Source organism: Eurosta solidaginis, chromosome X, assembly GCF_040869045.1.
Source record: "Eurosta solidaginis isolate ZX-2024a chromosome X, ASM4086904v1, whole genome shotgun sequence".
Lineage (NCBI taxonomy): Eukaryota > Metazoa > Arthropoda > Insecta > Diptera > Tephritidae > Eurosta > Eurosta solidaginis.
Window position 1 is genome coordinate 124208392 of NC_090324.1, and position 72089 is coordinate 124280480.

The 72089-nt window shown below is 37.1% G+C and overlaps 1 long non-coding RNA gene across 1 annotated transcript; it reads right to left on the reverse strand.

The window, feature by feature from the left end:
• Positions 1–25243: 25243 nt before the first annotated feature.
• On the reverse strand, positions 25244–26279 carry LOC137235490 (uncharacterized). Its single transcript, XR_010947915.1, has 3 exons — positions 25690–26279; positions 25504–25621; positions 25244–25442 (listed from the first exon to the last, which is right to left on the reverse strand). It is a non-coding gene; the product is annotated as an uncharacterized lncRNA (long non-coding RNA).
• Positions 26280–72089: the final 45810 nt, after the last annotated feature.

Here is a 72089-nt window from a genome sequence, read left to right on the forward strand (position 1 = left end):
GTTGAGCATAAAGCGAAGAAATTAGCTAAATGCAAGCAACGACAACGACAGCGATGATGTGACGTTAGAATCGTAGGTATGTACCTATGTATGTATGTTCGAAGTAGAGAGTAATGCAAATTCGAAGACTGGTTGGAAATGCATGTGCGACGTAGGTTGAACAATAAGGAGGGACGTAAACACGTGCAATTACTGGCATATGCTGATGACATTGGTATCATCGGCCTAAACACCCGCGCTGTTAGTTCTGCTTACTCAAAACTGAAAAAAGAAGCGGTAAAGATGGGTTTGATGGTGAATGAGGACAAAACGAAGTACCTGCTGTAATCGAGCAAAGAGTCAGCGCATATGCGCCTTGGTAACCACGCTACTGTTGGCAGCCATAATTTCGAAATATTAAAAGACTTCGTTTATTAGGGAATCAGCATCAACACTAGCAACAAATGGGCACTGAAATCCAGCGAATAATCAATCTTGCAAATAAATGCTACTTTGGACTAGGTAGGCAATTGAAAAGTAAAGTCCTCTCTTGGCGAACGAAAGTCATACTCTACAAGTCACTTATCATAACCGTCCTGCTATATGGGGCAGAAGCATGGACCATGACAACAGCAGATGAAGCGGCTTTGGGAGTGTTCGAGAGAAAAGTTCTTCGAAAGATTTATGGACCTCTACGCGTTGGCGATGGCGAGTACCGAAGAAGATTTAATGATGAACTGTGCGAGCTATACGCAGACGTCCACATAGTCCAGCGAATTTAAACGCAACGACTGCGCTGGCTAGGCCATGTTATGCGAATGAAAGATGATGCTCCTGCCAAGTAATTGTTTCTATCGGAACCCGCCTATGGAAGCAGATGTAGAGGGCGGGCCCCACTCCGTTGGAAGGACCAGGTGGAAAACGGTTTAAACTCCCTTGGTGTGACCAACTGACGCCGGTTGGCGGAGCGAAGGAGCGACTGGCGCGCCTTGTTGGACGTTCATAACCGTTTAGACGATTAAGCGCCAATTAAGTAAGTAAGTAATATGTGTGCTAAATAAAAATTAGCAAATTCGGTTGACGAACACGCCCACTTAAAAAAAAATTTTTTTTAATAAAATTTTAACAAAAAATGTAATATCTTTACATATATAAATAAATAAAATAAGAATTTTTGACGCATGTGTGAAGTCTGTTTTGTTGCACGGCTCGGAAACTTGGCTCGTAACTGCTGAAACTAAAGCCAAGCCACAGTCCTTCATTAACCGCTGCTTGAGAAATATAATGCAGATATGGTAGCCGAGAACGATATCGAACGAAGAGTTATGGAGGCTGACCAACCAAACCAGTGTACATATTGAAATACGGAAGCATAAATATGGCTGGATAGGCCACATATTACGAAAGCCATACGATGACGTTGCACATGCTCCCTTAACCTGGAATCCTCAAGGAACACGATGCAGGGGCCGACCAAAGACGACTTGGAGGAGAACGGTTCTTCAGGAAACTGGCAAATCGTTTAACGAATTAAGACAAATAGCACGAAATAGAGATAATTGGAAAACTTTTGTTGAATCCTTAAGCTCCTAATGGAGTATGGAAAAAAATAATAATAATAATGATAATAATAAATAATATAAGTAAATTATGTCAACATTCAACTGCAGTAATGATATGGTGCAACAAAATACAAAAATAAAAGAAAATTTCAAAATGAGCGTGGCTCCACCCTTTTTCATTTAATTTGTCTAAAATACTTTTAATGCCATAAGTCGAATAAAAATTTACCAATCCTCGTGAAATTTGGTAGGGGAATAGATTCTATAACGATAACTGTTTTCTGTGCAAAAGGGCGAAATCGGTTGAAGCCACGCCCAGTTTTTATACACAGTCGACTGTCTGTCCTTCCGCTCGGCCGATAACACGATAACTTGAGCAAAAATCGATATATCTTTACTAAACTTAGTTCACGTTCTTATCTGAAATAGCTTTATCTTGGTATAAAAAATGGCCGAAATCCAACAATGACCACACCCACTTTTTCGGTATCTAAAATTACGAAAAATGAAAAAATGCCATAATTCTAAACCAAGTATGAACTAAGGCCCACTCCCTTTTAAAATAATCATTAACACCTTTCATTTGATACCCATATTGTACAAACACATTCTAGAGTCACCCCTGGTCAACCTTTATGGCGATATCTCGAAAAGGCGTCCCCCTATAGAACTAAGGCCCACTTCCTTTTAAATAATCATTAACACCTTCCATTTGCTACCCATGTCATACACACCCTAGGTTCATTTTCCTACATTGTGATTTTCATTTCTTTTGTCTCCAAAGCTCTCAGCTGAGTATGCAATGTTTGGTTACACCCGAACTTAGCCTTCTTTACTTGTTATACTCAGCGTGCTTTGCACACAGAGTATATTAACTTTGATTCGATAACGGTTGGTTGTACAGGTATAAATGAATCGAGATAGATATAGACTTCCATATATCAAAATCATCAGTATCGAAAAAAAAAAATCATTGAGCCATGTGCGTCCGTCCGTTCGCCTGTCCGTTAACACGATAACTTGAGTAACTATTGAGATATCTTCACCAAATTTGCACACGAGCTTATCTGCACCCAGAATAGATTGGTATTGAAAATGAGCGAAATCGGATGATAACCACGCCCACTTTTTATATATATAACATTTTGAAAACACCCAAAACCTGATTATTTAGTAAATAATACACTTAGAATGTTGAAATGACATGTGGATTGATGTTGAATCTTGAAAAAAAATAGAAAAACTTTTTTAAAATGGGCGTGGCACCGCCCACTTGTGATAAAATCAATTTTACTAATATTATTTATCATAAATCAAAAATCTGTAAACCTATCGTAACAAAATTCGGCAGAGAGGTTGCCTTTACTATAGGGAATGCTTTAACCACGCCCACTTTTATATACAGGATTTTTAAAAGGGTCGTGGACGAATAAAATAGGCTATATCTTTGCAAAAAAGAGATTAATATCAATGGTATTTCATTTCCCAAGTGGATTTATAACCATTGTTGTTTGCTCAACCAGATAGTTTTCGAGATATTAGCTTATCATTTCAGATTTTTGTTTTTTTTATGAAAAAATATGAAAAAAATTACTTTTTGCGAGGGCAGCATTCCAAAACCATAACTTTTTTCCAGATATTTTTTCCTTACGTAAAGCTCTGTTTAATTATAAAAAAGATAAGCTATCATCGAAGAAAATCGATGCAAAACTACATAAGTTATAAGCGATCAAATAAAAATACCCAGGTTGCGCAATTTCAACGTATACCTCAACACGTATGTATGGTATAAATAAGAGTGAAATATCTAGCTATGCTCTGTTTCTGTTTAGTTAAAAGATCAATTTATGAATGAAATTGCCCATATTTTTAACTTTTTTTTTAAATTTATTTATGTGTATACTATATTCCAACAATCTTTACCTTAATTTGATTTTACTTTGTAGTCGAAATAATTATGTGTTCTACTTTGAAGCTTATTCAGTTTAGGATCGGTTTCTCTTTTGAGAAACCAGTAGTAATCACCCATAATTGCGACGTCCCAGAATCCTTGATATCGATTCTCAATTAGTTTCATTTTCTGATGAAACCTTTCGCCATGTTCGTCTCTTTCGTCGCCAAGATTTGCCGGAAAAAAGCTCAAATGTGAGTGCAGAAAGTGAATTTTTAAGGACATATTTGCGCCTGGAAAGTAAATATTAATTAGGTAAACAAGTTATAGAATTTTGGGAAATTAATTTTAATAAGCCTTTAATATATACCCATTTTCGCATAATTATTGATTAAGTCGTTCACTATCTGCTCGTAGTTAGGGCTTTTGTGTCTACCGAGAAAAGAAGCAATGACCTTTTCAAAGGATTCCAACGCTGCTGCCTCAACTGATGAGAGTAGTCCTTTGAATTGATTATTGTTGATCAACTTTTTTATTTGTGGTCCAATAAAAATACCTTCCTTTATCTTGGCTTGAGAAATATCTGGAAAAATTTGTTTTCAAATAGTCGAATGCTTCGCCTTCTTTGTCCAAAGCCTTAACAAAGTTTTTAATTAGACCGAGCTTGATGTGTAAGGGTGGAAGTATGATTTTCTCTTTCTTGACAAGAGGGGTGTATTTGATGTTATCCACACCAACGGTAAACTCGACTTTTTCCGGCCAATCCTTCTTGACGTAGTGGTCCTTACGAGCTCGGCTATCCCAATTGCAGAGGAAGGAGCAGTGCTTGGTGTAGCCACTTTGTAGACCGCATAGCATTGCAACGACTTTGAGATCAGAACATATTTTTGTTTTTGCATTTATTCGTAGGTTTCCTTTGTATTTACTGCATGTGCAATCGGGATAGAAGGCTTTTTGTTACCAATATGCAATAATACAGCCTTCAAACTCAGTTTATTGCTGTCTATGAACAACCGACACTGTTTTGAATCATATGTTTGACCAAAATCTTTGAATAAACCAGGAATGTCTTTGCAGTAGGATATACTGTCTTTCTTGGTATAGTGTTTGGAAAATGGTTCGTGACGAGTTCTACAATATATCACCTTAACATCGGATGACACAAATTTAAATTGTTGCATACGAGAAGTGTGGATCTCGGCCTTTTCCTTGGATTGTTCCAAATCTCTTATCCAATCATTAAGTTGTGCTTTTGACAGAACGTTTCTCTCGTTTCCCATGCGAAATTCAGTACAACTTGATTCCCCGCACTCAGATATTACTGTTGACAATGGAACTGGATCCGCAACTGCCGTTGAATGTAGTACTGGTAATGTCACTGTAGGTACGCTGGCATAGGTTACTCTTCTTGATCTTCCAACGCCAAGTACTTTTGTTTGACAAATATAACACTCTATTGAATGGCAAGTAGGTTCTCTCCATATCATTGGTGTATCAAATTTGTTTGGTTGTCCTGATTCCGACTGAATCAATTCTACTTGACACGATGTACACAAAGTGTTCGGTGTCCATGGTTTTTCAGCATTTTTAGGCTCAATGCCAAAATACTTGGAGTATAAAGTTTTCATATGATCTGAGAACACTCGTCGTCGCCTTATGTTAGTATATTGGCCACGCATGGAACAGAACATATCTGGATCGTTATTACACTCAAATTCTCGCGTCCTTTTACTCATTTTATTTTTTTTAATAAATCACGGTTTTGAAATTTGACTTATGAACTGAACTATCTCCGGCTAGCCTTGCAGATGTTATGAAGCTTCAAGGCGCATTAACTCATATTTATACTCGGAACAAGAATAAAATTGAAAAAATCAAATCGTACCTAGACAGAAAGGTTCCTTTTTATACGAAGCCGGGAAAAGAAAATACTACCTGCTTTAGATGTAGGCTTTAAAAATTTTCTGTGTCTTATAATTTTGAAAACCTACCTGAATACTTACCCATAAGTGATGGAAATACATGTTTATAACTACATGCCTACAGCAGGTTTCGAACCCAACCACTCTTCCTTTCGATGCAACCACTCTACCTAGTATAAAACAATTCGAGTATTAAAAATACTATTTGATTTATTTAAAGATAAAGTATTATCGTTGTTATGGTGTTATTCGATCGATTTTCTTCGATGATAACTTATCTTTTTTCTAATTAAACAGAGCTTTACGTAAAAAAAAACATCTGGAAAAAAAGTTGTTAGCTTAAGTTAAATCGACAATTGAAAATCTCAACTAAAGCCGTGTTTTTTTTACAAGCGTATACGTTTACGTTTGCGCATAAAAAAAAAAAAACGCTTATCCTCGCCTAGATAATGCTTAGGAGACCCATCTAGCGGCAGTGGTTAAATAACTAGCTACAGAACAGGTTGTACCTAAAATAGGAGAAACAATCCTCTGGTGGCTAAAATGTATAACATATAGCTGAATCGGTTGCGAGGAATAGTGGATACACACAATTTTTAGAGGTGAAACAAAGAATTAGTGTTGAGGTGAAACATAGACACATATTTCAGTTACATCTGAGTATGGTTAGGTTAGGTTGAACTGGCCGGTCCATGAGGACCTCACATAGACTGAATAACTCTGTAGTGTTACCAGAAGTTTGTTTTAATTACCAAGCTGGAAAACCCTATAAAACAACTCCGTCCTCTTGGCAAATACTAGAAGCTTCCTAGGATTTAAGCCACTTGCTGCTTCTAGATCTGACAGCTGTATCACTCCTAATAGCTGGAGTCTGAGCCTGGCAAGCGCAGGGCAAGAGCACAGAACGTGCTCGATCGTTTTCTCCTCCAACCCGCACTTCCTACATCTGCTATCACTGACCAAGCCTAATTTAAAGGCATGTGACGCCAGAAGGCAGTGTCCAGTCAGAATATCCGTTATGAGTCTACAGTCCTCTCTTTTTAATGATAGAAGCAACTTTTTTAGTCTAAGGTTATAAGACCTGCACATAATCTTCGACACTTTACAGCCCCGTGCTTGACCCCACGCCTTTCCTGCTTTGTCGATCCTGTGCACCTCTCGCCTTCGCTTAATTTCGCCCAGTCTAACTGGGACGTCTACGGAGCAAGCTTCAAAGGATGCGCCCTTTTTAGCTAGTTCATCCGCTTTTTCATTCCCATGTATTCCCATATGCCCTGGGATCCAATATAGATGTATGCTTCTGCCTGTTCCGATTCTCTCCAGGGACTGCCTACACTCTAACACGCATTTAGATGCTGTGTTATGCGAGATTATTGCCTTAATTGCTGTTTGGTTGTCAATATAAAAGTTAACACGATTGCAGCTTGGGCTATTTTCTTCCACTACTTTGGAACCATCTGTGTACACATGTATCGCCTCGCCCGTCATTTGAGTACCCTTGCGCCAACCGTGCACCTCTATTGTGGCTTTAAGATCGCCCTCGAAGCGCAGATAGGGGATCAGGTAGTGTGTTCGTCTTGCGATTGATGGCTCTATATTACTATGGCCGTATGGTCGGCGCTCAAACTGTCCCGAGGCACCGAGCCTGGTTGCAGTTGTCAAAGCTATGTTATTTGCTACCAGGTCTACATGTGGAATATGCAGAATGGCATACAGTGCAGCTGTCGGGGTTGTTTTCAGGGCTTCCGTAATGCTAAGCATTGATAGTCTGCATATCCCCTATAATTTTTTGAGGTAGTTTGCTTTTTGTGTGGCTTTCCACCAAACAAGAACTCCATAGTATAGGATAGGGCTTAAAATCGCTGCAAAAACCCAATGAGAGAGAGAGGGCGATAAGCCCCACGTACACCCCAGCATTCTTTTACGTACATAAAGTTCCGTTGTAGCCTTCTTCACCCTCTCCTCCACGTTGAGCTTCCATGACAGCTTACTGTCTAGGATGATTCCTAGATACATTGTGCAAGGTTTCTCCTGTAGCGTCACCCCTCCTAACTTAGGCCTGATCCAATTTAGGACCTTGTACCTCTTTGTAAACAAGACCATATCCGTCATCTCCGCGTTGACTTTCAACCCGACATTTGATGCCCAGTTATGAATATCCCGAAGCGCCCGATCCATCAAAGAGCTAACCGTTGGAAGGCACTACCCACTTATGACAATAGCAACGTCATCCACGTAACCCGTAAGTTTTACGTGTCACTCATCAAATCGTCTGAGCAGTTGGTTGATGACCAGCGTCCACAGCAGATGTGATAGCACCCCTCCATGCAGCGTTCCTCTGTCCCCTGATTTCGTGGCCTCGTACAATCCCCATTGTGATGTAATCTTCCTGAAATTTAACATGCTGCCGATCCATCTGGTTAAGACTGGATGTACTTTAATGCAATTAATACCATCCATAATCGCCCATTTAGAAGCATTATTGAAAGCCCCGGCAATGTCCAAGAAGACTCCTAGAGCATATTCCTTATATTCCAGGGCTTTCTCTACGCTCATTACCACCCTATGCAATGCGGTGTCTACAGACTTGCCTTTGATGTACGCATGTTTCGTTGTGGAGAGCAGCTTTTCATCCCCGTTGGTCTTTATGTACACATCTATCAGCCTCTCAAAGGTTTTGAGCAGAAATGATGTTAAGCTAATGGGTCTATAATCTTTGGGATACACGAGACCGATCTTCTCCGCCTTTGGTAGGAAAGCTACACGAGCAGTTCTCCAGGAGTGAGGTACATGATTCAGTCTTATGCACCCATCGAATATTATTTTAAGCTATTCCACGACCGCCCTACTTGAAACTTGTAGCATGGCCGGGAATATACCATCTGGGCCCTTCGATTAAAACTTAGAAAACGTCTTCACTGCGCATTCGATCTTGGTATCGGTCACCAAGCCCGGAACTACTAGCTCCGCGATCGAAGTGTCAGTGATGTCTGCTGGCTCTTCTAAACCATCTCCCGATGGGAAATTTGTATCGAGAAGCACCTCAAGGGATTCCTCACTATTACGTTACCATTCCCTGTTCTCTTTCTTTATTAGTTCCTGGACTATACTTCCCCTTGCTAGGACTTTTCTCAGCCGTGCTGTTTCGCTGGAGCACTCTATGTCCGTACAGAAACTTTTCCATGAGATTTTCTTCGCCTTGGAAATTTCACGCTTGTCGATCCTCAGTAGATCCCTGTACTCGTCCCGACATACTTCGCTTTCCGCAGTCTTTGCTAGCTTAAACATTTCTTTCACCTGTCTTCTTAGAAGACTCAGCTCATTGCTCCACCATGACGGCTTTGCTTTTCCTCTGAATCTTCTTAGAGGACAAGCTTTGTTATACGCAGTCATAAGCGTCCTTGTTAGGAATTCATTAGACTCCTCCAGTTCTTCCACATTGGCAACCTCTTTGGGTTGTCCCAGTTTCGTTTCTACCTGTTTCTGGAATTTAGTCCAGTTTGTTGACCTACCCAATTTAGGGGGATGCTGAATCTGATATATGCATGGTTCGAGAAGGATGGTCTATCAAGAACCATCCAATCATACCTTGATATATCACGTTCGGAGCTCAGTGTAATTTCCAAAATATTGCTGGAGGTAGAACCAAGGTATGTAGGGACATTTCCCCTGTTGGCTATCTGCAAATTGGTTTGCAGGATGTAACAAAATAGAGATTCGCCTCTCTCGTTCGTATCTGCTCCTCCCCACGCATTGTGGTGCGTATTTGCATCCGCGCCTATGACCAACCGCCCTTTGCACCCTTCGTCCTGTACTAGCTTCTTGCACTCCATCGGTGGAACCGCCGCAGAATGGGCCGGATATATGTGCATGTAGCAGAATGCCAGGATCACTGCCTGCTTATTCCTTTGCTCAACGGCCACCACTACGAGGTCCTCAGTAGTGTAATTAGGCAGAATATGTATGAATGCAGCTGTTTCCTTACCATTACTACAGCTCGCTAGGAGGAGTTCGCTCGACGCCACTTTGCTGTGTTGGAGGTTTATTTGTAGGACTCGCAGCACCATTGGGCTGTTTGTCCCCCTCCAGCACCTGCGTCGTGACGTCGTCGTCCTCCCCTTGCCCTTTTGGTTTAGAGTGTTCAAAGCCCCCTTCAGCCTATTGCAACTGTTGTGCCGGGTATTCCTCTGTGCGACTCACAGCACCATCTGGCTGTTGGTCCTCTTCTAACACCTTCGTAGTGACTTCGGCTACCTGCACCTGTCTTATTTCCCTTAGGCTTTTGAGGTCATTTGCGACTTCACCCACTTCCAGCATGTTACGATTTTTATCCTCGAGATATATTTTCCTGAGTTGCATATAAATTTTGCCTGTACCAAAGGACATTTTTCCAAACTGCGTGTACAATATATCCTCCGCCTGCTTGCGCACCTCACGCGCGTTCGTGCCTTGCCTTTTGAGGTTTGGAACCACTTCCTCCAGCCACCGCAAGCCGGCGATGTTGTCGCACGCTATCATCTTCACACCATTATACCATCCCCCCGAATCAAAGGTTGCAAGGGGCTTACTTGGTTGTTCCCGCATCATCTTAAGCATTAAGCTAATAAGCTCCCTTTCCACAGATCTCCACCTTTCAGTAGCCATTTGTCCGAAAGGACTGCTACGATCAACCAGCGCCACAGTCAGTGACTGCTTTGCCACATCACTCATCTTCTCGGGAAAAGCGGGCGTATTAGTGTTAACTCCCTTTGGCACCTCCGAGAAAGCCGGATTCTTAGCTTTAACTCCATTTGGCATCTCCGAGAAAGCCGGAGTCTTAGCGTTATCTCCCTTTGGCTAAGCTCCTACTTCCGTAGTTGGAACTTCCCTCTGACTCGCAGCTTTCGAAGTAATTGCTACCTCGCTATTGGGGCCCATCTGTCTTACAGCTTTGGGCCTACTTGTGTTGTCTATGCGACAGCTCTACCTCGCGGCTCTGGAACTGGGTCTTTTCTGCCTCTTGAAAGCAGGCTTGTCGCCTTCCGCCGAACGTTGCCTCCTCATTCTGCCATTCGGCGCTTCTTCCTCCTCGTACCGGTTGCAGAACCGAGGATTTCTAGCAGAAAACCTTTTGAACTGCCTTCGACCTACTTCTACCGCCTCACGGGCCCATTCCAAACGCTCGATCTCATCTTGTGTTTGGGTAGACCACTGATCCCAGGCGTTGGACAATTCTTAGTGCTGCACGGTACTGCGAGAGAGCTCTTTTACTTCCTCTGCTCCGTACCCTTCTCCACTCTTCTACTCCGTTTTCATTTTTGTGCTTTACCAATACGGAGTTCATTGAATCAGCACTACTCTCGCTCCCCGAGTCCCACTCATCGCTTAATGCGTATTTGTCGTCCTTGGCTTGCGACTCAGTCCTCCTCTTATTATCCTCCTTATTACAATTTGGCAATGAGTCGTTCATCTTGGTCGTACGACTACCAGCGCGACAATGCGGGCTCAGCGGTCCAGTATAATATACAGGGAAAGAACCGTCAGCCACAGCAGCGCCCCTTACTGTGGTAAGGCCATCAATACTTCCCGAGGTGGCCCGGTATCGGGAAGACTCCGTTCGAATACAGCCGGATTTATCCCCTGGCTGCAAATCGTCCAATAGGCATGGTCCGCATAATACCCTGGATTAGGGGGTTGGCATTTCTTGGTCATCGACATTCCGCCACCCTCCTATGAGGCGGAACGGCGTAGATGCCAGTCCTAAACAGCTCCGCCTCATAGTCGGGCGCTATGGATATCGGCTAAGCACTCACACCAACGACAAGGTGCCTACCCAAGTGAGGGTACATCTGAGTATAGTGCGTATTGAAATTAATAGTGCAAATTTTATGCGCAGCAATTTCAGAGGTGTATTTAAAGCTTGACGCTTAGAAGTCCATATAAAGTTTAAGCGTAAACGTCTATAGGTGTAAAAAAAACAAAGCTTAAGCGATTTGTAAAAAAAAGCTAATATGTATATTTGTTTCTCATTTGCTCGATTTGCGTATTACCTACTATAGTATTTCCCGTTATATACACCCCGGTTATAGGCACTACAAAAATTGTAAAAAAAGTTCCCCTATTTCAATGTACACAAAAAATCACGATATAAGCCCCCCGCTTATAAGCTTTTCCCGCTTAAAAGCACCGATTTTTTCTAAAGTTTTGCAATTTTCCCGCTTATAAGCACTGAATAAAAAAAATAATATTTTAAATCTTCTCATACACCAATTTATTTGGCATCTTACTAAATTTACTGTATTAACCATATTACTATTCATTTATCGATTCTATACATTCTTGCCTGCTACGGAGAATCTACTGACGAACATATAATTGCAGAAGCCTTCCCTGGAGAAAATTCAATAATAGAAGAATAGCCCGATGATGAATCTCCTAATAGTGTTGCAGATAGTATTCCAAGCCATAAGGAAGTCATTGATTCCCTTGCTACTATCCGTAGGGCACTTATGCCTGCAAATTAATTTATGCTCGAGCTCGATAAAATTGAGCAATACTATTTCCAACTCGCTAAATTGAACGTTCAGTCGAAAATTACAGACTTTTTTTTAAATAATTAACGAAATCGTACATGCATCATATTCAGTACTTATATGTAAGTACATATATAGAACCCAATGAATGATAAAAAACTCAGTATAACTGTTCATGTATTGATCTTGGTACACTTGAAATTATTTGTTTTAAATAAACGAATTATCAGTTGTTCCTTTTTAAATTGTTTGTGTTAGATGCACTGGTAATTGGGGATTTCAATATAAGCACAGTTAGTGCTTATAAGCGGGTGTTGGATATAAGCACAGTCAGCAGAGCCGTAGCGAGGGTGAGGCAACCGAGGCATTTGCCTCGGGCGCCAATAGAGTAGGAGCGCTGAATTTCGGTAATATTAAACAAAATTTCGTAGAAGTATTTTGAAAAAATATAATGAAAAATAGGCGTTCGTTTGCCAGGAATCCGCAAGGTACTCACTTGATCATCAGATTTGTAAAATTATTTCAAAAGTAATATGTATATGGGCGCCCTTTATTTTTAATGTATTGAAATTGAATGAATATTTAAATTAGAATGCTTATGATAGTCGATTAATTAATACATTTATTTGAAAGTTGTGATTACCGATAAAGCGCGCTCATGCGTGCATGTACAAAAAAAAGGTAAGTACATTTGCAAAAACTGGCAAAGTAATGTAATAAGAGCAAGAAATCTCGACAAATAGAACATTTCTTATAACATTAATGTAGGATAATATTAGGGAGTCGACTGTATATGCTTATAGCGGCGACACCTGTTTGTCAACAACCAGCTACTTACGTCCGAATAATTACATCGCTGATTGGTCGATTGCGCAACCCTTTCGCGTCGCTACGAATGTAACCGGTCAAATTCAAATTGTTATAGTTTCGATTAGAAAATCGTACCTGCAGAATTTTAAATAAATTAAATTCTAATTTAACTAAGTGAATAAATGAAAAAGTGTGTGAAAAAGGGCTCATATTTCTATCTTTAGACGGCAAGTTCAATACGATTTAGAAAATCGCGAGAAAATTTCGATTGGTACGTATAGTCATATTCACTCATGTCCGAGCCTGTGAAAAGAAAGAAAAGTGGAGCTGGAAATCGTAGAGATAAAAAAAAAGAAAAGAAGATGAAAAAAAATTGGCGAAAACTTTTGGAAAATGGTTTTCAAAACCCACAACAATGCACTCTTCAGATTTGGAAAATATTGGTAAGTAAATAAAATGGAATAAGGCAAATGTGTATTTAAAAAAAAAATCCTGACATTGCACTATGGTTTAAATGACCATGTTTTGCGGCCAAAAATCAACCAGCTAAGATATAGACTTTAATTTTGTACACACATATTTGACACCCCTAAAATTGATTTGATCACTGTTACGACTTTTTTCTGAAGAAATTTTTATAGTTGTAAACGTTAGGTGGTAACCCTACCTGTAAGTATTTTTGTTGGAACAGGAAGTAAAATGCCTACCAGCATATCTCACTCAAGTTTTAAATATTTCAAATTTGTGGCAACCCTGTAAAAAGTTCCTAGTGGCAACGATTAAGTAGGAGAGCTTGAAAGGTAGCTTATTCAAAAGTTCATCCAAATGAGTCAAGTTGTTTTCGTAATCATAACCCATATGCAAAAAAAATAAGTATAATAGGATTAGTTGGCAACCCTAGGTTGACAACTCAGGTGGCTATATCTTATACGAGAGTAGAAAGAGAACAAAAAAAAATGTATATTCGCAATGTATGGTATATTTACTATTCAGAGAGAATACAATTTTCCCAAAATTCGGAACTAAAAAAATCCACTTTTGGCTGCAGAACATGGTCACTTAAACCATAGCGCATTGCCCGACTCATTTTCCTTCCGAAACATTGACAAATAAATTTTATTACAGTATTATCAAATGATGTAATCCTAAAATCAACCCCAAAATTGGACGAGCCTCAGTTTTTAGAGATACGCCAAGTGTAACGTCTGAAAATGAAGACACGTTAGCTCATTCTGCTAGTATGGAAACATCGGATGATGTATCTATTGTCACTACCTCGGAACTGGACGTTTTGATAACATCGGAGAAAACTTCGAGTATAATACCGCCTTCAGATACTGTTGAGAGCATCGAAAAATCAGGATCAAAACAAGCGGACATTATTCCTGTCCTTCAACAAGTCATCAATTTCAACGAACCTTCATCCTGGCCGTGCATTACAGATAGCATGAGAATAACTCTGGTTTTGCATGGCCCAGATCAAGGAAAAAACATCGATTTCAGAAATATCGACAAAAAGGATGGCCGTCGATTTCTTCCTCAGTGGTTTCAGAAAGAAACGCCCAAGGGTGAAACTGTTGATAGAAATTGGATGATGTATTCTGAGAAAAAAATGCCATATTCTGCTTTTCCTGCCGCTTATTTGAATGTCAGTCATCTCAAATACCTGCAATCGTCAATCGTCATAAAGGGTTCTCGGATTGGAAAAAATTAGGTCGTATTGAAGACCACGAGAATTCATCAGATCATAGAAAATTTTTTCTCCAATGGAAAACTTTGGAAGCCAGATTGAGAAACTCAAAATGCATTGATGACAAACTGCAAAAAGAAATTTTTTAGAAAAGGAGCGATGGCGTTATATCCTTCGAGCTGTTTTAAATGCTATCATGTTATGTGCCAAAAACAATTTAGCGTTTCGAGGATCGACGACGGAAATCGGCACACAAGAATGTGGAGTGTGTTTGGATATCAGAGAACTGCTCAGCAAGTACGAAAAAACATTAAAAGAGCTCATCTCAGATCATAAAAAGGGAGCAGTTAACTATTTGTCACAAATTCAAAATGAGTTTATCAATTCATTAGGACAGAAAGTTCGGAACAAGATTTTATCAAGGTTAAGGATATCCAAGTATTATAGTTTGCTGTTTGATTGCACGCCGGATGCCTCTCACAACGAACAGTTGACAGAAATAATTCGTTAGGTCTAGATTGACAATGGGAAAGTCTCTATAGAAGAAAGTTTCATTGACTTCATTTGCACGGAAGAAAAAACTGGCGAAGGATTGGCATCTGATATAATGAAGAAATTAGAAGAGGATAAGCTCGAAATTCAAAATGTGAGAGGTCGGGGTTACGACAATGGTGCTAATATGTCGGGTAAAAATTGTGGTGTGCAAGCACAAATACAGGAGAGAAATGATCTCGCGATTTTTGTACCAGTGCGAGTCACAGCCTCAATTTGGCAGGGTTCATTCCGCTTCAGTCAATGCAGCAATGAAACAGTTTTTCAAAATTGTGGAAAGCATCTTCAAGTTTTTTTCACTTTCTACAACTCGTTGGACCGTCCCCATGAAAACATTGAAGATTTCATTGAAAGGGCACTCGGACACACGATGGGCATCAAAAGCTAATGCCGTAAAATCATTGAATTCCCAAATTGAGGCAGTTCTTGGAGTACTTCAAGATATAATCGCCAATCCAAATAATCCTGACACCAAATCATCTGGCGAAAATCTGATCAAAAATATTGATTTAAGGTTTCTTCTTTTCCTCGACGTCTGGGATCAGATATTAAGTCGGGTTGATCGCGATTCGAAAGCTTTGCAAACGAAAAGTTTGACTTTGGAAAAAGCTGCACATTTGATTCAGGCTTTGAAAAATTCACTACAAGAACTTCGCGACAGAGAATTCAAAGAAAATTTTAAGCGTGTTTCTGCATTAGCTGCTAATCTACTAGCAAGCAAAGTCGTCAGCAAGCGGTCAAGGAAGAAGAAAAAATTGGAATTGTATGAAGGAGAAGACGACGCACCCGAAATTCCGGATAATCAAAAGTTTCTCATTGACATCAACGAGGCAGTTGATAGGTTCATAGTTGAAATCGACTGGAGGTATAAAAGGATAATGGATGTGGCCAATGATTTGGGATTTTTGTCTGGCGAGTCTTTGAAAAATATGAGTAGCACGGAAGTGAAAAAAGCGCAGAATTTATTGAGGAAATTTCAGATTTCAAGCACGCAGCTTTGTCAATCATCCCTGATCGTCTCGAATCCACGACTGTTATAGAACTACTCCAAATGTTTCAAGATTATGGTTTAAAAGCATCATCCCAAACGTTGAAACTGCTTTGAGAATTTTTTCGACGATTCCTGTAACAATCGCTACTTGTGAACGTAGCTTTAGAAAACTCAAACTCGTTAAGAATTATTTGAGATCAACAATGGGCCAAGAAAGATTGTCGAACTTGGCTATTTTATCGATAGAAAACGAAATTGCCAGTAAAATTGATTTCGACGATATTATTGACGAATTCGCTTATATTAAGTCAAGAAAAATTCACTTGTAAATGTTAGAAGAACATTTTTTAACACAGTATTGTATGGTGAATACTACAGTTTTAATAAATATATATATATGCATGAATAATTTGTTCAAAAAAATTTGCCATTTATTGTTATATAGCACAAGTTTTGTTGTCCTGCATTTTGACCACGGGGCGGGGGAATAACTAGCTTGCCTCAGGTGCCAAAAAAGCTCGCTACGGCACTGACAGTCAGTGCTTATAAGTGGGCTTTCTATTGAAGTGTAAAATCGAACGACACTTAAAACCATTAAATGCAACCCTGAATATGTATCCACTTTTCTACTGAATAAAAATGTTCTTACTTCCGGTTTGAATTACTACCGAATGTGTTGTGTCCTTTATTAAACTGCGTGGAATAATAAATTTACAACAGGTTATGGGCCTTAATACGCGAAATATTATTGATAAAGTTTAATAAAGTATATTCTCTAAACGGCTGAACATTTATTAAACGCAGATTGATTGTTTTTAACTGAATAACCAGTGATTTTTCCTCAACATGGTGACAAACGCAGTAACCTTTCCATTCGAAAAATTAAAAGGTCGCTAAAATTTCGACGTTTGGAAGAGCCACGCCAGATCCTATCTTGTAATAAAGAACTGCTGGAAGAAAGTTTAAACAGAACTACCCGCAGAACCTTTAGACAAGGATAAAGACAGCGATGAACGTGCACTAGCTGAAATAACCCTTATGATAGAGCCAAATAACATTTCACATATCGCAATGGCTACAACGGCTCATCAAGCATGGAAAGCATTATTTTCCGCATATGAAGACACCGGTCTTACGCGAAATGTGGAGTTATTAAAGCAACTAGTGCAGTGTAAACTTTCTAATTACGTATCAGTACACTTACTTACTTACTTAATTGGCGCTTAAACGTCTAAACGGTTATGGCCGTCCAACAAGGCGCGCCAGTCGCTCCTTCGCTCCGCCAACCGGCGCCAATTGGTCACACCAAGGGAGTTTAAATCGTTTTCCACCTGGTCCTTCCAACGGAGTGGGGGCCGCCCTCTACCTCTTCTTCCATAGGCGGGTTCCGATAGAAACACTTTCTTAGCCGGAGCATCATCTTTCATTCGCATAACATGGCCTAGCCAGCGCAGCCGCTGCGTTTTAATTTGCTGGACTATGCTGATGTCTGCGTATAGCTCGTACAGCTCATCATTAAATCTTCTTCGGTACTCGCCAACGCCAACGCGTAGAGGTCCATAAATCTTTCGAAGAACTTTTCTCTCGAACACTCCCAAAGCCGCTTCATCTGCTGTTGTCATGGTCCATGCTTCTGCCCCATATAGCAGGACGGGTACGATAAGTGACTTGTAGAGTATGATTTTCGTTCGCCGAGAGAGGACTTTACTTTTCAATTGCCTACCTAGTCCAAAGTAGCATTTATTGGCAAGATGGATTCTTCGCTGGATTTCAGTGCTGATGTTGTTGCTAGTGTTGATGCTGGTTCCCAAATAAACGAAGTCTTTTACTATTTCGAAATTATGGCTGCCAACAGTAGCGTGGTTGCCAAGGCGCATATGCGCTGACTCTTTGCTCGATGACAGCAGGTACTTCGTTTTGTCCTCATTCACCATCAAACCCATCTTTACCGCTACTTTTTCCAGCTTGGAGAAGCTTACTCCAAGCTGCTTACGTATCAGTACAGGAATATGTAAATTCGGTCGTGATGGCGTCACTTAAAGTGCAAAATGCCGGCCTCAACATCGACGAAGAGCTTACCGCATCGTTAATGTTGGCGGGACTACCAGACGAATTTCGTTCACTTGTATTAGCCGTCGAAAATACCAAAGATAAACTTACGATCGATAGCATAAAAACACTCTTGCACACTCTGAAATGGCTATGAATGGAAATAAAATTATGTTCGAAGGTAATGAGTGCAAAATTTACAATAGCAACAAAAAGTTGATAGCAACCGCAAATGTGGTGAATGGCTTGTATCGTCTAAATTGTGATACAGAATATAATCATGACTCGAAACCAACAATGAATTTTTTGCTCGCGATAATTATCAGCTATGGAATAGAAGAATGGGGCACATTTGCCCAGAGCATGACTTTGAAAAAGCAAGTACAGAAAATTGTGTGGTTTGTGTGCAAGGAAATCAAACACGTGCTTCCTTTAAAAGCAGTGGTAGTCGGGCAGAAAATTTGCTCGATTTAGTACACACAGACGTAATGGGTCCATTTGCAGAAAAGTCTTTCTCTGGCGCTAGTTGTTCGTAGTGCCTATTAAACACAAATCTGAAGTTTTTGACGAGTTCGTCAAATTCAAGAAACTCGCTGAGAATCAGTGTTCGCGCAAAATAAAAGTGATTCGTTCAGACAACGGCACCGAGTATATTAACGCAAAATTTAAGAACTTCTGTTTGTCGGAAGGTATTGTGCATCAAACCACCTCACCATATACTCTTGAGAAAAACGGAGTGGCTGAGCGGTTTAACCGAACAATAAGTGAAAGAGTGCGGTGCATGTTGATCGATTCCGAGTTAAATAAAAAATTTTGTGCTGAGGCTGCAAACACAGATGCGTACGTTTTGAATCGTATTCCATTCGCGGCAAACACAAAGAGCCCGTACGAAATAGGTACAAACAAGAAACCAAACCTAAAATTTTTTAAATTATTTGGCTGCAAAACCATGGTGCATGTGCCTCGGGAAAAACGAAAAAAGCTAGACGCCAAGTCTACTGAGTGCATCATGTTGGGTTATTGCATAAGATCCAAATCGTATAGATTGTTCAATCCTAAAACGCACAAAATCATAATAAGTGGGCATGTGGTTTTCTTTGAAAAGAAAGAGAAAAGCACGGATGAAATGAACTATATAGTTGACCTATCAGACGCGAGTGAACTACTTAACATTGGCAATTCAGAAGAGGCAGAGAGCAAAGAATCACCAACTGTTAATTGAAATAAAACATGATACCGATTGTGATAGTGAGTCGATCATAGTTGAGAATAGATGAGATAGCGATTCCACCACTGCAAGCAACAATACAGGGCGCGATAGTGACAATAAAGCAGAATCTGACTATTCTAGTTTTGAAAGTGCAAGTGACTCCGATGAAGTCGAAGTTTCGGATGATCATATTATAAGACGATCAAAAAGAATCGCAGCAGAAAGAGATGGTTAAAATTTTTGTGTAACCGGTTTTGTATCGAATGAACCTCAAAATCTAGAAGAGACAATGGCCGGCGAACATGCAAATGAGTGGAAAGCCGCTGTAAATAATGAATTGAACTTTCACCATTCGAACAATACATGGTGTTTGAGTGAACTGCCACCTGGTAAGAAAGCACTGAGATCCAGGTGGTTGTTTAAAACCAAAACAGACGCAAATGGTGCAGTAGTACGACGGAAAGCTAGAGTAGTGATCAAAGGGCGTAGTCAAATAAAGGGTACTGACTATGAGGATACGTTTGCTCCTGTAGTTAGGTACACCTCGGTGCATTTTTTCCTGGCGTTAGCTGCAAAATATGACATATTTATCCATCAGATGGGCAGTCACAGCATTTCTCAATGCTGAAATTAACGACGAGATTTATATGGTACAACCCAACGGATTTGATGATGGTTCTGGTCGTGTTTGTAAGCTATTAAAATCTTTATACGGACTGAAGCAATCAAGTCGATTGTGGAGTGAGAAATTCAATCATGTTTTGCTAAAGATAGGTCTTACCCGAAGTACCGTAGACCAATGTGTGTATTACACAGTACACAACAACGTAATTTTATTTGTTGCCGTATATGTCGACGAGGTACTTTTGTTTTCAAATGACGAATCTAACATGATTACGCTGAAAAAGCAACTTTCATCAGAATTTAAGATGAAAAATCTTGGCGAAGTATCATCAGTATTAGGTATGCGTATTACTAGAGACATTAAGAAAGGCACTATCGAAGTTGACCAGTCTCAATATATAACAGATATGTTGAATCACCAACTGAATTGAATCAGCGTTTGAGTGCCACAATGTGTCCTACTAACGAGTCTGAACAGCGTGATATGTCGAAAACCCCGTATATACAAGCCGTTGGGTGCTTATTGTTTGCCGTACAAATAACGCGGCCTGAAATCAGCTTTGCTGTAAACCTTCCCAGTCGTTTTTCAACAAATCCAGGAAAAGCACACTGCATTGCAGTGATGCGCGTAATGCGTTACATAAAGGGCACCATGAATTACAGCATTGTGTTTAGCAGAGAAGCCAGCAATCTTACTGGATATTGCGACGCAGATTGGGCTGGTGACGTCGATGAAAGTCGATCAACGACGGGCTATATATTTATGTTCCAGGGAGGTCCGATATCTGGGTGTACTCGACGACGGCGAACTGTTGCTCTATCTTCAACTGAAGCAGAATTCATGGCCATGATTCAAGAATCAACATGGCTAATGCGATTACAAGAAGAGTTGATGCCAAACACTTCCAGTGGCATGACTCTTTATTGCGATAATAAAAGTGCCATACAAGTGGCTTTGAACAATTCGTACTCACCTCGCACAAAACACGTTGATATTGAAGGTAAATTTATTCGTCAACACTTGGAAAATTAAGTTAATATACATACCAACCAACGACATGCTAGCAGACATCCTAACCAAAGGCATAATCAAGTTAAATCATATCAATATTTGTGAATCACTTAGATTCCAACAAAATTTAAAAAAAAAAATAATAATAAAATGCATCGTTTACAAATGAAATTAAAATATTAATTACAATTAATTATACTGTTTAAATTAATGATCTTAAATTAGCACGCAGCCAATATAATTAACGAAAAATATATTAATTAATCTTAAGAATAAAAAGATGTCGTTCAGGAAAAGTATTGAGGTGTCAAATCGAACGACACTTAAAACCATTAAATGCAACCCTGTATATGTATCCACTTTTCTACTGAATAAATACGTACTTACTTTCGGTTTGAATTACTACCGAATGTGTCGTGTCTTTTATTAAACTGCGTGGAATAATCAATTTACAACACTTTCTATATAAGCACTCCCCGCTCATAAGCACGGATTTTCGTGCATTTTCTACGGTGTTTATATCCGGGAAATACTGCATCTATATATTAATACGCTAACAAAATTTTCATACAATCAACTGATAGGCTGTTTTGCACAGTTAGCCTACGTAAAATCATATAAAAGTTGAACGAATCGATTCGTATGGATCAGACGCAGTGCATAGGCCTATTTTTGTTAACAAATATTACTCTATTCGTTTATAATGAATAGAAATTTTTTTTTGTAAATTCGAACAATCTCTGCAAATATCGAAATTTACTTTGGTGCACAAAAGTGCGCCATCTGTAGGAACAATTATGTTAGTGCTCTAAGACACAAACCTACATATTATGTACCAAACCCCGCTGAATTCGAAATTCGAAAATCTGCATAGTCGTGTTGCTCAAATGTTTAAACTACATACATATTCTTACGCGCCAAACGGTGAGAGAACTTCTCCCTCACTCATTTTCAGTTCGAATAAAATATTGTTTCCCCATTGATGCCAATTACCTATCTTGCTCTGTACCAAAATCCTTAAAAAGTTGTTCCAAAATAATAGTTAGCGCACAAAAAAACTTTAAAGAGAAATAATAATTTAACCGGCCCATTTTTTTTGACAAATTTTACTTACACGTAAATGCATAGTTCTTTGTTTAACAAATTCTTTGTTTTATTTTAGTTGCTTTCAAAAAAAAATGGAATCACAAATAATGAGTTAACTTTTGTTCAAACTCACTAAATTTATTTAAAACAATTAATTGCAAATTTGCCCCAAAATCTTTTTTGCATTTTCAGATTTTATGCTCATCTTAGATATGGACGTCTTAAAGTGAAAAAAAATAGATAAATTTGCTACAAAGATATAACATTAAAATTTGTATATTTTCATTTATACTAATTTATTTTGATATTTCTTATTTTATTTTATTATCTTTATTTCAACTTAGTTTATTACTATTTAAATGCAACTTGATTGAATGGAAAATTTCACGTTGTATATTAAACGAAAAAACGACCCAAAAATGTTTTCGATTTTACGTCGAAATATTGCATAAGCCGTATGCTACTCTAATATCTATATATTAATGTGCTAACAAAATTTCCATACAATAAATTGACAGGCGGTTTCGCATAGTTAGCATACGTAAAATCATATAAAAGTTATATGAATCGATTCGTATGTATCAGCCACAGTGCATAGGCCTATTTTTGTTAACAAATATTACTCTATTTGTTTTTAATTAATAGATAAAGTTTTTTGTAAATTCGAACAATCTCTTCAAAAATTGAAATTTATTTTCGTGCATAAAAGTGCGCCATCTGTAGGACCAATTATGTTAGTGCTCTAAAACACAAATCTACATATTCAGCCCAATTCTGAACATTTATTTTTTGAGATATTTTTCCCTTTTCCCATTTCCGCAATCACGAACACAAATTTCTTGGTAGTTTTTTTCCATTTCCCATTCCCGCTATCACAAACGAACTTCGAAAAAGGGGAAAAGTGTTTTGGGAGAAAAGAAGGCATCACGAACGCAATACAAAATTTGTATTGATTTGTTCGTTTTGGGAGTTAATTCCCTAAAGATTTTGAAGGGAGAAGAATATTATTTTATTAACAAATTAAAAATCATATACTTTTCTAGTAGTAATTTTAAATAAGAGAATTTGAAACATCACTCGAAAGAGCATCAAATAAGCAGCAAATTAACGAAAATAAAAAAATATAAGTTTTTTGTTTAATTGGTAACGTTTTTCAAGACGGTGCACCACCTAATTTTTATCAAAAATTATCAAAGGTGGTATCAAAAGACGCGTCTCGACCTCCGTTTGTAGAATCCGAATGCGAAAATATAAATTTTTATTTCTGTCAAAAGATATAAGCAAAAAATCGGTTCAAATGGTTCATGTGGTTGTTGTTTTTTGCCAGGCCGAAGGCCGCCAACGCAGAAAGGTGTTCTGTGCAAAACAAACTATGGATCGGGCCCCATATTTTGGAACCTCTCGGGGTCATTTTACGGTTTTTTGTAAATAACTTTCGACAAAAAAAATTTTTGATTTCCCTTTTCGGATTTTTAAAACAGAGGTCGAGACGCTTATTTTGATACCACCTTTGACAATTTTTCGTAAAAATCAGTTGGTGCACCGTCTTGTAAAACGTTGTCGTTTAATTTTTCAATTTACTTAAATAAAAAGCCTTTTTGTGTGTTCAAGGTCGAAGAAATCCACAAATAAACAACAACTAAAAGTACTCGTTACTTTAATGGAGGGTAGGCCGGACATAGCCCGAAATTGCAACAAAGGCGGCAAGGAAGAACTAGCTCGCTTCTGGAAACAGACAGAAATTGAATTGAATGCCGCAGGGCCACCAATGAAAACAATAAGCAATTGGAAAAAGGTTAATATTAGAGTATACAAAATGTATATAACAATTTCTTTATAAATAAAATGCTTTACCTTCTTTTTAGGTTTGGATCGACCAAAAAAATATGTGCGACAGAAAGCAGCGGCAAATGCTAAAGCGAGCAAAGCAACAGTTGGTGGTCCAAACACTCAGCAAGCCTTCTCGGATATAGAGGAAGCTATATATAGCGTCATATCCCTGAAGGACGATGTGGAAGGAGTCGAGGCGAAAAAATAGGGCTCCCCTCGACAAAAAAAATTGCTGAAGACGAGTCCGAATTTCCAATTGAGTATTTGGAAGTCCTGACTGATGACAACTTAGAGTTGCCATCCAGCCCACCAACCACCCCTCCACGGGCAACTCGTGAGCTACCGGAGCCCTCAAATGCGGCAAAAAGAAAGAGGAAGCCCACTAGATCTGCTGCAGATGCTCTCGAAGCGGAGCTTGGAGTTCAAAAAGAGCTTCTGGAAAATATTTCGCTAGCTGCCAACAGTATTGTTGTGCACAACGAAGTTGAAAAACGACATTTTGAGGCGATGGAGAGTCTTAAAATGCAGGAAATTGAGGAAATGCGGCGGCACAATGCAGTTTTGGAAGAGCTGTTACGACTGAAGGTGTGACTTTTGTCGACGGACTTCTTTTGATGTTTTTCATTAATGGGCTCTCTACCACCTCTATCATTTTAAACATCGCTATACTTAGCTAAAATATTTTCCAGAAGCTCTTTTTGTCTTATCAAGTTGTAAGGGAATTTTTGCTAGAAAAGCATTTTTTATCTATTCTTAAGAATGAAAAAATGGAAAGTGATGTAGAAATCAGAACTGAACTATTGCTTTGATTTTCTGCATCACACTTTTCCATGACTGAGCAATTTAATTATGCTGTGAATTATTTGTTGTGTTCTTTTTATTTTTGCTAATATAATTGAATGTATATGTATGTATATCTCACCCTATTTCAAAATTTTTTTTCAAAAACGCCCCACCTCAAAATTTGGTTCAAACGCTATCTCAGAATTTTATCGAAGAACACCCTAATTTAGAATTTGTTTCGAAAAGCCCCCAAGTATAAATTCAATATATTTTGACATTCTCAGACAGGACGAATTCATTTCAAAAACACTCTATCTCATCTCAAAATATATTGAATTTATACTGAGGGGCTTTTTGAAACAAATTCTAAATTTGGATGTTCTTCGATCAAATTCCCAAATTTTGAGATGGGGCGTTTTTGAAAAGAATTTTGAAATATTATATTTTAATATTATTTAGTAAAAATTACTGAAATATATATATATATGATCGAATTTTTTGTGCGCTCTATATATCCATGAAATAAAAAAACATAAAAGATTGACAATTCCGTATCTAATTTTACATATTGGTTTTAATTTTGCAATTGTGGTAGTAATACATTTTGTACCGAATCCACGTCGACCGCTACACTTGGTTGTTTTGATTCTTGTGTAATCAGGCGACATAATATACATGGTATTTGACCTGAATTTATATCAGTGCCATTATTAGCCTTTTTCGATGGTTTAAGAGTGGAGACAACATGATCCTCAGTGGTGACTGAAGCCTGGCCGCATGAGCCGCAGTCTGACGATGGTCCAGCAATGCGGTTCGCCTGGAGTTTTAGCCTGTTCACGTCCACGTTGCCCTCGCCGTCACCGTCGCCGTTGCTGTTGGTGTTGTTGATCGCCAAATTGATGATGGTATGAAATGTTAGTGGTATTGTAGGAATGAGTACTATTTGAAGGAGAGTGAAATATTAATATCATTTTATTTTTCTGCCAATTTTAATACTAACATATCGTTTTCTTTTTCGCCACTACATTGACTTTCGGCAACATGTGCGTTGTAATGGGCGATTCATCAATTTTGATAAATGTTTGATCTCCACTACTATCAATCCAGGTGCCGAAACTCTATAATATAAAAAAAGAATCGTTATTTATCAGTGAGTATGTTACTTTTGAGTCAAAAAACACCCTACCACATCATTGTTGAATTAAATAGTTATAGACTATTTCCTATGTTTGCTCTTATTGCTTGCGCCACAGTCGTGTATTGCGATGGAATTGTTGAAATTGGACCCGCGTCCGAAGGATCTAAAACGTCACACTCAGACACATCATGATTCGACTTATAATGTATGCATACATTATGTAAAGCACAGCAAACGTTCACTATTTGCTCAGCTTTCTTCGGCGAATAGTGAAGCTCTCGTGCACCTAGGATACACCTCCAGCATTTTTTCAGCACACCATTCGTACGTTCAATAATGTTTCGACATTTTGCATGCGCTTCATTGAATTTCATTTGATTTGAGCCTTCCGCTGGCGACTTATGAGGTATCATCAACCACGGTTCTAATGGGTATCCAGCGTCTCCTAATGAAAAAATTAAAATAAATATTTTTGTGGTATTAGAGAATGAATATTATTGACCAAGTTGTAGGACCTACAATCTTCGACACTTTACAGCCCCAATATTGATGTATGCTTCTCCCTGTCCCGATTCCCTCCAGGGACTGCTTACACTCTAACACGCATTTAGATGCTATGCTATGCGAGATTATTGCCTTAATTGCTGCTTGGCTGTCAATATAAAAGTTGACACGTCTGCAGTTTAAGCTATTCTCTTCCAGTGTTTCTACTGTTTTGTTACGGCTCATCTTCAGCTTGGAAAACACTAAAGTAATATGGCAGCTTGCAGGATCGGTTTATATCCGGATCAGCTCAGTACGGATCAGCTAACACGCGTCCAAAAATATCGAGAGAGGTGTCAAACGACGCGTCTTGACATCAGTATTAATAAACCGAAGTCGGAAAATAAAAATGTTAACTCCTTCAAAAGATATTAACAAAAAACCGAAAAATGGCCCGCGGGTCCCTCCGAAACCGGGGGTGGTATCCATAGTATCTTTGGTAATTCTTTACTTTAGCTCACAACTACTATAACCCTGCCAAAAATATTCAAATTCAAAATTTTATTTCTGTCAAAAGTTATTTCCAAAAAACCGAAAAATGGCCCGGAGCGCTCCGAAACCGGGGGTTGGATCCATAGTATTTTTGCGCAGAACACCTTTCTGCATTGGCGGCCTCTGGCCGCGCTTATAAAAAATTATCCTGGGTGGGTCCAACACCGGTTTGGAGACCAAAACTATATCCGCGCAAAACACTTTTACCTACAGTTTTTCTTGTGGGTACAACAAAATCATCAAAACAACAACAACCACATAAAAATTTTAAATTCTGTTTGCAAATATCTCCGAAACGAAATAAAATTATGAATTCGTGATCCTGGGCCCAAAGGGCGTCTTTTGACACCTCTCCTGATATTTTAGGACGAGTTTTAGCAGTTGTGAGCTAAAGTAAAGAATTACCGTATTTTTGCGCCGAACACCTTCCTGGGTTGGCGGCCTTCGGCCACGCTTATAAAAAATTATTCTGGGTGGCTCCAACACCGGTTTGGAGCCCAAAACTATATCCGCGCAAAACACTTATGTTCAAAATTTTTTTTGGTAATAGTCTAGTTGAGGGGTCGACTGCTAATACGCTACCAAAAATATCGAGAAAGGTGTCAAACGACGCGTCTTGACATCGGTATTAATAATCCGAAAGCGGAAAATAAAAATGTTAACTCGTTCAAAAGATATTAACGAAAATAGGCCCGCTGATACCTCTGAAACCGGGGGTGGGATCCATAGTATTTTTGCGCAGAACACCTTTCTGCGTTGGCGGCCGTCGGCCGTGCTTATAAAAAATAACCCTGAGCTACGCCATGCCAAGTCCGGGTGTGTGGTATTACCGTGGCTACCGCCACGGTGATGCACAATTTTTTTTGTGCGTACTAACACAACAACAACCACATGAAAATCGCCAACTTCAACTGCAAATATCTCCGGACAGAGATAAAAGTTTTCTTTTCCGCCATCGGATTATTTGGTAATAGTCTAGTTGAGGGGTCGACTGCTAACACCATTGTTTACTATATGGTTTGGCAACTTAAATAGAGCTTATGTTGCGAATATAGTGGAAGGCAGTGGACTAGGCAGTCGAATGTCATATAATGAAGGAATTGATGTTCGGAGTTTTTTCAAAATTTGCCCGAAATCCTGCTCCTTGCTCCTTTTTAAGCAGGAGATTTTCATTTTAAAAATGTAATGTACAAACCAATGTTCATTCTATTACTTTTTTAGCAGGAGATTTTCATTTTAAAAATGTAATATATAAACCAATGTTCCTTCTATTACTCCTTTTATCTATGGAGCTTCACATGCACTTTATAAAAACGTGCTTTTTATTTTTACGAACTTATTCCTCAATGAAAATAAATGAAACACGTATTAATGTAAGCACTAATCATGTTTCTTACTTCTTAAATGTTCTTCTTAAATATTATAAATGTGTTAAAAGTAGCAGGACTAACATAATATTGACAAATCTGATATGTCAAACTAATTTTATATAATAAAAATGATTTCATAAATTGCATGCATTTTATACATATGCATTATATTTAAAATTTTCTCTAACTATTCATTTTGTGCTGATTAATTTTACTTATGCATAACTTTCTTTGGCTATATAAGCTAACAATTCCAGGGGCCGTTTTCACCATCTTCGGTGAACGCTAACAAACACTTTATTTGAAAGAAATCGTTCAGTGATTCGTCAAATAAGGGTTACTTTAAAATAACGGACGTTAAAAGTTCCCCTGTCACATGAGGAAAAATGAAATACAACTATTTTTATAACATGAAGATAGATAGAAAATTTATTGGGGATTGCACTGCGACCGTTGATCTATTGTGCCCGCATCAGATTGCGTCGCGTTCCAGGAGGATATGTTCCACCGTCGTGAATCGACGTGAATACAAAATTATGTTTTTTCTTTAGTTGAACGGCGATAGAAAATCGGTTTTTTTCTAAAATGCAAGAAACTTCAAGAAGAACGTAAGTTTTTAATTATTTATGTATTGCTTTGACGTTGGCGTCGCGTTGCTTATGGATTGAAGCAATTAAAGCACGTGTGTTCAAAGTCAGACGTAGACGCAACGCAAGTGCCTAAACAACGCAAAAGTCACCTTAAGCGTATTTGCTTTAGGTGTTATTTATCAATATTAAATAAAAATGTTAGATCTCCTAAAAAGTTGAACTTAGGCAAGATACACAAGAGACGTATCTTCGTAGACGCCTGCAAAATATGGCATGCAGCTAAGATCTATCTACACCTCAAGATTGCTTATGCTGTGCCTAATACGCGTCTATGAAGCTACGCCTCGTGTCCATCTTCTCTTAGATTATATTTCAAAGACATTTTTTTTAGCTTTAAACTTTGTTCATAATATTCATGTACATGTCTACTACTATGGCAGTCGCTTGCATACTACTATTTCATTATTTAAAAAAAAATTAAGTTCGGAAAAATGCAACCTTATCACGTGCATTCTCAAACACGGTTGCCACACCATGTTGTCATTTGGGACCAAAATTTATCGAAAAACGGACCAGACCTCAAAAAAAAGGACCAAATTTTAGTTTTATTTTATTAGTATACAAACAATTCGTAAGGTACTAGAGTATCGTAATTGTTGTAAAAAGCGAAAATTTTAGGATGTTTCAGGGGTGTACTAATATAAAATTTTAATAAAGGAGACACTTGGCTTTAGTTCAAACTGCACAAACAAAAATAAAGTGTAGCTTTAGGTATCACATTTTCAAATTTTTAGGATAAGACTATGTCCTTCACCAATCTAACGTTGTGAACCTAGTTTTGATTGATTGCAATGAAATAAAATGTATAGCGCAGTTAGGTTTTAGTAAGGAACGGTTAAAAAATTTGCGTGGTGGCAAACTCAATAAATCGTTAATGAAACTAAGCAATTGTGTTAATGCTATTTTTATAGATGCTTTCATTTTCATTCCCAGTTTAAACTTAATACCAGAGCCAAGATTTAGTAAGTGTGAGTTTTGAACTCAGACTAAAAATGAAGCGTCTTAAAAGTTTCAACTGTATAATAGTTGAATACCGATCGAAATATCTAAACACTAAAACAAGTCTTTTTCTGATAAGTGCGTTGTTTCATCAAAAATTAAACACAATGTTTTAATGACAATGTGTTTGTCCGAATATTCAACACTTCATTTTTAATGCCTCGCCTAAATTATCTCCCAAGTGAAATGTCATTGTTCTGCTACATTTTATTGATAGAGCAATTTTCGTGGTAAGAATTCCATTGGAGTAAATTGAAAATTATATGTGGGTAATAGATTTGCGGCAATTTTTTTAGCAGTGTTTTGAATTTTTGCTTCAGTGAAAAAGAAATAAAAGTACCAAAACCGTGCCGAAAAAGAACCAAAATTGAGAAAAGGGGACCAGCGGACCATATAGACGTGGAAGGGAACAGACTTAAGTGGCAACCGTGTTCTCAAATGCAAGCTTCCACATCAAATACATATACATATAAGTACTTCGCCATTACGAAATACCATGTCGCGTTGTGAGGCTAAGTATTTTTGCATAAAAGCTTTTTGACCACCACAATACCACAGATTAAGTAAACAATTTCACAAAAAAAATACATTTTTTCGAAAAACCACACAGATTATCAGCAGTCATTGTTTACGAATTTAGAAACAATGAGAATGGCAAATACGAACGTGTATGAAATGTAATGTCAAAACGTATATGCACATGGTTGTATTTATATGCACGAAAATGCTTTAAAATCGCATGAAATTGTTAAAATAAAGTTCAAAAATAAATGATAAAAACTTTAATATAAATAAAAAGATTCTTTTAATAACAACAAAAACGCCTTATATATTCTATATATATATCAATTTGTAAGGATTATCTCACTTTAAAATTTAAGCTCAATAATCTAAAGTTTTTTTTTGAAAATGAGTCGAGAACTGTGCGTGTGAATGTGCGAATTTTACCGATCAGGTGTTAGTTGCGCTACTTGGTAAAATTTACTATGGCTAATACGCTACCAAAAATGTCGAGAGAGATGTCAAAAGACGCGTATTAATCTCTAGAACGATGGCGGAAAAGAAAAATTTTATCTATGTCCGGAGATATTTGCAGTTGAAGTTGGCGATTTTCATGTGGGTGTTGTTGTGTTTGTACCCACAAAAAAAATTGTGCATCACCGTTGCGGTAGCCACGGTCATACCACACACCCGGACTTGGCATGGCGTAGCCCAGGGTTATTTTTTATAAGCGCGGCCGAAAGCCGCCAACGCAGAAAGGTGTTCTGCGTGAAAAAAATATTGATCCCACCCCGGTTTCGGAGGTACCTGCGGGTCTTTTTTCGGGTTTTCGTTAATATCTTTTGAACGAGTTAATATTTTTATTTTCCGCCTCCGGATTATTAATACTGATGTCAAGACGCGTCGTTTGACACCTCTCCTGATATTGTTGGTAGCGTACTAGCAGTCGACCCCTTAACTAGAATATTACCGATTATTGTTCTCGAGATTAATACGCGGCTTTTGACACTTCTCTCGATATTTTTTGACGCGTATTAGCAGTCGACCCCTCAACTAGACTTTTACCTTTTTTTTTGTGGGTACACAACATTACAACAACCACAAGAAAATCGCCAACTTCAACTGCAAATATCTTCGGACAGAGATAAAATTTTTATTTCAGGGCTTCGGATTATTGTTGTCGAGATTAATATGCGTCTTTTGACACCTCTTTCGATATTCTTGGACCCGTATTAGCAGTGTCATGATGTCGTATATAACTTCCGGCGGTTTCAATGCCCACCATGATCTATGGCATATGAAGCATGCAACTGCAATTGTTCCTAAAATCCAGAGCCGTAATAAAATCCTCAAATCTCTTTCCGGATGCACTTGGAGTAAACGCTCATTACCACTTACAAAGCAATTGGCCGGCCGATTACATGCTACGCGTCCCCGATATAGTCACCAAGCCTGCCAAAATACTATCCTCTTACCCCTTGGACTTTGATGGGGCGAAGCACTGCTAAAACAACAACAAAAACCACTTCAACAACAATTTTGTTTGGAAAATGCCGCGCACAAAAAAATGTTTAAAATTTTACGAGTTTGGGTCTAGAAAAGATTGAAACCGTAGAAAATATATTACAAGTGTATTACGTTATTGCAGGTACGCGCAGTCGAACAGACGCGAATTGTAATAATTTATTTGTAGGTAAATTGACGATTTTATAATTTTTGATAAATTAACTCATTCTCGCGGTAAATAAAAACTTGTAAACGAAATGTCAAATTCACCCGAAACAGCTGATTCGAACTTCGAATTCTTCTTCCCAAAACTTTTGGGAAAAATCCTCTCCCAAGGAGTTTATAATTGGGAGAATTTATTTTTGGGAGAAACAAATTTGTGGGAGATGAACTCCCATGGGAATATTCAGAATTGGGGTGATTATGTACCTAACCCCGCTGAATTCGAAATTCGAAAAGCTGCATAGTCGTGTTGCTCAAATATTTCACCTACCTTCATATTCGTACGCGTCAAATGGTGAGATAACTACTCCCTCACTTATTTTCAGTTCGAATAAAATATTGTTTTCCCATTGCTGCCACTTACCTATATTGGTCTGTACCAAAATCTTTAAAAAATTTTACAAAATAATTGTTAGCGCACAAAAAACTTTAAAGAAAATGCTTTGAAGAAAAATTAACGAAATAAGTTTAGGACAACGCCCACTTTTGTATAAAAGATTTTTAAAAGGGTCGTTGACGAATAAAAGAAGCTATATCTTTGCAAAAAAGAGCTTTATATCAATGGTGTTTCATTTCCCAAGTGGATTTATAACAATAAATAGGAAAAACTTCAAATTTTAAAAAATGGGCGTAGCACCGCCCCTTTTATGACTAAGCAATTTTCTCTGTTTCGGGAGCGATAACTCGAAGAAAAATTAGTTCAGAATAGAACCACATGTATCTATATATTAATACGCTAACAAAATTTCCATACAATCAATTGACAGGCTGTGTCGCATACTTGGCATACGTAAAATCATATAAAAGTTATATGAATCGATTCATATGGACCAGCCGCAGTGCATAGGCCTATTTTTGTTAACAAATATTACTCTATTTGTTTATAATTAATGGACAAATTTTTTTGTAAATTCGAACAATCTCTCCAAAAATCTTGCACAATCTTGGCCGTGTGTAGGACCAATTATCTAAGTACTCTAAGACACAAACCAACATATGTAACCCCGCTGAATTCTGATTTTTAAAGCTGCCTAACTCTGTAATATATTTTTCTTTTCGAAAAATTACCTATTTGAAAAAAATAAGCTGGCTGATAAATAGCGGCATAACAGCTTAAGTTAAATCAACAATTGAAAACCTCAACTAAAGCCGTGTTTTTTTACAAGCGTATACGTTTATGTTTTCGCAAAAAAACGCGTATCCTCGCCTAGATAATGCTTAGGAGACCCATCTAGCGGCAGTGGTTAAATAAATAGCTACAGGACAGGGTGTACCTAAAATCGGAGACACAAACCTCTGGTGGCTAAAATGTATAACATATAGCTGAATCTGTTGCGATGAATAGTGGATACACACAATTTTTAGAGGTGAAACATGGAATTAGTGTTGAGGTGAAACATATACACATATTTCAGTTACATCTGATTATAATGCGTATTGAAATTTAGTAGTACAAATTTTATGCGCAGCAATTTCAGAGGCGTATATAAAGCTTGACGCTTAGAAGTCCATATAAAGAGTAAGCGTAAACGTCTATAGATGTTAAAAAAAAAAACAAAGCTTAAGCGATTTGTAAAAAAAGTTAATTTGTATATTTGTTTTCCATTTACTCGATATAGGCAACCGGCATCATAGCGGCCGTATTGCATAGGCCGTATATTACCTACTATCTATATATTAATACGCTAACAAAATTTCCATACAATCAATTGACAGGCTGTTTCGCATAGTTAGCCTACGTAAAATCATAGAAAAGTTAAATAAATCGACTCGTATAGATCAGTCGCAGTGCATGGGCCTATTTTTGTTAACAAATATTACTCTATTTGTTTATAATTAATAGAAAAAGGTTTTTGTAAATTCGAAAAATCTCTGCAAATATCGAAATTTACTTTCGTGCATAAAAGTGCGCCATCTGTAGGACCAGATATGTTAGTGCTCTAATTCGAAATTCGAAAAGCTGCATAGTCGTGTTGCTCAAATGTTTCACCTACATACATATTCGTATGCGCCAAACGGTGAGAGAAGTACTCCCCTACTCGTTTTCAGTTCGAACAAAATATTGTGTCCCGATTGTTGCAATTTACCTATATTGGTCTGTATCAAAATCCTGAAAAAATTGTTCCAAAATAACTGCAAGCGCACAAAAAAATTTAAAGAGAAATAGTAATTTAACCTGCCCATTTTTTTTGGACACATTTTACTTACAAGTAAATGCAAAGGTCTTTATTTAACAGATTCTTTGTTTTTCATTTTAGTTGCTTTCAAAAAACATGAAATCACATATAATGGGTTAAGTCTTGTTTAAACTCACTAAATTTATTTATAACAATTAATTGCAAATTTGCCCCAAAATGGTTTTTGTATTTCCAGAATTTATGCTCATATATAGCACGTCTTATACCGAACAAAAAATAAATAAATTTGCTACAGTGATATAACATTAAAATTTGTATATTGTCCTTTGTGCTAATTTATTTTAAAATTTCTTATTTATTTTATTATATTATCTTTATTTTCAACTTAGTTTATTATTATTTAAATGCAACTTAATTGAATCGGAAAATTTCACGTTGTATATTAAACGAAAAAAACGACCCAAAAACGTTTTCTTTTTTAGGTCGAAATATTGCATAGGCCGTATATTACTCCACCATCTATATACTAATACTCTAACAAAATTTCCATACAATCAATTGACAGGCTGTTTCGCATAGTTAGCATACGTAAAATTATATAAAAGTTATATGAATCGATTCGTATGGATCAGCCGCAGTGCATAGGCCTATTTTTGTAAATTCCAAAATCCTCTACAAATATCAAAATTTACTTTCGTGCACAAAAGTGCGCCATCTGTAGGACCAATTATGTTAGTGCTCTAAGACACAAACCTACATATTATGTACCAAACCCCGATGAAATTGAAATTCGAAAAGCTGCATAGTTCACCTATATACATATTCGTACGCACAAAACGGTGAGAGAACTACTCCCTCACTCATTTTAATTTTAAATAAAATATTGTTTCCCCATTGTTGCCACTTACCTAAATTGTTCTGTACCAAAATCCTTAAAAAATGTTTCCAAAATAATTGTTAGCGCACAAATAAACTTTAAAGAGAAGTATTAATTTAACCGGCCCATTTTTTGGACAAATGTTACTTACACGTAAATGCGTAGGCCTTTATTTAACAGATTCTTTGTTTTTTATTTTAGATGCTTTCGAAAAAAATGAAACTACAAATAATGAGTTAACTTTTGTTCAAATTCACTAAATTTATTTATAACAATTAATTGCAAATTTGCCCCAAAATATTTTTTGCATCTCCGGGTTTTATGCTCATTTTAGATATAGCACGTCCTATACTGAACAAATATAAATAAATTTGTTACAAAGATATAACATTAAAATTTGTATATTGTCTTTTATGCTAATTTATTTTGATATGTCTTATTTTATTTTATTATATTATCTTTTATTTCAACTTAGTTTATTATTATTTAAATGCAAATTAATTGAATCGGAAAATTACACGTTGTATATTAAACGAAAAAAACGACACAAAAACGTTTTCTATTTTAGGTCGAAATATTGTATATTACTCTACCATCTATATATTGCAACGAATTTTTGTGGTATTCCGCTTATTTGCAACCTTCTACTACCGTTCGTATCGCTAATCTGTTGAATAAATAACTCCAATATTCAATAATGCAAAATGGTCTTTATTAGAGTACTTCACAATAACACTTATACTTCGCAACCAATAGCGTGCTTAAATCAAACTGATTACTGCTTACTCAGCTTTATCTCGTTTTATACTCTGTGATGTCTCGTTCGCATACTTCTAGGCGTTTCTTCTTCTAGAATTTACTACTTGTTTACCAGCTATAAACTACAGATGCAAGTTTATAATTTCTCATATGCGCGTATATATGTGAGTGATACTTGCACAAATAATTGCCTACTTTTGTGAGCATCTCAGATTTATGCATGTGTATGTGTGAGAAATAATTTGCTGATGATTGCATACTTTTGTCAGCATCTCTCCGCTGCTGGCATGTACATATGTGTAGACATAATGATTGTTTTGTTTATGAACATAAAAGTCACTGCTTAGTATCGGCTTAGAGATGATAGTATGCTTTAGCGTTGCTAATATTCGTCCCAACATTAATACGCTAACAAAATTTCCTTACGATCAATTGACAGACTGTTTCGCATACTTATCATACGTAAAGTCATATAAAAGTTATATGAATCGATTCGTATGGATCAGCCGCAGTGCATAGGCCGATTTTTGTTAACAAATATTACTCTATTTGTTTATAATTGTGAGAGATAAGCTAATACATAAATCGTAGCGCTAAGTTGAACTATGTAAACATGCCAAAAAAAGCGCTCTCTTCCGGTTTCCGGTACGAAAACGACGTTTTTCCTCTTTTCATTTATATATATCTAAATATATTACAGTGGCGACGAGCAGAAAACAATTCAAACTGATTTATAAACGCGTAGCAATTGCTTGGTGATCAGCGGATAATAATATTTTTGCAAAATAGCGACCAACAATTTTAATATTCCATTTTTTGACCACGAAAAAAACTCATGGATGGTCTTTGAGAAGCAGTTGTTGTAATTCTTCATTGCTACTGATATTGAGGAGGTAAAAAAGAAGGCAAAATTGTTAACTTCGTTATCCGAAAGTGCGTATACTCTGATGGACAACTTAGTACGTCCGGAGGCGTTGGAAGGTGACAGCGTAACTTTGGAAAATAGTCTCGATTGTCTGCGTTTGTGGAGCGTTACAAATTTTGCAATGCTACAAAAACAATAATCAATAAATGATTAGGTAACTAGAATGAGAGCGTTGGCTGTAAATTTTGAGTTTGGCGAAAATTTAAATATGGCGCTAATGGACAAATTTGTAATGGGTCTGGAAAAGGGTCCAGCCAGGGACAACAGTTTTTTGGAAAATGTAGGCGCAACTTTCGAGAAAGTGTTAGCGATAGCAAATACAGGAGAGTACATTAAGCAACAATAAGGAGATACTATACAAGTAAAACAGGAAGAACTAAATTTTTTGAAGAAGAATCAGAAGTCGCAAGCAGAGCAAAAGAAGCAGCAAAATTGGAAAAACAAGTCAAATCAAGGCCAGCAGAAACAGCAACCATACGAAGTGTGCGGCTACACTAGCCATAGCAAAAGTGAATGTAAGTTTAAGAATTAAAAATGTAATAATTGTAAAAAAGGGGGCACCCTTAAAAAATGTTCAAAGAGAAAAGTTTACATTTTTTGAATAATGCAGACGAGTTGAGTTTATTCTCACTTAACAGTGCGAAAGGTAAACCGATTGTTGTAACCATTTTTGTTGAAGGTAAGGCTATTGATATGCAGCTCGACACAGGTTCAGAAAACAATGTGATATCGGAAGAGATATATAAAAGCCATTTTAGAAAAAATAAGCTAAAGGAGATATCAATTTTGCTGAAGACATACAACGGTGGCAGTATTATGCCGCTTGGTGAGTTTGAGGTGGATGTACACTTTAAAGAGCAACGCAAAGCAGTTTCGGTATTGAATTATCTAGTTTACATTTTTCTAAACAAATTAGATGATAAATCAATGTCTTAAATAAATTTTCCAAACTATTTGATGGGTCTTTGGGATTATTTAAGAAGAGTAAAGCCCATTTACATGTAAAGGAAGGCACCGAACCGACATTTTTTAGGCCTCCACCATTACCTTTAGCGATTAAAGAAAAAGTTAAAAGGAGAGACAAGTTAGTAGAACTGAAAGTTTTGGAGACAGTAGATTATTGCGAGTGGGGGACACCGATTGTTCCAGTGCAAAAAAAAGATGGGGGAATTCACATATGTGGTGATTTTAAAGCGACCTTAAACCCACATCTGCATGTGGAAAAGTATCCCTTACCACGTATCGAAGAGATTTTTGCCAAGATGCATGGCGGGGTGAAGTTTGTAAAACTGGATTTAAGTACAGCGTACCAGCAAATCAAATTGGATAAACAATCTCGCAAATTCACAACAATTTCGACGTCAAAGGACTGATATACGTGTTGGCATCCGCACCCGCCATTTTTCAAAGAATTATGGACACGCTATAAGTAGGCATTGAGGGCGTGGTAGTATTTCACGACGATATACTAATAACAGCAACCAACGTCAGACTTCTTACTGGAAGACTTGAAAAAGTGTTAGCCCTGTTAAGTGATGCAGGGTTAAAGTTGTCTAAATCGAAGTGTGAGTTTTTTGTTGACGAAATTAAATTTTTAGGGCATATTATAAAGAAAGAGGGCTTGCATATGGATCCTGATAAAGAAAAAGATATTAGAGGCGCGAAAGAGCCATCAAACGTAAAAGAGCTTTAATCTTTGTTAGGGGTGATAAATTCCTATAGAAGATTTTTACCTATTTTATCTACTTTGCTTCACCCACTTTATCAGTTGTTGCAGGCGAATACAAAATTCGTATGGTCAAAAGAATGTTCGGAAGCATTTTCAAAACTTAAAGACTTATTGAAATCAGAGAAGGGCCTAGCCCATTTTTGTCCCGAAAAAAAGAATTAGATTAATGGTGGATGCTAGTCCCACGGGAGTGGGTGCGGATCTAACGCAAGTAGAGGCTGGTGAAATAGAAAAAACCAATAGAGTTTGCTTCAAGAACATTGTCGGATACTGAAAAAAGGTATTCGCAACTTGACCGAGAAGCATTGGCTATACTGTTTGGTGTAAAAAAATTTCATCAGTATGTTTTCGGTAGGCATTTCACTTTGGTTACTGACAACAAGCCGTTACAACACATGTTTAGTCCGAAAAAAGGAATTCCAGAAATGGCGTCAAATACATTGCAACGTATTGCTCTAACGCTATCAGGTTATCATTTCGACATTGAATACGTCAAGTCTAAAAACAATATAGCAGATTATTTTTCGCGAAACTCCGACAGAAGTGCCGAGGATCAATGCGTTTTGCCTGATGATGTTTTGTAAATTATTTTCAAGAGATTGGTGCACGAAGCGAAATGATTAACCTAGAAAGCATTAAAACAGAAACTGCACAGGATAGTACGCTACAACGAGTACAGAAATTTCATCATGAGGGTTGGCCAGAGAAAGTTCGGGATCCAGAGTTGTTACCATATTTTAATAAAAGATTGGAATTGGGCGAAGAATCAGGTTGCTTATTTTGGGGGGTTCGGGTTGTGGTCCCAAAAGCACTGCAAAATAAAATTGTCGAATTTTTACATGCGACACACATGGGAATTGTGAAAATGAAATGCATGGCTCGTGAGTGTTGTTGGTGGCCGAACCAGGGAAAAGATTTCGAGAAGGTAGTAAAAAGTTGCGAGCCCTGTTTACTTAATCGTCCGAACCCACCAAAGCAAGAGCTTCTCCCATGGAAACGACCCCAGGAAGTATGTTCGAGAATCCATTTAGATTTCTTTGGACCTTTTAAAAACCGCTCGTGCTTAATCGTTGTAGACAGCACAAGTAAATGGGTGGAATGCATAGATATGGGAACGAATATAACTAGCCGAGCTCTTATAGCAGTGTTGAGAGAAATGTTTGCACGTTTTGGGTTACCAAAATGCGTGGTTTCGGAAAATGGTACGTCGTTCTCATCGAATGAGTTTACCAATTTTTTGAAACAGAATGGAATTACATATGTAACATCCCCTGTAGGTCATCCACCCACTAATGGTCAGGCGGAAAATGCGGTTAAAACAGTTAAGACCGCCTTAAAACGGAATTTATTTAATACACCGTTGTCTGACTTCAACAAAGTTCTGAGTAATTTATTTTTAGATTACCGAAATACTGTACATGCTAGTATGGGCGTATCTCCAGCTTACATTATGTTTAATAAAAGGAAATTAAGATGTCGATTAGATTTACTCAATGAAAGGCGAAATGTTGTTAATCTAACCAATACTGAAATCACAGCATTTGTTGACAAAGAGGCAAATGAACAAGAGAGATATTTAAAGGAAAGCAAAACAACAACTTTAACGCGTATGACGCGGTGATAGTTAAAGATTATTCGGTTCCTGGAAAAGTAAAATGGACAAAAGCTGTGATTTCCTAAAGAATTGGAAAGCAAATGTATATTGTAAAAACTTATCATAATAAATCTTGGAAAAGACACGCAAATCAAATTATCTTATCGCAAAAAGAATCATCGCACTTATCACTAGATGATCCACTAACACCTTTAACAAATTTAAGTAATGAAAATGAAAACATATTAACTAATAATAGTGGTCCCGATGATACAAATTCAGACAAAAATACAACAGCAACTACACATACAAGTAATAACGTACCCAACGATATTATTTGTAATGAGAAAACGAAGTCACGGGAACCCACGACTCATTATAATTTAAGACCGAGAAAATAACAATTTCTTGTCAAATAAATTTATGTATCCTAAGCGCGAAAGTCTGTAAGAAAATCATGTATATGTTACCAATTAAGAAGGGAGTATTGTGAGAGATAAGCTAATACATAAATCGTAGCGCTAAGTTGAACTATGTAAACATGCCATTAGGTTAAGTTCTTGTATATGCCGATGTCGCAATGCAATAACAAATGTCAAATAAAGAAACAAAAAAAGCGCTCTCTTCCGGTTTGCAAATTATACGAAAACGACGTTTTTCCTCTTTTCATTTATATATATCTAAATATATTACAATAATTAATAGAAAAAGTGTTTTGTAAATTCGAAGAATCTCTCCAAATATCAAAATTTACTTTCGTGCACAAAAGCGCGCCATCTGTAAGACCAATTATCTAAGTTCTCTAAGACACAAACCAACATATGTAACCCCGCTGAATTGTGACTTTTAAGGCTGTCTAACTCTGTAATATATTTTGCTTTTGGAAAAATTATCTATTTGAAAAAAATAAGCTGGCTGAAAAATAGCGGCATAACAGCTTAAGTTAAATCAACAATTGAAAATCTCAATTAAAGCCGTGTTTTTTTTTTTACAAGCTTATACGCGTACGTTTGCGCATAAAAAAAACGCTTACCCTCGCTTAGATAATGCTTAGGAGATCCATCTAGCGGCAGGGGTTAAATAACTACAGCACAGGGTGTACCGAAAAGCAGAGACACAAACCTCTGTTGCATGTCTGTATATAACCTATAGCTGAATCAGCTGCTATGAATTGTGGATACGCACCATTTCAAGAGATGATACATAGAAATAGTGTTGAGGTGAAACATAGACACATATTTCACTTACATCTGAGTATAATGCATATTGAAATTTTATAGTACGCAGCAATTTCAGAGGTGTATTTAAAGTTTGACGCTTAGCAGTCCATATGAAGTTTAAGCGTAAGCGTCTAGAGATGTAAAAAAAAACACAGCCATTATTAGGCTAACTTTACTGGATTATATGCCCATTAACCGGATGCTTAGACCCCATAACTCTTATTTGTTATGTCGCTTAAAGTTATGAAATTAATTTTATTTTAGTAAATATGTTTGCGTGAATAATATCAATGTTTTTGTTTGTTTTTCTTTTCTTTCTAATTTAATCTGCTTTGTTATATCTTAGTATTATATCGTTCACAGACGATATTTTATGGTAGATATGGTCATATATATTCATGAAATGGAGTGTTTACAAATTTCATATAAATTAATTACGTACATAGATCTCAATGGGAATACCAATAATAAATATCCGAACATTAGAATCTCCATATTTCCAAAATGATAACATTAAAACCCGGAAAAAAGTCTAAGTGCACTTATTGCTTTTTTATATGGAACTGTTTGTTGACTTAACTCAATTTTTTTTCTTTCATTTAAATTTTTTTTAGTAAACTCTGCCTTCTTTCCCATTACATAATTTTTTTATATTTTATGTTTTATGAAGGTATCCTCTATTCTATTCGAAATTTTCGTTTTATGTCACCCTTACCCATTATATATGTATTTATACAAAATTAAACTCGGTAAAGCGCCAATTGCATACCAAATGGGTGGTGTGAAATAGGCTAAATTCCTTTAGCATATATCTTCGTTTTTAACTAAAAGTTCGTGTTTTTTGAATTATGACACTATTGAAGTAAATGGGCGATATATGTATGTATATGTAGTTTATATGGGTGATATAGGCCTACTGGGGAACCGTGCACCCAAAATTAACTTCGGTAGCGCCCCATCGGCGTACCTCCCGGGTGGTGTGGAAAAAGCTATTTTTCAATTCGCTTTCAAGTATTTTCACCATATTTATATGTCAATTTCTATGTCAATTTCATTTTATTTTACATATTTTTTATATTTTTCTTTAAAGAGCTCCATAGCAAAACGATATAATTACATTTGAAAAGTTTGTAGAAAATTTTAGAAAATTCAATCAAAAAGTATAACATCTTAGATCAAATTCAAAATTTTAATGAAAAGTTTAAGTAAGTTAGACCAGTTTGCTATATTTCCACTCACTGCTTAACCCTAGGACTTATACCCAAGTACAGGTGTGGCCAGTAGCTACTTTGGAGTGATGTTGCTCCTAAATAAAGATATTGACTTGAAATTTTTGATCTAGGAAAACGAAGTAAATCTACGTCGATTGGTGTCTTAAATGTCGTGCTAGGTCCTTGCTTTGATGAGATATAAGCTTTCAAAGTTGACACCTACGACTTCTTATACCCGGGTACAGGTGTGGCCAGTCGCTTTTTTTCTCATTTTTTGAAGGAAAAAAATTTTTATTTATTATTTTCTTTATAGAATATTATTTTATTGATTATTTCTTATAACTAAATATGCAAACAAATTTAAATTATTCAATTGTCTTCATTATTTTCACAAATATTACATGTAAATGTATTTGAAGAATGCTGTATGCATATTGGGCGCTGATATATTCTGAACATGTTACGCGTTCGTCTTCTGTGTTGGTCATGGATGTAGCAGAGAAAACAGCTTCCAGCCTGCTGTTTCTTTGGTTTTGCACCAGCAGCTGCAGACGTTGATGGCCTATTGTCAGCACTTCCTTGCAAGGCCGTACTTATGAAACTCGCGACTGCAATTTTTGTGTTGAAGTTCCGCATCACTTGCTGATTCACCGACCGCTCTTCAATTATGGGCATAGACAGTTCCTTGGCGAGCTGGCGAAGAAATCTCTTACGCTTCGCATTGGCGCATCTGATGTTGGGATTATTCTCATAATAAATGATGTACGCTGCCAATGCCGTCAAATCAATCATATTGAATAATACGGACAACGGCCAACGCTTTGTTATCCTTTGGCAAGTATATTCTCCAAGCAATTGGTCCATCACGTCCACTCCTCCTTTTGTCTTGTTATAAAACTCGATCATTTCTGGTTTACCGCTTTCGCCAATGTGATCATCGTCATGCATTAATGATAGTAATATAACTGCCTTGTTTTTTTTCGGCACATAGGAGCAAATTGATATGTTGGGCCTATAACCGAATGTACTTGACCTCTTTGCACGATCTTTGTGTGCCAACATCTCCTTTGGTATGTAGGACTTATTTTTCCGCAGAGTTCCAACTGCCGTCAAATTTATGGATGACAAGCTTGCCAGTAGATTTAGGGATGTAAAAAAATTGTCCATCGTCATAATTCGGCCGGTTCCATGAAAGCGGCTTACTTAATCCTTAACCCCGCGTTCACCCTGGTTAGTTTCCCATCCCGTAGGTGCTTGGTCAGTATATATTTGTCCATGCAGTGGATATGCGTTTTTGGCATCACATACCCAACACACTTTGATGCCATATTTTGCCGGTTTCGATGGGATGTATTGCGTGAAACGGGTGCGGCCACGATATGGAAAGGGCTGCTCGTCTACCGTTAGATATTCACTTGGCTTATATGACTGCTCAAAGTTGTAGTTCATCATGGTCCACAGCTCGGATATTGGTGCAGCTTTGTCAGTTACCAAACGTTGTACCCGTGTGTTGTCATCGTCAAACCTTATAAACCGCAGTATGGCCTGAAAGCGGTTAATGCCCATTGACGCACGATATAATGGACAATTTTCCACCGACCACAAGTCCAGCGCACATTCGGCATTGCTGCGGTTAGCGCCAGTCATAACAAGCACTCCAATGAACGCATACATTTCGCTCAAAATAACCTTCTTCCATGTTTTTGGTTCCACCTCTCGATGTTTTGCGTTTAATTCCGCATATGTAGCTTCTGCTTTTTTGTTGGTGTAGCGTACTATAATATCCACCATTTCCGGAGTCATAAAACATTTATATGTATTGACTATTGACATCATAGTAGTTGATCTTGCGGGCCACTTCGCTGTCGCAAAATATTTTGTTGCCTAGTTTGGCGTGCAAGTTGTGGCTGTGAGCTCCATATGATACTACCACGTGCTATGAATTTAGCTGCACGCAAATTAATCTCCTCAGAATCATCTGCAGCATCGGATTCATTGTCAGATTCTTCGTAATCAGCCTCATCTACCTGGGCATTGGCAATTGTGTAATCAGGGTCTTCTACATCCGATTCAACCACGCCATCTGCTACTGCTACTTGTTCGATTTCATCCCCTTCAGGGTCGGAAAATAATTCATCATCTGAGATTTCGTCAAACAGGTTTTGTATGTACTGCTCTTATTTCAGCGTCAGATAATCTATATAAAAATAATTTATTTTTATTCCTTAGAATTTTATTAGGCTTTGCTGGTCTAGTGTAGTTAATCCAAGTAAAAACTCGTACTTTTTCTCCAATATCACCCTACGTTTCGCCAAGCTCCTTGGCATCCTCAGGGGTATAATCTTTATTTTAAACAAAAATAACAAAAAACCAAACAAAAACAAACAGAAAATCAATTTTTGAAAACACATAAATCACTATAAAAACATTGGTGACAAACTTACATAAAAAGTATTAATATTTTCGTATTTATCCGATCAGTTAATTTATCTAATTTTATATATAATAAGCTGGTTTGATCTATTTATGTGGGGTGCGAATAAGACAAAGCTTTTTCCACCTTACAGCTCAACGTTTTGCTAAGATTTTCTTAGCATCTTCAGGAGCGTAACTGCAAGTTTATTTAGAAATCCATAAAAAACACAAAAACAAAATTAGTAGGTGTTACATATAGGTGCACAAAGTTTAAAACACACATTAAACATTTATATCTAACTTACTCTGAAAATGGTAGATTTTTGTTACATTAAATATTTACGTTAAAAAAAACTAAACAATGATATTGTTGCATTCAATTTTACAAAAACATAAACATACAATGTTGATACCATCATTCGTGGTACTCTTGTCATACTAAACTAAACTATAAACATAACAAATAAGTCGCGGCTATTTCATCGGTGTCTTCTTTCTTGTTAATCGTATATTCCCTTTTCTGCATTATACGAAGGCTCTCCAAAGTATATCTCGTATTTTCTCTTCGTTCCTTATCTAGTATTCTTGTGTTGGCAAAATCAGCTGTGTGGTTATTTGTTATTGCATGCTGTGATAGTGCTGTGCTGTGTTTTTTTTCTTATATCAGCCTCGTGCTCTGCTAGTCTGGTGCTTAAATTTCGCTTCCTAGTCCCGATATAAATCTTGTTGCAATTCTCGTTGTTGTTGCCTTTGCAAGTTACTTCGTACACTACATTACTTTGTTGTTGCTGATCTATTGGGCTTTTTGTTTTTGTGAAGCATGTCGCTAGTGTGCAATTCGATTTGTAGGCTAAGCATAAGTTTGGTTTTTGTATAATATTTGTGAAATTTTCTGAGAGCCTGGGAACGAATGTGACGCTAAAGTATTTTTTGGGTTCATTTGTCATATCTGTAGTTGGTGATGGATTTATTATATTTTGCGTTTCTATTTTTTTTTTGTTGAATTAAGTTATTGGTTAAATGATCTGGGTAATTATTTTTCTTTAGAGTTCTTTTAATTAATTTAATGTTGGCGTCGTGAAATTTGGGATGACTTATTGTCAGTATTTTGTGTATGAAGTTTCTCGCAGTATTTACTTTATATTTTTTAAGCTGTGAGGATAGGAAGTTTATTAGGCGTCCAGATGATGTAGGTTTGGTGTAACAGTCTAATATTATATTGTTGTTGTTTTTGTGTATTCGGACATCGAGAAATGGGATATTGCCGTTTTCCTCCATTTCCATGGTGAACTTTAGTCTTTCATGATATTTATTAAGAGTTTTTAAGATGAGTTCCGCGTCATTTCTTTTGATTATAGCGAATATGTCGTCCACATATTTCACTAAAAATATTATGTTTGTGTTATTTTGTTGTTTTAGTTCTGAGAAAGTATTGTCAAGTATTTCATCCATTACTCTATCTGCAATCGTCGGGGAAAGGGGGTTACCCATGGGCATTCCAAATGTTTGAGTATAAATTTTATTGTTGCAAACGAAATAGTTGTTGTCCTTTAGGCAAAAGTCTAATATGCTTTGAAATTTATTCTTTGGTATATTTGCTGTTTCTTTCCGTAAGCTTCGGAATGTATGTGACACGTTGGTATTGCTTTGTTATAATTAAGTGGCTCCCTAATACAACACAAATTATTAGAAGTAAACAGAGCGCAAGAAATAACATCAACTAACAACACAAGGGAGACAAAGCAATACCACAGTGTCACATACATTCCGAAGCTTACGGAAAACTTCAATCAAGACATGAAAAAACAAACACCGACATATCTCTCGCATACATATCGCACTGCACACTCTCTACCATTTTTACACGTACAAAAAGCCGTAAAGAACCACACCAACAAAACAACGTGGTTTACCAAATTCCATGCAAAGGTGGAGACAACGAGAACTGCAACAAAATCTACGTTGGAACAATGAAACGGGCACTAGGAACCCGACTGGCAGAGCACGACGCCGATATAAGAAAGTAGAAGAACAGCACTACACTTGCTCAACACGCACTAATACACGGACATACACCTGATCTAAAAAATGCAACAATAATAGACGTGGAGAAGAGAGAAAAGACGAGATACACGTTGCAAAGCTTACACATATTACAAAGAAGGGAGAGAACGATGAACAGAAAAGAAGGCACCAAGTTTATTGCCGCTAGCTATTTGGCTTGTTTATGAAATTTTAGTATGACAAAAGTACCCAATGACCATGGTACAGATGGATGATTTTAGTTTTAAGTGTTTGTTGTTTTATGTTGTGTGATGTTTACACGTTAATTTAATACTTTTTATGTAAGTTTGTCACCAATGTTTTTATAGTGATTTATGTGTTTTCAAAAATTGATTTTCTGTTTGTTTTTGTTTGGTTTTTTGTTTAAAATAAAGATTATACCCCTGAGGATGCCAAGGAGCTTGGCGAAACGTAGGGTGATATTGGAGAAAAAGTACGAGTTTTTACTTGGATTAACTACACTAGACCAGCAAAGCCTAATAAAATACTAATAAATAACAAATTGGTCAGCAAATTATTAATAATTTTTATTCCATTTATGAAATTATATTTGAGTTATTTGTATTTACCTCATATATTGATTCGAAGACAAATATTCCATGTTCCTTCTGCTATCCATGTTGTAATATTTTAAATTTTTCCTGACTTGTTATTTTCACAAATATAAATCAACTTCACACTTCAAAAGAACGCTTTACAATGAATATAAACTCGCAAACCTGCCGTTTATATAGCTGCAACCCTTAAGATTCTGGAAGCATTTCTTACCTGCCAGGTAGTTGGATTATATGAAATGTTGTTTGTCAGCAAATTCTAGCAAGGGTACAATATAATGTCTCCTTTTTTTATTTATTTATTTATTTATTTATTGCCCAAAAATCACATTAACATACATATTTTACGTACTTATGTTAAAAATTTAGTTATTTAGTGTTATCCTAACATACATTTGTATTTATCTAGGAGTTTAAAATTTGTTCTGTTACTTTCTATATAAAATAGATTATGATTATTTCTTTTTATACATTTGTCTTTGACAAGAATTATTTAAGAATTTTTAATTTTCCTCCAAAAAGGGCTTAAAAGAAGATATGCTAATATTTTATCTGGGTATGTGTGTATATAAAATGTTTTTAGATACCTAAGAATGTAACTTAAAGCTACTTCTTTATATATTGGTCTGTACTATAAACCAAATTTTCTGCGTTGGTATTATAGGTTTTGTAACGTCTATGATAGTAAATTGTTTTGTTATTTTTATGTAGTAGAGAATTGTTTTTTAATATTTTTAAATATATTGGAGATAAGTATCTTTCTGTCAAGGGTAAAGATATTTCTGTTTGCTTTGACAAATATTTACTGATCAACTCGTTTTCTAAGTATGTCATTCTTTCAACAAATCTATCAGAGGATTTAATTAAGAAAGAATCTATTCGTGAAATTTTACATTTTTCATACAAAACTTTATTGGAAATTCTCTTCCTGAAGGTGCCCGTTCTGTATGGTTGGCGGTTGAGCCCGCTACAAAGTCGCGAGATATATCGCTCAAATCGTCTGAGTCTCTCCATTTGGCTCGATGAGATATTAAACCATATAGGATGGGCATATGAGATTATTGGTCTTATTTTTTGTTTATATATATTCAATTTAATACAGTTTGAAAGGCCAGTCTGCCTTTTAATTAAGTTGGAATAACCGAAAAACATTTTTTTTGCTTTTGCCAATATAAAATCTATGTGTCTCGCAAATGTAAATTTGCTATCCAATAATACTCCCAAATATTTTATTTGCTCTTTGTTGTTTATATTTATTTCATTAATTTTTATTTGCGGTTGATACTTACGAGCGTTTGGAAGCAAACTTTTTTTTGTTCCCTTAATAATTATAGTTTCGCTTTTAGCGACATTTAATTTTAATTTCCATTGTTGGAAATATCTATTTATTTGGCCAAGGTATAAGTTAATTGCTTCGTTGGCTTTAGCTATGCGCGAATGAGATCCCAGTATTAGAATATCGTCCGCGTATATAATAACTTTTATTTCGGGATTGTTTGTTATAGTACCCACTGGTAGATTGGGAAAATCGGCTAGGAATATGTTATACAGGAAAGGGCCTAATAAAGACACCTGGGGCACACCTGCGCCAACGTCTCTTATCATAGAATTATGTGTATATTCACTTACGTAAAATGCACGGTCTTTTAAGTAGCTGAGCAACATTTTGCATAAATGTTTATCAAAGTTAAAATTTCGATACAATTTAAATATAATACCTTCAACCCAGGCTGTGTCGAAAGCTTTTTCCAAATCAAGACTTACTAGAATGGTTGCTTGACGACGGTTTAGATTACTGCATACAAAGTCAGAGAGCAGTGTTAATGCATGATTCGTCGAGTGGTATGGCCGAAAGCCAAATTGATGGTCTTTTATAATATTGCGCTCTTCCATGTGTTCTTTAATTTTTTCAAGTATTAAATCTTCTAGAAGTTTAGTTATATTTGAAAGAAGGGATATTGGGCGGTAGCTAAAGACTGAATCAGGGTTAGAGTTTGGTTTTGGCACACAGATTACCTTTGAGGTTTTCGATTGTGTCGGAAAATATCCTAAATTAAGTGAATGGTTGAAAAGGAGAGCTAAAAATTTCCAGAAATCATTCGTTGTTTTCCTGAGTAGGAAATTTGAGATTCCGTCATCACCACAACTCTTTTTATTATTCTTTGATTGTAGGATTGTACAAATTTTCTTAGCATTTACAAATTTATGTCGCTGTTCAGATTCGATATCATTAAGTTCACCATCCGCTGTAATGGCGTTTGAAAAATGTACTATCGGCTCGCTATAGTTAGTTAGTTCTGCCACACTGTTTTGAACGAAGCCTGAAAAGCTTTCCTCTCCCATGTGTTGGTTTTGAAGGTGTATTTTTTCAAACGCATAAGCTAATGCATTTACTTTGTGAAAATTATCTGTTAGGACAATATTGTTACTGTGATTGTTGCTCGTTTGATCTGCATAAGGACAGTCAATATCAATGTTTTGTCGATTAATTATCAAGTCTGGAATTTCTGACTTTTTTTTAGTCCACATAGCCCTTTTATTTTGCTGTATGTTTTGTTGTTCATACGTATTTTGGCAAAATAGTTTGTCCAATATCTGTCTTCATGTATCCGAATTCGATCTTCTATTATTTTATTGAGATTGCGAATGATAGCCATAAGAGTGTTTTTGCGCTGAGGATCCACGCATCTTGAGGCGACGCGGCGTAAGCGCTTCTTTTCAGATATTAGTTTAAGTATTTCTGTAGGGAGGTCTATCAAACCACGGTTGCGTACTTTCACTTTTGGAATAGCTCCTGAATTTAGGGCCGAATCAATGGCTTTGTTAAGATTTATAATGCAATTGTCAATCTCATTTCGAGATGCATTACAATTGATTGGTAAGAAGTTTGATCTAAGGTTGTTTAGAAGAACATTTTTAAAGTGTTTAAAATCAGTTTTTTCATAATTGAAGTACTCGGTTGGCTGGCAATCAAGTATATTATGTTCTGATTCTATTATCAGTTCTACTGCACTATGATTTGATTCAAATTCGTGTGTTTTTAGACAGTTCATGTATCCATTTGTCTCATCAAAATAAATTCCAGCAAAGGTTGTCACTAAGAAGATATCTAAGTATGAAGCCGTGTGCTTAGTTACTCTAGTGGGATGCTTTGTTGGTATTAAGCTTAAAATGGGGCATAGTTGAAGCCAGTTGTTCAGTATTCTTCCGTTGTTATTTGTCAGGGAATCCCCCCAATTGGGATGCCGAGCATTAAGATCTCCACCAATAATTATTTTGCTTGTGCTAAGAGACTCCAATACTGAATTAAGATCACTTACATGAAGTAAGTCTGATGGACGATTGTATAAAGATACTATTGAGATTTCTTCATCGTTTTCGAAAAAGATTTTTATTGCCACTTTTTCCAAATGGGTGGTATCAGCAGTTTTGATCAATTCATATTTATATTTTTACCTTATACAAATCGCGGTCGCAGTACTACTTGTGGACTTTCTATTCCTTACATGTTTGGCGTTATCTACTTGAGTGATAAAACTATAACCTTTGAAGTTAACTATATGCTTTGGGTTCAGCCGATGTTCAGCTATAAGTACTATGTCTGGATTATGTTTTTTCAAAAAGAGGTTAAAGAAATGTCTTTTGTGCTTAGATATTAATGAGTTCACGTTTATGAACATGCATTTTAATTTTTTACTGCCCATGATTTAGTCTTAACTCTGTTAAAAGGCCAAAGAGAGCTATTGATTTTTCATCATCATTATTCAACTCTTTGTAGGTTTTTGAAAAACTTGCTATTTTTTTCATGCAATCAGAAATATTGCTACCGAATAGTTGAACACATTCACTATTAACACTTTCAAAAGGTTTTGCCCCTGATGTTATATTTGGTTTGCTGTTGCTCCTTTTTAAAGAACGTTTAGTGTCGTCACCACGCGTAACTAAGGCATACGAAGCTGTCAACTTACCCGGTATAAGACTACGTGTAGTCCCTATGTTTAAAGTGGATTTGTTATTGTTGTTATTATTATTGTTATTGCGCTCATTCATTCGTTTGATTATTTCTAATCGTTTTGGACAATTTAAATAATTAGCCGTGTGGCCCTCTTTGTTACAATTTACACAACCAACTGGGATTCCTATTTTCTTAACTAATTGGCCTGTCTCATTATCGGTATATACGTGCTCCTTATTGTTATGTTCTTTTTGGGGTATTTTACATTCACCAGGGCTATGAGTATCAATGCATTTAACACATCGATATGGCAGGTAACAATTACTAGCTACATGTGTAAAACGCTGGCAGTTCTTGCATTGCAATGGTAGCAGTGGTTTTAGTTTTTCAAAATCTACCTTACAATTCAGAATATACTTAATATTATAAAAATCAGCTAGCTTAGAATTATGACTAAGTTGGATTAACCAATTTCCATTTTTAAATTTAGATAATTTAACTATTTCAATTTCGAGCTTAAGGTCACTTAAATAAGCAATTATTTCTTCGCGTTCATAGACGTTAGCCAATTTTTTTATTATGATAGAGTATGGCTTTTCCTCATTGGGAGTAAAAGTATAGAAGTTGACTTTTTCGGCAACCAGAAAGGTCTTAATCTCTTTAAAGTCTTTTAAGACGCATGAACTTATATGAGTTACATTTTTGTTAATAATATTAAAGACAAAGTTTTTGTGGTTAAGTAATTTTTGTAAATTGTTTGACATTTCCTTTTGATTTATGTTATAACAAATAATTACAGGTGGATTCTCCTTAGTTTTTTTCTTGTCACGCATTGGTGCTTGTTTTGTCTGCTTGGATATTGTTTTTGGAGGAGCTCCCGAAACCTGTTTATGGTTCTCTGTATTTTGCAGAGCGGGGAAGTTTGCTTCTGTTTCAATTTCTGCTTCATTTTCATTGATATTTACTTCGGACATCGTAACATCATTGTGTTCTATATTAGGATTTGTTTTTTTCTTTAGTTGTTCATTTTCTTCTTTAAGTGCAGCTTTTTCATAGCTAAGTTGTGATATTATGCTTTTAAGTTCAGCGATCTGCTCGGTAAGTGATTGCAGTAATGCCATCATTGATTGCTTACTCTCAATTTCGTCAACATCGTCACCGACATTGCGACGTAAGTCGGTTTGGTCATCTCTTTGCTCTCTCCGTCTTTTTATTAGGTACTCTGCTTTTGCATTGTTTTTAGCTTCAGAGTTACCACTAGCATTGTTGTTGTCTATTTGCACCTGCTTAAGGTCACCTTGTCGTTCACTTTGTATGCTTTTTGCACACATCATATTGTCTGTTTTTTGAGTTGAAGTTCTTTTAGTTAAATTTGTATAATGTTTATTTGAGTAATCTTCCAATAATCCAAATGGATTATTGCTATTGTCTTTTTCACTCATAGTGATTGTATTCACATCTAACTAGGATTTAAATGTGTTTTACACAATTTCAATGTTTTTTTTTTTATTTTTTTTTTATTTGTATTTTTACACTATTTGCTTAGGCACACGTCCGTTCTCAATCACCACTCTATTCAAACGTTATAATGTCTTCTTCTAAATAATTAAGAGTGCGCGAAAAAGGTTGTATTCTAAAAATTGTAACAACAATAGAAATTATTGACTTCTTAGAAATAACTTAGAATGCGCGCAATTCTTAGAAGCAGGCTACAAATATATGTTTATAACTACTTAAAATAAGACAGTCAGCTACAACATTGCATTAAAAAAAATAACTTGTTTCTCAGAAAAAATGAGAAAAAACGGGTAAAACAGGCTACTGGCCACACCTGTACCCGGGTATAAGAAGTCGTAGTAAAAGTTGGGTATAAGTCCTAGGGTTAACTATTAACCCATTATTGCACTACTCGCAACACTGGATGCATGAAGAAATACAAGTTCGTCGAATTTCGACCACAGGCGATACTAGTATGTATTGTTGCGCAGCCTTTTAGCACTATTAAGCACACAAAACAAACAAACTTAGACTTACTTACTTGTTTTTATGAGCATTTAATATTTTTAGTGCAATGTTTATTTTAATTTCTAGTCCTGAAGATGACTTCAAACTGAAGTGGAAATATCGAAACAAAAAAGTCAAATATTATTTATGCAACATCAAAATCGGTTTTTGATATTTTTATATATATATTTGTGTGGCCTAGAGCTCGAATAAAATTTTTTAATAAGCAAAAATCCCAACTACACCTTTTCAAGTTTATAATGAGAAAATATAAGTTTATATTGAGAAATGTAACTTTATATTCAGAAAATACTAATTGATAATGAGAAACAGAATTTCGTATTGATGTCATATTAGTTGATAATGAGAAATAAAAGTTAATGTTGAGAAAATTCAAATTGATATTGAGAAAGAAAACTCCATATTTGGAATACAGAAGTTGATAATAAGAAACATAAATTAATATTAAGAAAATACGAATTGATAATGAGAAGTGTAACTACATATTATATTCTCAAATTAATAATGAGAAAACATACATTGGTAGTGAGAACATATAAAATTTTAATTGTGATTTGCCATAAGTAAACTTGTCTGGAGTCTGCGAGCTAGGATTGCAATATCTTGAGTATACAAAGGGTGAAGGTGAGTCCGGAAAATATGTTCTGGAATGCAAATAAGCATTGAAAAACTTCGCTTAGCCCGGACCATACATCTTTACTGGGTTCCCGGTCATAAAAGGATAGAAGGTAACGAAAACGCCAATGGGTTGGAAAAGGAGGGTGCAACACTCGCTGAATCGACCATAGACGTCCCAATCCGTTTGGGAGATATCAAAAGGAGACAGGAGTTGCATATGATCCATCAAGCAGGAAAGGCTTGGACAAAAGCGCGGGGCTGCAAAATGTCTAAGATCATGTGCAAAGCTTACGATATTAGACTCACAGAGTGGCTCATATCTCTGAAGAGAGAAGAGTTAAGGCTCACAATAGGCACACTGACTGGACACTGCCTTCTAGCGTCACAGGCTTATAAGCTAGGCTCCAATGCAAGTGCGGGAAGTGTGAGCTGCAGGAAGAAACGGTTGAGCACGTTCTGTGTTCGTGTCCTGCGCTCGCCAGTTCCAGGCTCCAGCTATTAGGGGCGGCAGATGTGCCAGATCTCGAGACAACAAATAAGCTGGGTCCTAGAAAACTGCTAGTATTTGCCAAGAGGATGGAGTTATTCTATAACATATGTCCTGGCACCTGATTGCGGTTCTTCCGTTTGGTCGTCAAACAAATTCTGGTAACACTACGGCCATATTCAGTCTATGTGAGGTTTTTATTGACCGGTCAGTTCAACCTAACCTAACTTAACATCATTATTCATTTATATATTCTCATTGTCAGTTTGTATTTTCTCAATATCAATTTATATTTCTCATTATCAATTTATATATTCTCAATATGTGGTCACATTTCACATTATCAATTTCTATTTCCTCAATATCAACTTATATTTCTCATTATCAATTTATAAATTCTCATTATGAAATTACATTTCTCATTATCAATTTGTATTTTCTCTATAAAAAATCATATTTCTCACTATTACTTTATATATTCTCAATAAAATCTTACAGTTCCTCATTATAAACTTGAAAAGGTGTGTATGAGTTCTGAAAATTTTCCGTATTACCAACCGGTATTTTTAACATGGCGCAGTCCTACGAAAAATCAATTGCCAGTATCTGCATAAGCATCATACCAGTTGACAAACTAGTCATTATATACACCAACATCTTACCAGATGCCATACTAGTCAGCATATTCTACAGGGTCGTACCAATTAACATACTAGTCAGCCTTTGCGCTACATTATACCAGATGGCATCCTAGTCAAGTCATACTACAAGCGTCAGTTATCCTCCTCTTTCTTTCCGCTTAATAATGGGGACGTTCTGCTTGATCAAATTTGTGTCTGCTTTAATGGTTCTGATTTATAAGTCTCTCTATATCTCCTTGCATCATACGTGCCACCAGCCAGTTCATTTGAACTATACAAGGCACACGCTGACAACAAAGCTTCGCTAGTTATTAGTAACCTAAGTGATAATCATCTCTGCGTGCTTGGTGACTTCAACTTTGCAATATTGACTGGTCAACGAATGTTTGCAATTTTGGTCTTACATCTAATAATCTCTCTGCAAATCACGAACTATATTTCATTGATAATTTACTTAGTCTTAATTTATTGCAAATTAACAAATGTGTTGATACTTTAAATATATTACTCGATCTTATATTTATTAGTGATAATATTAATTGTGAAATCAGTGAATGTACAGATCCAATCATTCACAAGGACAGACATCACCTACCATTGGTTATTAATTTTAGTTTTTATAGTTATGCACAGAATACTACTACATTCCTATGAGAAGAATAAGGCCTTACAAACTTCCGTGGTATACGAAAGAGTTGAAAAAATTGAAGAATCTCAGAAATAAATATATGCGTAAATTTAAACATACGAAGAACCATTTGTTCTTTACTAACTACAAGCAATATTAAAAGAAATTTAATAATTTGGATAAGCTTCTGTATGCCAATTATATTCATACAATCGAGTTTAATATTAAATTGAATCCGAAAATATTTTGGAGCTATAACAAGTCCAAAAAAGTTCCCTCCAGTATACCGCCTGGAATCTTCCTTGACGGCCACTCAGCGCGAACACCATGTAATATAGCCAACTTATTTTCGGAGTTTTTTAAGTCTAATTTTGCTGCCGACGATAGTTATCTATCGTTTGATGCCTCTACGAATCTTAACACTGCTCTAAACTTTGGTACCCTCTGTTTCTCTTCTGATGATATTAGTAATGCTATTCTCAAAATTAAATCTTCGTCTCAAACAAACGTTGATGGGTTTTCTTCAGTCCTATTAAAAAACTGCCCGACCCTAGTTTTTCCTTTAAGAATAATTTTTAATAAATCTCTATCGTCGGGTATGTTCACTGACGAGTGGAAGGTCACCTCTATTACCCCTGCCTTTAAAAGTGGTAACAAAAATGATGTGCGTAATTACAGACCTATATCAAAGTTTTCTAGCATCTCCAAAATTTTTGAGCATGCTGTTAATGCCAAGTTGAGTTTTGCAGTTAAGTCTTTAATATCCCCCGTCCAGCATGGCTTTGTCGCTGGTAGATCAACAGTTTCTTGCTGTTTTTAGTGAATATTGTGTTGAATCTTTTTCTGCAGGTTTTCAGGTTGATTGCATTTATACTGAATTTTCAAAAGCTTTTGCAGAATCCCTCATAGTGTTTTAATTAAAAAATTAGGTTGCCTTGGTTTCCACTCTTCGTTTCTTTTATGGATAGAGTCCAATTTATGTAATGATGAAGTGATGTCTTAATGTTGCAGAATGATATTAACAAGTTGCATCAATGGTGTCTAAACTATCGTATCTCTTTGAATCCGTCCAAATGCTTTCAAATTACCTACTCGAAGTCAATTAATCTTCTAACTACAAATTATAGTATTTCTAATTATGATCTTCAATGTGTCAATGAGATTAAAGATCTTGGTGTTGTCTTTGACAATTAGATTTCTTTTAGTAATCACATAAATTTCATAACTTCTAAATCATATTCTATGCTTGGCTTTGTGATGCGCAGTGCTGCCAAATTCTCTGATCCCTACACGTTTAAGCTACTTTACACGTCTTTTTTTAGGTCTTATCTGGAATATGGCGTATTTATTTGTAGATCAAGTAGTTAAACTGCTATTACCAGAATTGAAATAATACGCAACAATTTTTCTCAGATATGCCCTTCGTCCTTTAAACTTCTCAGATCCTACACCCTCCTACTCTTCGCGACTTCTGCTTTTAAGCCTCAAGTCTTTAGAAAATCGCAGATCAATACTCTGCTTGTCATTTACGTATGATATTATTAATGGGTCCGTTGACTGTTCATATTCATTGGATAGGATTCGATTTAATATTCCTCGGAGGTGTCTTCATAGTTTTTATCCATTTTATTGTGACAATTTTAAAACCCACTATTTCAGTAATGCTCCCATTGCTCGTGCTCTCCGTGAGTTTAACTCTATCAGTACTGTTGTAACTCTTGACTTTTCTGCTCCAAAAGCGAAACTGTTAAATATTTTAAAATCTGCTTTCTAAGTGCCTTATATTATTTTTCAAATAAGTATCTTTTAATTTTAGTTTGTATCATAATCTGTAAAGACTGAAGTCCATTGATATATTGAAATAAATAAATAAATAGTTATTATATCCACCAGTGACGTAGTGAGCTTTTCTTGCGCCCGGGGAAATTATTTTTTTGCGAGAGTCAAGAGTATTTGAGGTGCCACTCGCAAGTTTGGAAAAACATCTTCTCCATACGAGATTATAAAAGTAAGTTATTATAACAGCTTTTAAGTTCAATTTCTTTTTTACTGCGAAATAATATTTTGCAGTCACATATTTGGATAAAAGTTCTATTCCATCAAAATCTGTATTATAAAATTCACCCAAGTTCTTACAATTTCGTTATTATCCTTATTAACAAATTTCTAACGTCTAAGAAAAATCCAAATTTAAAATTAAGGTTATTTAGTCTTGTAAATCGTAAACGTTTTTCTTGTTGGAGACGATCGGAAACACTTTTCATAACGCGAGAAATTTTACATTCTGCGGAAGACCAACATCTCTAGCCGATACTCCGGGCATTTTACGGTGCCTTCTTACCCGTTTTACTATATCAATATCCCATTTTTCACAAAGAGACTTCGCTTTTCCTATTGCTTCTTCACGGAGAATGTCTCGAATTTTGGATAGCTCAGTCGCTAATGCTTTAAGGTCATGATACGCTTCTCTAATATTCATCCCCAGATCTTGCAATCTGAGTTGCACACGATCAATCCACCTTAAGATTTCTTACCAGAAATTAACTATTGTTATGAAACTAAAATTTAGTATATTTTGCAACAAATTTGTAGCTTCGCTTCTGGTGTCAGTGTGCTCTGATTACACTGGTTTACAGCCAAAATACACCAGAGACGCCATTATGAGATTCCTACGTAAAATCACCCCCTCATTCCGAAAATCAATGTTATTTTTAATTCTATGGTAACGTTTTTGTGATATTTACGAATAGCCATTTTTCAAAAAAAATAAAAAATTATAATAATTGGGTCCACTTAATCATATATATCTCTAGAACGAATTGGGCGATTCCAAAACGGTTCGAATTTGCTATAAACTGTGCATACAACACTTTTTGCTAGGCCCTGCAGATTCAAAGATAACGAACAATCATTACGGATTTTTTCAATTTTTTTGTAAAAATATTAAAAAATTTGTACTTTGCGAGGAAGGATCTCCAAAACTTTTTTTTTGCAGATTTTTTTCTCTCTAAGCTCTGTTTTATTAAAAAAAAATAAGCTTTCATTCAAAAAAATTGATGAACTAATACAAAAGTTATAAGCATTCAAATAAATATATCCATATAATAAAACTTAAGTACCCTACAAATAATAGCATAACCCTGATTTCTCGATTATTTTTTCCATTTTTGTTTTCTTAGACGTTTTGTCAACGCTTATTTTTGTAAACGTACTTAACGTTAGTTTTTTTTTTAACGGCACTTCAGCCAGCATTTTTTGAAAATTGAGATCAAAGAAAGTATTCAAATGTCATACCCCAATATGATTAAAACATTCACATTTTAAAGCATTTTCTGTTTGAAATTTAAGATATCTTTGATTGAAAAAGGTACCATAAATGTGATTATTCTTGAATAATCCGTTAAGATCCTTATTTCGAAACGCCTTTCATTCAGACTTGATACCATTGTAACATTAAGCTTTAATTGTTTTAGAGTAATATTTGACTGCTTCCACAGTCATTTCCTAACCATATTCGTGAACATATTTCAATCGTTTTGGTTCAGATTTTTAATAATTTTTGAATATGATTATCATGCATTTGTTCTTCATATCTCATTCCAAATAAGATATTTAAAAAATTTTTTAAACTTCCTTATAATTAGTAAAGGTTGACATGTTGCTGACAAAAATATTTTTCAATCACTAGGACTTTAAATGATAACTAAACACATATAACAGATAATAACAATTAATAATTTATAATTTTCAACAAAGCATTTATTGGCTGTAATTTGGTGGTTGTATTATTTTCATGGTGGTGTATCGCGGTATTGTCTGGTACCGCTTACGTGCTCCACATAGATGTCCCGCGACCAACGGATGGTATCGCTTATCATGAGCCTCCTCATCAGGCTTGCATAATAGCGCGTGATGTTCAGAAGGTTTATGACTCGTTCGTTTGCCGGGTCCCATCCGCCCAGTGCTCCAACTATGAAGGCCTCCACTCTGACTTCATAGCCAAGTGTCGATAGCTGGTCAGCAAGCGGCTGGTATTTCTGTAGCTTTTGCTGCCGAGCATCCTTAAAAGCCTCGCCTCTATTTTCAAACGAAAAAGCCACGTCGATCAGAGTGATTCGTCGGCTTACTTCGCCCCGTATGACGATGTCTGGTCTTAGGGTGCCAGCAGTACCGTGGGAGCCTTCTACTGTTCTATTTACTCTCACGTTCCCGGGGCACCTCAGGGCTCTTACGAGTCTGTCTTGGACGTTGTTGTGGCGTTGCTGTCGTGCCGCGGAGTGGGGGGTGCAGTGGTTAAGCACATGTGGTAATGTCTCTAGGTCTCTTCCGCACTTGCGGCAGCGCTTGTCTGCATCTATAAGCCACCTCTTTGCAGCGTTCAAAGGGAGGACATTGAGACGTGCCCGGTGTATAAAACGCCAGTCGCAAAAGCGGGTGAATTTTCTCGAGCGGAGAAAGTGGTTAGCTGGTGGTGTCCTGCACGTCACTTCGAACACCTTACCTTGGTCGGGTTTGTTGATTAGCATGGCTTCATAGTGTTGTGTTACACACCGTCGCAATGTCGAAATGATGCGATGGGCGTCCCCAGGTTCGACAACTGTGAAGTTCGAATCAGTTGGTGTACCACACTGGATCCAAAACTCGGACTCCGGTGAGGACCATGTCCAGCGTAGCTTTACCTTGCTGCTAATTCTGGCCGTTGCCGTCCGCACCTTCGTCCAATAGTTCGCGACACTATTTGAACGTGGGACGTTGGATTCGCGGGACAGGTAACTCGCCATGTCTATATGACATGCTGGTTTTCTTTGCCTTACCGCCGTAGCCTGTATCAGCGATGTAACCGCTATATCACTCACTACGTGGTCTTTTGAGCTTAACATCTTAAATGCATGGGCCACGGTGAGGAGATCCGTCAGGTCTGCCAGGGGTAGCAGCCCGCCACCACCTTTGTGGGGCGGCATGAAGACGAGTTCTGGACTAGCCCGTTGGGGCAGGTTCATCCAGCGTTTGGCTGTTCTCTTTATTACCTTATCTGGCTCGCTCAAATACTCTTTGTCTACGTCTGCCCCTTGCAAAATAAAGTCTAGGCGTGGCAATAAAAACGTTGCCGTAGCGTCTATCTTCTGCCATGGGGCCAGCCCTGAGCGATCCAGTGCCCGCACGTCGCTCAGCATACCAGCTATGGTGCTCACCGGTGTCTGTCTAATCTGCAAGCCAGTGGGTACTCCGAGGTGGTCGTAATACTCCCCTGGCTCCAGTGCTCGAACAGGCTGTCCCTGGACTAAGAAGTTCGTAGCCATTATGTCATTGCCCCTCCCTGGTATGTGGAGCGTTGCGCATTTGGCAGCATTATATTTAAGCCCGATAGCCCTCGCCCCCTTTTCAGCGGCCTCAAGCAGTTTTCCGGGGTATCCGCTATTAGCACCACGTCATCGGCATATGCCAGGTTATTAATGAGGGCGTTGCCCAGTTGGTATCCGATCCCTTCTTGGGCCACCGTGCGAACGACGACTTCTAGAATGAGATCAAACACTATAGGACTCAAGGGGCATCCCTGGCGAACTCCCGCCTGCATGTTGATGGGCGGCGACGTGCCCTCTGATACCTTGAGTCGTGTTGTCATGCCGTTGTAATTCTGATTTATTGTATTAATTATTTTTCTCGATAGTCCATGTGCTTCGAGAGACTTAAAGATTATAGAGTGTGGAACGGATGTAAACGCGTTAGAAAAATCTAGCCACGCGACTACCGCTTCCTTTTTATTTTTCTTAGCGTCACGCAGTACTTCCTGTAGAACGTAATTGTGCTCAAAACACCCTTCAAATTCTAAAAACCCTTTTTGGGAGGGGCTTATACGGCTATTGGCCATGGCCCACTACACATAATAATCTTAATCATCCGAGGACTTCGAAAGTGATTCCACAAAGTGATCTAAAAATGTTTTTCAGCTTTAGACCATCAAAAGCATTCATATTTGATTATCTCTTTGGTTCCATTGTATGATACCTCATTATTTGGTCAGAAGGAGTAATCAAATTGTATTGATATATGGGGAAATTCCAAATTTAATCACCTAAATGCTGAGTGGAGGTAGTTCAAGTAATTCTGGTTGAAGATGCAAATTTTGTATGTATACAAATACAAACATACAAGTTAAGGAGCCCAAGGACTAGGGCTCCAAAAAGTTAAAGTTGGTGGCCGCCCCGCGGCCCCGTTGCAACCTGAAAAGATCCAAATAAAAATAGGTTTTTCCGCTTAACAATATTTACCATTTATTTCCGTTCAATGTCAAAAACAGACTGACTCTATCATTAACTTAAAACTAAGCTCTAAGCTTCTACCTTAGTCTAAGTGATTTCATAATTGCTGACACTGCACTTCCCACGATTGGCCAAAATAATATTTTATTGCTTGCATGGCGAATCACACGACTTGCATTTTGTCCGCATATCATATCGGTTACGCTGCAGTTCCCATGGATTGCATTTTGTGTGCTTACGCAATATGATATCGGATCAATTACCTACGTTGGCTTTGCTTGTGTTTGTTGAAGTGTGGTGTCAGCACATTCTTACAAGTAAGTGTGTCTGCCCCCTTGTTAAGTACCCCCCCCCCCCCCTCCCTTCAAACATCTGCGTCTCGCAGATGAGCTCCCTTTTCAGAGGGATCCTTTGCATGGCTTGGCTGGTCCTGATCTTTGGTCTGATTTAGTCTAGGAAAGTTGATTGTAGTAGTGAGTTTTCTCCAGATAATGTAGCATACGGCTGTCAGAATGGCCAAGGCAAGAGCGTCAAAAATTAGCGAAAAGTGAAAATTATTGCCAAGTTGTTTAAGCTGATTAATATTTTCCATGCTCAGGCCGTGAATGTAGTTAAGTTTCAATTTTAGTCCTTCGCTCGTGATGTTTACCAAGGGCGGTGGCAGGGTCTGCGCTGTGCGTACTGATCTGCTGGTGAACGTTTCATTTCCCACCGTGATTGTTTCGTTGTTCAAAATAATGACGTACATTCCATTTAGGGTTGTGGAGTAGTTCCTCCCTTGTAATAGGCCTTCAAAGTCTGTAACAAATATTGTTGAGTCTGTGATCATCTCGACGGTTTTGGTGTTGTCTGGTTCAAAGCGGCATTTGGCATCGCCACCTTTAACTAGCCTAGCTAGGCACCCGTTTTCCCGAAGTTTAGTCAGGGATTTGGGAGAACAAATTGTTGTGTTGCTGATCGAAGGGCAATCCTCGTTCACCCCGAACGTTTCAACTTCGTTTATTAGCATTTTTTTATAGCTGAGGTCAACGTGTTGTCCTTTTATAACAGCGGCCCGTGTTTATAGGAGTCGGTAGCCATCTGGTTTTACCTTTGGCATTGAGAGTACGTACAAAAGTGTGCTACCGTATGAATACACGGAGGCCGACCCGTACTCTATGGCTTCAATGGTGTTCTGATATGGTAGGGAATCTTCGTCCGTTATGAGCCTTCCAGTCTCGTCTCGATCAAGAAGATTTGTGTTAATTACGCCAGATTTCGCCATTTGGCACGCTTGGACGACTTCTGACACCTGTTCCTTCAAGATAAGGACATTGCTTAGGTCAAGAAGTTCGATATTCTCCTCGCTAATAGCGTTAATGTGGAGCATCGCTTCGTTTGCTTTCTCGATTGCCTCGCGGGTACCGTTGAATATTTTTTCGTTGACCCGGTACTGGTGATTGTTGTTTATTATCACGCCATTCATGCTTTGAAGAATATAGTCCCAATCCGCTGCATCTGGAGACCCAGCTATCCACTTCCACGCAGAACCAATCCAGTCAATGGAACGTACCCTTCGTGATTTGCTTATTTGTAGTTCGTCGAGACGCAGCTTAGTTTGATTTAGGTGGAATTGTAGCACAGTCCGCACAGCCCTTCTTGTAATATCGTGCTCTGTTGACTCCATCAATTTGACCAAAGCCGTGTAGTTTAGGTCGACCACATGGACTAAACTGAAGTGTCCGTTCAGGATCCAACCACGCCCGTGCTCAATAGTTACCAGTGGGGAGCCATAATTGTAGATGTTGAGGCCGTACACGCCAGATATTAAAAATAAACTGTGTTCCATTATGGAGAGAAAAAAAACTCATTAGTGTTGGTAAGATTAGTATTGACCATTTCTTGTTTTTAGGCACTTTTATTATTTATCCCAGGGACGGTGAACTAATAATAAATGGTTACATAATGTAAATCTTGTTTTCTTTTGTATTTTTTTCTTTTATTATTATTATTTAAAGAACATTCTATTGTATAATAAAAAAATTCTTTCCACACTAAGGGAAGAGTTAAAAAAATTAAATTTTTTGTGTGCTTTTTTGAATTGAACTGCAATTTATTTATGTGTTTTTTGTTGCGTTTAAATGTATTCCTATATCCTACCACCGTCCCCGGCTACCCATCGTGGTACTTGGAAGGTCCACAGGATCCGAGAGCATGGATATGGAAGGGAGGTAATTTGTAATTCTTTACTTTTGTTTGAAAGGTAGCGTTAAAGGCTACTACTCTTGGATCCTGCCGCCTTACAAAAACTCGTGGTAAAGAAGCTGAGGAAAGAGGATAATATTTCTAAGAATTACTGAAATGTTTCCTCTTTACCCCCTTCTTTAAAGTTTTTTATGTTTTTTTGTTTTTTTTTTTCTATTTTTTCTATTTGTCTAATTTGCCTTTTTTAGTAAGCGCATAATTAGTTTTTTGTTTTGGGCAGATTTCTTCTTAAGAAAAAAATTTATTTTTTATTTTGCCTCTTTTATTAAGCGTGTAATTAATATTCTTGTGGGCAGATATTGCTTCATTAAAATTTTTTAAACGAAAAATCGGTTCCTCTGTTTTTTTTGTATTTTTTTTGTTTTTTTTTTTTTTTTGCAATATTTTATGTTGCCTCTTTAATCGCTTATGTGGTTTGTTATAGAAAAGATCTTTGATCTTGAAATTGACGCCTTTTTGGCGTCGTCTGTGCTATAGAATTTCAAATCTTTGTGGTCCCTTATTGGGACATCTTTTTGTTGTTGACTTCCCGTGGTGACCTTATTATCTTTTTTTTTTTTTTTTTTTGTTTTTACCTTATGTTGGCGTATTTTTTTTCTGCGCTTTATGAATCCTCGCAATGTCACTGTATTGTCTTTTTGTCTTTACCAACCGTTTCCTTTTTGTAAAGTGCCTTTTGTTTTGATTTTATCTGTTTATCCCTGACGTAAATCTCATCTCCTGGCCTAAATTCCTTAGCTCTTTCCTTTTTTATTCAATCGGAGATTTCTTAACTCCTGGTTTCTCTTGATTTGTTCCCTGATCTCCTTGTGGACCCTACTTTTGAAGTTGGTTAGGCCTTGGTAGTTAATTTTTTCGGTTCTGTTGAAAAATATGTCGCTAGGCTTCCTCTTCGTTACAGAGTTTATTGTTGTGTTGTAACGATCGACAGCAATATACACCAATTCCTTTGGTCTAGCGTTATTAATTTCTTTCCGGAGGCACCGATAAATCTCAATAATGGTAGAGTGGAATTTTTCGATCTGGCCGTTTACTTCACTTCTTTGAATTGGAGTCTGATATAGTTCGATTCCCAAACCTCTTATGTAGTTACATACCAATGGAGTCATAAATCCCCTCTCATTGTCGGTGACTATCATTTTAGGAGTTGTGAAATAGTGTATTACTTTGGTTAGCTTAGCGCGGAGAGTGACGGATGCTTTATTTTTAATGTGAAAAAGCTTGGCAAATTTTGAAAATTTGTCTATGCAAGATAAAAATGTCTCCCCTTGAATTTCAAAAATGTCCACATGCACTATTTCGCATGGATATTTCGGCACTGGAGTCTCTTTTATCGGTGGTACTGCCGGATGCCTATCATACTTGTTAGCAAGGCAGGTTTCACAGTTAGAAGTGAAATTTTTTATCTACTAGCCATTTTGGAAAAATAATACTTTTCCAAGATTTGTTCCCTATTTTCTTTTGAGTTTCTATGGGCCCTCCTATGTTCTGTCTCTATTATACCGCAAATCCTATCCTCGTTGGCCACATCCTCGACCACCCTCTGAGTTATCCTAATTTTGTATAAAAGGAAATTTTCTATATATACTTCTTGTAGGAGTTGTAAGTAACTTTCTGGAATCTCTATTCCATTTATGAATGCCGGGTTTAGGCGTTCCTTCAAGGCTTCGGTTAAGCTGGCCTTTTCAGTTATATCTAGTCTCACATAATGGCGAGTGAATCCTGGATGTCGGTTTTCAACACAAGTCATTGCATTCCCCTCCGTAAAAATTATTTGGTTTCGGAAAACGTTCAAAGGGGCTTCAACGTGTGGAATAAGGTCCAAAGAATCCTGTTCAGCTGTCCCCTCGTCACTTCTAGCTTCTGTTGGTGCATCGTTGGGTTCCGACGGTGCTGTCAAATGGTTTGCCTGGCATGGAATTCTGGAGAGAGCATCCGCCACGACATTCGATTCACCAGGAGTGTAAATCAATTCGTGGTTATACTCTTCTATTCTAGCCTTCCACCTCTTCAACTTGGCGTTATAGTTTCGACTTCCTAACGCAAAAGTGAGAGGCTGGTGGTCAGTGAAAATTCTAACTTTTTCGCCCCATAGAGGTAGGATCTCAAGTTGTCTACAGCCCAAACTATAGCCAACATTTCCTTCTCGTTTGTGGCATAGTTTTCCTCTGTTCTGCTTAAAGATCTTGAGATGTAGGCGATGGGTCGATCTTTCCCTGTTTCTCCTTGGGATAGCACCCCACCAATGGCATAATTTGAGGCGTCGGTGGTAAGGTTGAATGATTTTTCGAAATCTGGAAATGCGAGAATATCTGAGGAAACGAGTAGTTTTTTTAGAGTATCGAAGGCCTGAAGCGCCTCGGAATTCATTTTGATACGCACTCTTCAAGATTGGTTTGCCTTGACCTGCGAATTCTCACCGCGTGTGAGATTGGTCAAGGGTTTAGCAACCTTAGCGTAATCTCGAACGAACTTTCGGTAATACGGCGTCATTTCCAAAAAGCTTTTTAGTTCCTTAAGCGTTTCTGGGGGTGAGAGGTTCTCTATAGCTTGGACCTTTGAAGGATCTGCCTTCATCCCGTGGGATGTTATTACATATACCAGAAATTCTACTTCCGTTCTCATAAACTTAGTTTTTTCTAAATTCACTCTCAAATTAGCATCCGCAAGCCGTTTAAACACTATCTCTAAATTTACTAAATGTTCGTCGGTACTTTTTCCAAAGACAATAATGTCGTCGATATACACGTAGCATATCCTCCCTATATACTCTTTAAGAACGTCATCAATCATTCGCTGGAATATAGCCGGAGCATTTTTTAACCCAAAAGGTAATCTCAGAAATTCGTACTTTCCATTCATGGTTGAAAACGCTGTTTTGGGTATATCTGTTCCTTTCATTGTGATTTGGTGAAAGCCTGAGGTCAGATCTATAGTTGTGAAATATTTTGCGTTCCCTAAACTGGCCAGCGTTGCATTAATATCTGGGATAGGATAGGCGTCTGGCACGTTGACTGCATTCGGAAGTTTGAATTCCACTACCATTCTATACTGCTTTTCACCAGAGGGTTTGGGTTTTTTCGGAACTACCCAAATAGGAGAATTGTACGGGCTTTTGGATGGTCGTATAATTCCTTCTTCCAGCAACTCAGTAATTTGTTTTTCTACCTCTTCCCTCATGTTTGCAGGATATGGGTAACTTTTCGTGTATATGGGCTCATTCGTGGTAGTCTTTATCTCAGCTCGAACTGTGTTTTTAATATTTGTTTTGATGTTAAGTGGACCGAACAAATGAGAATACTTTTCTATCATGGCTTTTAGGCTTGGGAGAATTGCGTCGGGTATATCGTCAGTTTCGAAAAAATTTAGGCTTCCTACGACTTTGTTTTTGAGCGGAATTCTTATATTGGGATCTATTGTAAGGACATGTTTTTTCCTGTCTATGACGGCACCCAGTTCTTTGAGGGTGTCATCGCCTATTAGGAGGAGCACGACGCAAATTGGAAGAGAAGCTCGGCCTTAGATCTCTTCGGAGGCTATCACGCCTTACATTTATTTTTTTTAAGTGATTATCGGCAACAGTAGCTGAATGGCCAGTTTTTTACGTATAACGGCTGGTGTAAATATTGACGATTGATTTAAATTGCGTAGAGTACCGTACACCCTCCCTACCATAAAACTAATATGATCTGTGCATGTAAGGCTAGAATTTACCATAAAGCCAAGATTTTTTACTTTGTTAACTATTTTTATCAAGTTCTTATCAATATATATGGCTGGGAGGTTACCAGTTACGACCTTCTTTCTAGAGATTGGCAAAACATAAGATTTATTAGTGTTGAGGCAAAGACCATTTTTACTAGCCCAACGAGAAATACTCTGTAAGTCAGCATTTAATTTAGAGCATAATTTATTGGTCCTACTAAAATTATCAGCCGAGTACATTTGCAAATCGTCAGCATAGACATGCAAGCTAACGTGGCTGCACTGTAGAAAAATGTCGTTAATAAACAAGCTGAATAATAGAGGTCCAAGGATAGAGCCCTGTGGAACTCCCATGGCCAATGGTTTTGACTGAGATAAATCGTAGCCCGTGTCCACTCGCTGATATCTGCCGGTCAGATAGCTACTCATAACTTTTACTGCACTTTCACGAAATCCAAAATATTTTCTTAGTTTGGTGCATGGTAAAAAGTGATTAACGGAGTCAAAAGCTTTCGAGAAGTCTAAGAGGCAAAACGATGTTAGCTCATTTTTATCAAAGGACAACCGTAAATCATCTAAAATTTTTAACAAGGCAGTTGAGCAACTGTGGTGGGCTCTAAATCCCGATTGATAGAGGGAAATTAGGTCCTTGTTTTGGACATACAGGATAATTTGTTCCGAGAGTAGACTTTCAAAAATCTTTGACAGCGCAGTTAAAATACTTATGGGACGAAAATCATTTGGTAAACTTATATCTCTATTTTTAGCACAGGCTTTACAATGGCGTCCTTCCACAGGTCAGGGAAGCATGATGTTGTAATACAGTGGGTAATAATGTGGATAAGGCAGTTTAATATATATGGCAATATAATTTTAACAAATTTCATTGAAATACCGTCTCCTCCCACTGCATTGGATCTTATTTTAAATATGCATCTAGCAACATCACTCTCAGATACAGTTAAAAACTCAAATGATGTGTCTGACTAGCACATAGATATAGAGGCCGTAAAATTATCAGACACATTAGTTCTTGGAGTCCTGACAAACTCGTCACTTAGTACATCAGCATTTAGTTTACAGTCCACATTTTTCTTGCCACATACACGTAGGTCTTTCAGATTGCGCCACAAATTATTACACGGGAGTGATGGATCAAGTTTAGACATAAAGTATTTACGCTTTTGAAGTCGAACAGTTCTGGTTGCAGTGTTCCTGGCAATTTTGAATAAATTCCAGTTATGCTCAGTTCCATTCCCTTTCCACTCTCGATATGCCTTGTTGCGTTTCATTACTGCCACAATTACTCTACTGTTATACCACGCACAAGAGATAGACTTAAACTTACTTCGACGTTCGGGAACATGGTTATTATACGCTTTTAGGATTTCCGTTTTCAAAAAACTCAGCTTATCGGAGAACTATTTGTACAATATCTCGTGGGCACAAGCATGTTCACAACATGTAGACCAGCACCAGCAATCTCATCCAACAAGCTAACAGTACGAATATCCCGAAAAATGAGGTTTACATTAAAATCACCACAAACAACGAGGTGATCATAGTTAACCAAGAACGAGGACATAGTTACAAAAAACGAATCAAGACTAACATTTTTATTTGGATTGTACACACAAGAGATAAGAGCTATATTCGAATTTTCATACCGTTCCGCAAACAAATATTCAGTGTTGTTCCCCAAGCTTTCTGACTTTATAATAGGTCTCATGTGAATATTGTTTTTATTGTAGATTGCCACACCTCCCCCTTTTTCTGATATTTTGTCGTTCCTCATCAACTTATAGTTATTAATACCGAAATGGGCATCTTCCAAATGCATTAAAAACCATTTCTCTGTTACGCATATCACATCAACTCCCTATGTGTATACAACACCAATAAAACATTTAAGCTAGGTAATTTATTCTCGCAATTGGCCCAACTTTCACGCATGTATGAGCATACATTACTTAGTGGTGATTTCAACACGGATATACTCAACAATGACTCACGATGTCTAAAATTAACGGATGAATTGAACTCCATAGGACTTGATGTCATTAATAAATATCCTAAGCGATTTTCACCCAATTGCAAACCTAGTTTGTTAGATTTGATGTGCACATCCAACAGTTCTGAAGTGTTCCATTGTGATCAATTCTCCCATGCTGGATTATCTGACCACGACATGTTGTGTTAGCCCTAAGTTGCACAAATAAAACGCATTTCTACTACAGGGATTTTAAAGCAGCCAATATTTCTGAGCCTGCATATGAGGCTAGTGTTTTGCATTGGAACAGCGTCTGGATCCTTCCTCATATTAATCCAAAACTAATTTTTTTTGTTTCCCAAGTACTTTATTTGTATGACAAATATATTCCACTAAAGGAAGTCACAACTCAAAACAGGAAACAGCCATGATTCACGAATCAAGTGTTGTCGGCTATTAGAGCACGTAATAAGATATATAATCGTTGCAAGCAAGACCCTACGGAAACAGCCAGGAAATTTTATCGCCCAGCCAGAAATAGTGATACATTGCTAATTAAGAATTCTAAAAGAGAATTTTACAAAACCAAGCTTGATACTTATTTGCCGGTTAAAAATCTGGGGCAATATTTAAGATCCCTAGGTATTGGGGCAAAAATTATTTCAGAATGCCATTTAAATACTGACGATATAAACAATTTCTTTCTACAGTCATGCAAAACAAATAATTACGGGAATTTTAAGATTGATGTAAGTTTACTTCATACACCAGAAGATAAATTTCAGATCAATGCAGTAACGGAGTTTGATGTCATGAAAAGTATGATTGCAATTAAATCGAATGCAGTTGGTGAGGATGATGGTGTTAGTCTTAGGTTTTTGAAACTGATAATGCAATACATAGTGTCAACTCTGACTCACATAATCAATTTTTCAATTACAACGTTAACCTTTCCCGATTCTTAGAAAATAGCAAAAGTCATTCCTGTTGCTAAAAAAACCATCGGCATTTGTCTTAACGGGTTATTTTCCCATAAGCATATTGCCGGTCTTGTCAAATGTCTGGGAGAAATTAGCGGCTGCCGAAATTACGGAATATCTTAATACAAACAGGCCCCTGAGCGAATATCAGTCTGGTTACAGAGCCTTCCACAGTTGTAATACCGCCTTGCTCAAAATTATCGAAGATATCCGCCCTGCCTATGACAGAGGTGAATTAACTGTGCTGGCGCTTTTGGATTTTTCCAAAGCTTTCGACACGGATTCTCTGATAGTTCCGTAAGATTGATTGAAAATTATCTTAGAGGTCGCTTACAGAAAGTAGTGGTTGGAACTAGCTGCTCGGAGATGAAACGCCTTGATTCGGGGGTGCCACAGGGATCCATTCTCGATCTAATACTATTTTATATTTTTATTAATGATATGACCTATATTTCCAAGAGCGTATGCTGGAAGAGAAGCTCGGCCTTAGATCTCTTCGGAGGTTATCGCGCCTTACATTTATTTATTTTTTATCGTTACATATGTATGCTGATGACGCTCAAGTATATCTTTCTCGTCCGAGTGGCCTATTAGATGATCTGGTGTGCAGAATGAATGAAGACCATCAGCATATATCTTCATTGGCAAATGACAATGAATTAAATCTAAATGCTTCTAAGACCAAGGCTATGTGTGTGACGTATTCCCGGCAACTGGTTACGACATTGCCTACTTTATCCTTGCAAGGCCTTGATATTAATTATGAATCTGTGGTTACGAGCCTTGGACTTAAGTTGAACTCATACCTTGGATGCAAGGACCAAGTAAACTATACTTTAAGCAAAATATACTACATCCTAAGAAGGTTGTGGTATTAAACAGATCTAATTCCAATTTATGTGAAATTGAAATTGGTGAGAACTCTTATAGTTCCACTGATATCCTTTGGGGGGATCATTTTCGGCAATATTGACAGTCAATCACAGAAAAAGCTGCAGCTAGCTTTAAACATCTGTGCTCGATATATATTTTCTACGCGGAAATTTGATAATATATCAGAGTTTTCCTCCAAGATACTTAATTGAAGTTTCTGAATTATCGCAATTTGGGTTCCTGCACCCATAAAAGGCAACCGAAATACCTCTT